This window comes from Sarcophilus harrisii, chromosome 2 (assembly GCF_902635505.1).
Source record: "Sarcophilus harrisii chromosome 2, mSarHar1.11, whole genome shotgun sequence".
In the NCBI taxonomy this organism is placed as follows: domain Eukaryota; kingdom Metazoa; phylum Chordata; class Mammalia; order Dasyuromorphia; family Dasyuridae; genus Sarcophilus; species Sarcophilus harrisii.
Window position 1 is genome coordinate 436494102 of NC_045427.1, and position 72089 is coordinate 436566190.

At 35.7% G+C, this 72089-nt stretch overlaps 1 protein-coding gene across 1 annotated transcript; it reads right to left on the reverse strand.

Moving 5' to 3' along the window:
- Positions 1 to 21128: 21128 nt before the first annotated feature.
- TNFSF15 (TNF superfamily member 15) lies at positions 21129 to 53089 on the reverse strand. The gene is made up of 4 exons (XM_023507373.2): positions 52775 to 53089; positions 31798 to 31831; positions 29811 to 29858; positions 21129 to 25303 (listed from the first exon to the last, which is right to left on the reverse strand). The coding sequence occupies exons 1-4, from the start codon at positions 52997 to 52999 to the stop codon at positions 24849 to 24851; spliced, it is 762 nt and encodes a 253-aa protein (XP_023363141.1). The 5' UTR covers positions 53000 to 53089; the 3' UTR covers positions 21129 to 24848.
- Positions 53090 to 72089: the final 19000 nt, after the last annotated feature.

Below are 72089 nucleotides of genomic sequence, written 5' to 3' on the forward strand. Positions count from 1 at the left end.
CGGCAAAAAAACTTGAAACTATGGCCCCCAAAATATGAAATTGTATTTCTGCTTTGATCTAGGCACACTACTAATAGGTATATACCCCAAAGAGTTTTAAAAAAAAGACTCAAAAAGAATATAACCATATTTTAGCAGCTCTTTTGGTAAAAGAAAAGAATAAAAAACTAAGGGGAGGAACAGGCTATGGTATATTAATATGAGAATATTATTGCATTGTAAAAATGATAATGTGGGCAATTAAAAACACCTAGAAATACTTGTATGAGAACTTTATTGTAAAGTGTTTGTGGGATTCTGGGTTTCTCTAGCTCTCAACTCACTGCATCTCCTTATGGATTCTCCTTTCATGCATTTTAAATTTTTATGAATAAAAGTGAATTATCTGTGAGCAAAATGGTTCTGACTCTTTTTGGATTTATGTTATATACCTCATGATTAATAACTTCTTATATGTTGTCCAGTCATCCATACTGCACAGCTTAGTGCTTTTAAAATTCCACTTCTTCATTTTTGCTTTCCTGTGTATATGTAGTTAGCTAGGTGGCACAATGGATAGAGTGCTGAGCTTAGAAAAACCTGAGTTCAAAATCCTAAGCTATTTATTAGCTGTGTGGCTCTGGGAAAAGTCAATTGTTTTCAGCTGTAAAGTGGAGATAAGAACTATATCTGCTTCCAGAGTTGTGAGGACCAAATGAGACAATAATTTTATTTTATTTTTTTTTCCTTTTTAAAAAATGTTGGTATCCTTTATTTTTACATCACCTGAATATTTCCCTCTCCCTGATGAGCAAGATATCCTTTAAAACAAAGAAAAAGAAAAAAAGGCAATTCAGCAAAACCAACTGATGAATCAAACAATTCTGACAGTATAACCTAGATTTTTGAAGACATGGACTAAGTTAGAATAAAGGGCAGGTAACAGAGGATAAATGCAAAAAAAAAAAAAATAGAGCATGGGCTTATAAGAATAGTATCACAATGAGCTAAAATGAAGGAGAAAGAAAAAAATTCTTTGTTTAAAAACCTATATCTGGAAAGCATTGCAAGCTAGCATCAAAGCCAAAAAGTCTTTGATTCAAATCTCACTTCTTTCTTTTTTTTTTTTTTTTAAATTTAATAGCCTTTTATTTACAGGATATATACATGGTAACTTTACAGCATTAACAATTGCCAAACCTCTTGTTCCAATTTTTCACCTCTTACCCCCACCCCTCCCTAGATGGCAGGATGACCAGTAGATGTTAAATATATTAAAATATAACTTAGATACACAATAAGTATACATGACCAAAACATTATTTTGCTGTACAAAAGAATCAGACTCTGAGTTATTGTACAATTAGCTTGTGAAGGAAATCAAAATGCATGTGTGCATAAATATAGGGATTAGGAATTCAATGTAATGGTTTTTAGTCATCTCCCAGAGTTCTTTTTCTGGGCATAGCTAGTTCAGTTCATTACTGCTCCATTAGAAATGATTTGGTTGATCTCGTTGCTGAGGATGGCCTGATCCATCAGAACTGGTCATCATATAGTATTGTTGTTGAAGTATATAATGATCTCCTGGTCCTGCTCATTTCACTCAGCATCAGTTCGTGTAAGTCTCTCCAGGCCTTTCTGAAATCATCCTGTTGGTCATTTCTTACAGAACAGAAATATTCCATAATTTTCATATACCACAATTTATTCAGCCATTCTCCAACTGATGGACATCCATTCAGTTTCCAGTTTCTAGCCACTACAAAAGGGCTGCCACAAACATTCGTGCACATACAGGTCCCTTTCCTTCTTTATAATCTCTTTGGGATATAATCCCAGTAGTAACACTGCTGGATCAAAGGGTATGCACAGTTTGATAACTTTTTGAGCATAGTTCCAAACTACTCTCCAAAATGGTTGGATTCGTTCACAACTCCACCAACAATGCATCAATGTCCCAGTTTTCCCGCATCCCTCCAACAATCATCATTATTTTTTCCTGTCATTTTAGCCAATCTGACAGGTGTGTAGTGGTATCTTAGAGTTGTCTTAATTTGCATTTCTCTGATTAATAATGACTTGGAGCATCTTTTCATATGACTAGAAATAGTTTCAATTTCTTCATCTGAGAATTGTCTGTTCATATCCTTTGACCATTTTTCAATTGGAGAATGGCTTGATTTTTTATAAATTAGAGTTAATTCTCTATATATTTTGGAAATGAGGCCTTTATCAGAACCTTTGACTGTAAAAATATTTTCCCAGTTTATTGCTTCCTTCTAATCTTGTCTGCATTAGTTTTGTTTGTGCAAAACTTTTCAGTTTGGTATAATCGAAATTTTCTATTTTGTGATCAGTAATGATCTCTAGTTCTGCTTTGGTCATAAAGACCTTCCCTTCCACAGGTCTGAGAGGTAAACTATCCTATGTTCCTCTAATTTATTAATAATTTCATTCTTTATGCCTAGGTCATGAACCCATTTTGACCTTATCTTGGTGTCTGCGTTAAGTATGGATCAATGCCTAGTTTCTGCCATATTAGTTTCCAATTTTCCCAGCAATTTTATCAAACAGTAAGTTCTTATCCCAAAAGCTGGGATCTTTGGGTTTGTCAAAGACTAGGTTGCTATATTTGTTGACTGTTTTGTCCCTTGAACCTAATCTATTCCACTGATCAACTAATCTATTCCTTAGCCAATACCAAATAGTTTTGGTAACTGCTGCTCTATAATATAATTTTAGATCTGGTACAGCTAAGCCACCATCATTTGATTTTTTTTTCATTAATTCCCTTGAAATTCTTGACCTTTTGTTTTTCCATATGAACTTTGTTGTTATTTTTTCTAGGTCATTAAAATAGTTTTTTGAGAGTCTGATTGGTATAGAGCTAAAAAAATAGATTAGTTTAGGTAATATTGTCATCTTTATTATATTTGCTCGCCCTATCCAAGAGCATTTAATATTTTTCCAATTGGTTAGATCAGACTTAATTTGTGTGAAAAGTGGTCTGTAATTTTGCTCATAAAGTTTCTGATTTTCCCTTGGCAGATAGATTCCTAAATATTTCATATTATCAGTAGTTACTTTAAATGGAATTTCTCTTTGTAACTCTGACTGTTGGATTTTGTTAGTGATATATAAGAATGCTGATGACTTATGTGGGTTTATTTTATAACCAGCAACTTTGCTAAAGTTGTGGATTATTTCTAATAACTTTTAGCAGAATCTCTGGGGTTCTCTAAGTATACCATCATGTCATCGGCAAAGAGTGATAATTTGGCTTCCTCATTGCCTATTCTTATTCCTTTAATCTTTTCTCAGCTCTTATTGCTATAGCTAGTGTTTCTAATACAATATTAATAGTAATGCGTGATAGTGGGCAACCTTGTTTCACTCCAGATCTTATTGGGAATGGTTGCAGTTTGTCTCCATTACATATGATGCTTACTGATGGTTTTAAATAGATGCTGCTGATTATTTTAAGGAAAAGTCCATTTATTCCTATACTCTCAAGTGTTTTTAATAGGAATGGATGTTGGATTTTATCAAATGCTTTTCTGCATCTATTGAGATGATCATATGGTTTTTGTTAATTTGGTTATTAACATGGCCAATTATATTGATAGTTTTCCTAATATTGAACCAGCCCTGCATTCCTGGTATAAATCCTACTTGATCATAGTGTATTATCTTGGAGATGATTTTCTGTAGTCTTTTGCTAATATCTTATTTAAGATTTTAGCATCAATATTCATTAGGGAGATTGGTCTATAATTTTCTTTCTCTGTTTTCAGCCTACCTGGTTTAGGTATCAGTACCATGTCTGTGTCATAGAAGGAATTTGGTAGGACTCCTTCATTCCCTATTTTATCAAATAATTTATATAGCATTAGGGCCAATTGTTCTTTAAATGTTTGGTAAAATTCACATGTAAATCCATCTGGTCCTGGGGATTTTTCTTAGGGAGTTGTTTAATTGCCTGTTCTATTTCTTTTTCTGAAATGGGACTATTCAACAATTTACTTCCTCCTCTGTTAGTCTGGGAAGTCTGTATTTTTGAGGTAGTCATCCATTTCACTTAGGTTATCAAATTTATTGGCATAAAGTTGAGCAAAATAACTCCTTATTATTTCTCTAATTTCCTCTTCATTGGTGGAAAGTTCTCCCTTTTCATTTTTAAGACTACTAATTTCATTTTCCTCCCTCCTTTTCTAATCAGATTTACCAAAGGCTTATCTATTTTATTGGCTTTTCATAGAACCAACTCTTAGTTTTATTAATTAGTTCAATAGTTTTTTACTTTCAATATTTTTAATTTCTCCTTTTAATTTTAGAATTTCCAATTTAGTATTTGATTGGGGGTTTTAATTTGGTCTTTTTAGTTTTTTAGTTGCAAGCCAATTCATTAATCTTTTCTTTCTCTGTTTTATTCAAGTAAGCCTCTAAGGATATAAAATTCCCTCTTATTACCGCTTTGGCTGCATCCCACAAATTTTGGTATGATGTCTCATCATTGTCATTATCTTGAGTGAAATTATTAATTGTATCTATAATTTGCTGCTTCACCCAATCATTCTTTAAGATGAGATTGTTTAGTTTCAATTACTTTTGGTCTATTTCCCCTAATTTTTGTTGAATGTAGTTTTTATTGCATCATGATCTGAAAAGAAAGCATTTACTATTTCTGCTTTCTTGCATTTAATTTGAGGTCTTTATGTCCTAATATATGGTCAATTTTGAATAGGTTCCATGAACTGCTGAGAAGAAAGTATATTCCTTTCTATCTCTATTCAATTTTCTCCAAAGATCCAACATACATGTATAATTTGATTGTACTGATATAACATAAAAAAGGGAAGTAGATATGGAAAAGGGATGATGGCAGAATAAGGTGGGAAGGAGGGATAAAAAGAGGGAAACCACATCCAACAAAGAGGCAAAGGAAACATCATATCTGAGGGAATTTAGAGAGGGGGGAGGAACATTGTGTGAATCTTACTCTCATCAGAGTTGGCTCAAAGAAAAAATAATTGACATTTGTTTTAGAGAAAATTCTCTCTCGCCTCATTAAAAACGGGGGAGAGGAAAAGGGAAAAGAAAAGAGTAATAAGGGAAGGAAGGGGAAAGACTCAAAGGGGGGAGAGGGATTATAAAGAGGGTAAGCATCGTGATACAAGAGGGGTACTAAGTTTAAAAGGGGAAAGAGGGTTGGGGGAGGCAAGAATAAGTAAAGCATAATCTGGGGTTATTAGGATGGCAGGAAATACAGATTTAGTAATTCTAACCAAAATGTGAATGGGATGAACTCCCCCATAAAGAGGAGGCAGATAGCAGACTGGATCAAAAGTCAGAACCCTACAATATGTTGTTTACAAGAAACACATTTAAAGCAGGGGATACATATAGAGTAAAGGTAAAAGGCTGGAGCAAAATCTATTATGCTTCAGGTGAAGTCAAAAAAGCAGGGGTAGCCATCCTTATCTCAGATCAAGCAAAAGTAAAAATTGATCTAATTAAAAGAGATAAGGAAGGAAACTACATCCTGCTAAAGGGTAGCATAAACAACGAGACAATAATTTTAAAACACTTAGCACAGTTTCTGGCACATGGTAGATATTTAATAAATGCTTATTCCCTTCTCTTAACTTTTATGTATCTTTTTTCTTTAGTTAAAATGAAACTTAGAGTTATAGCACATTGTGGACAGAGACCTGGCTCCATGCTTTTGTATGGTAGTTAAGAGTTTTCAACATAAGGATCTTTCATTAAATCAGCATGGTTGCATTTTCTTTTCTGTTGCATGCTTCATGTCCTTTGATTTCTTAACCAGACTGCTTCTTGAGAGATAGACGATACTCATTGCTGGCTTGCACTTAAAGAATCTTGAAATGAAAAAGAACCTCAGAGGTCATCTAGTTTAGCATATACTCATGGAAATTGTCTACAAGGAAACATTTTGTCTCTATTTGAAGATGTTGTAAAGTTGAACTCTCTACCTTACAAGAATTTTTTTTTTATATTTGGACATTTCTAATTGTTAGGACTTATTTCTTTTATGTGAAACTGAAAGATACCTTAATGCAAATGTCACCCATCACTTCTATTTTTGTCCTCTTGGGCCAAGAAGAACATATCTAATCACTCTTTCCACATTACAACTCTTCAAGAAGTTAAAGAATATTATGGTATTTTTACCATTTTTTCCTAATCTAAACATCCATTATTCCTTCAATTGATCTATCTAGGCTAGCTAGACATTAGACCCGAAATCAGGAAGACCTTGAGTTCAAATCTGTCTTTACATATTTACTAGCTGTATGACACTGGTCAAGTCAATTAACCTCTGCCTCAGTTTATTCAGCTACAGAATGTAGTTGTAACAACACCTACCTGGTATAGATTTTGCAAGAATCAAGTGAGACACTATCTGTAAAAATTACTTAGTATAGTGCCTAGCATAACTCTTTTTTTCTCCTGATCTTTATGTGGTATGATCTATAAATACTCTGATCACATTTGAATTTGTCAAAATTTTTACATAATATTTCACATACAGTCTAGGGGTAGAGTATAATGAAATCATTGCCTTCCTTATTCTGGACACTTTTGATTAATGCAACCTCAGGTTTTTGGGGGAGATTATGTTTCCATTGGCTTGCATTGAATTTTCAGCGTTCTTCATCCCAATTTTTTTGCATACAGCTTGACAAAGGCATGGTTACAGCTATATCTTTCGTATCTTGCATTTGTGCAGCTGATTTTGTGAATCTGTGTATAAGACTTGACATCAGTTATAACTGAATTCCATATTACTAGAATTAGCTTGTATTTTGGTTTGTTGAAATTTTTTTAGCTCTTGATGTTTGCTACTTGTTTTAAGTTCTTGTTACCTGACAATTGGATATGTAAGCTAACAATGCTTTCATGCAAGCCTATCCAGCTAGGAAAAGCCTGCCAGAGCTGATAATCTTCTGATTTAGTCTTTTAATATTTGAAAATCCTGGCTGAAAGCAACATCAGCATAGGGAAACCAGAGTTCAATTTTGGTATAATAAATATACCTAATTGTTTTCATAGTTAGACTTAGTCATAGAACAGCGGAACTGTAATGGATCCTAGAGATTAGCTAGTTTAATCTTCCTATTTTACATATGTTGAAATGGATGGCCAGAAAGGGCCTTGCTCAAGGTCATAAGGTAGAAAGTGACAGATCAAATGTTATCTACTCTTACCCTCTCCAATTACAAGAATTCCTTCTTAAATTCATTCTTTTGCTATTTAAAACAAATAAAAAAATGGAAAAAAGAAAAAACTAAAAATAAAAAGGAAAAAGAAAAAAATAGAAAAAAGAAAATAAAATATTATCATGTACACAGAATTCAAAATATGAAGCAAATTTCCATTTCAAGAAAGTGCATATAAGAAGTACTACACAATGTATTCAGAACTATCTTTTTTTTGCTTCCTTATAGGTTTTCTTTTGTTCTCTGATGTGTACTTTTTACTTTTCTTATTTTATCCCTTTCCTCTCCCCTTCTTCAGCAGCTTACAGTTAAGCATATATGATATATACAGATAATATACACAAATATACAACATATGTACATGTATATGCTTATGCATATACACAGACATACATATATGCATAAATTCTATAATCATATACAGACACACACACGTGTACACACACACACACACACACACACACACATATGAAAGTTGTTCTATATTCTCTAAAGGCAGATAAAATCAATTTTTCTTAGGTTCAAGTTTTTCCATATTTTTCTAAATCTTACCAACTCATCATTTCCTATACCATAGCAATATTCCAACCTTATACTATCTTGTTGTTTTAAATAGTCTAAAATAATATTAATTAATATGACTGACATATAGACATGTTTTTCTCCCTTGATTGAATCTATTTTAACATTAACTTTGTCTGAGATCAATGATTAGTATCCCTACTTTTTTTCTAATAAATTCTATTTCTGATAACTATTATTATATTTCTGTGTATCAAGTTTGCTATTCCTGCTGACTCCTCTACTTTACTTCTACCCACTACTTTGTTATTACTTAACTACTTCCCTTCTAAGGATCCTGCCCTTTTCATTTCTCCTAACCTTTTTCTCTTACCTTTTCCCTCAGTCTTTATCCCATTCCCATTAATCTATAAACCCTTCTATATCTCTTTCCTTTATTCCCCCTCTTATTTCTTAATAAACTTAGAAGATTTTTATATCCTTCTAGAAATATACATATCATTCTCTCTTTAACCCATTTCCAATGTGAGTAGGATTCTGAAACTACCAGCCCTCCTCCTCCATCTAATTCCACTGTGTCAGTGTGGAATGTTCTTGATCTTGCATCTCATTCATACAACGAGAAAACTAGGCTTTTTAAAAAACATGTTTGTCATTCTCCAAAAGAGACTTCTTTAGGTAAAATAATAAAAACCCCATGCTGCATACATAGATAATGCAGAGTTCTAGTTATCTGGCCAATGTCAAAAAGCAAGCACTTAGGTCTTCTGTTCCAAATCTTTTGTTCATTTCTTATTATTGCTGGAATTTCATACTCTTTCTTCTTGTATGATGACTAAACTGGATGATGGTAAAGATGCTAAGCTGGCACTTACTTAGCCTCAGGCACAGAAAAGTCTCAGACACAGACACAGAGAAGGTTCAGGACTCCAATTGTGACCAGCCTTGTGGTGGCTCTCCTGTCTTCATCACTTCTCCACTTAAAAAACAAGGCCCATCCAGAGATCCTCCAGAGAGCTAGTCCAGACATTACATTTTGGCGCCCAATATGGGGCATGAATTAAGTGTCTCATGCTCTACCGACTGAGCTAACCAGGCTTTGTATCAGCAGTGTTGAGGGTGGGGATGGTAAGGGGGAGGTGGGGGAGGTGGCTGCTGTATCTCCACCTCACTGCTCATTGTTGCAGTCATGATGACTGGGCCTGCTGCGGCAGCAATGGCTCCTCCTGGGGTGTTATGGTGACTAGACTGGCGGCAGTGGTGGGGCTACTCTTAGGGCTCTCTCCACTCTCACTACTGTGGGAGTTAGCATATAACTTCTGAACCCGATCTTTGTTTGGTTCACAGCCTAGGATCCCCAATCATTTCTCATCCTTGAATGTTTACCTTAGGCATTGTCTGCCTCCTCAGTCTGTCCTGGATCTGTGACTTATAGCTGAGTAGAAAACAAAAGAACTGCCAGTGGGCACCACTTTCTATATCCAGGACAATATCAGCATATCCTGTTTGGGCCTAGAATCTCTTTTTTCTGTTGTACAGTCTCAGTCCTCTTTCATTTCCTTCATATTTGAATGTTTTACATTGCACACTTTCTAGCTGGATCTCATCTCCAATGTCCAGAGACCTCTCCATCTATCTGCCTATTACTGCCTGGGCTGAATATATGACTCACTATGATTTTTTTTTTTAGATTTCCCAAGACTTGGTATAGTCAGTTTTCCAGATCTTAGGTAGTTCAGCTGTACTAATTCCTACTACTCTATTACCTCATACAACAGGGCAACTTGACTATGCTAGAGAACATTGTAGAAGCTAGCTCTCTACCATGTTTTAGTGGAAAGAGCGCTTTCTGAAGTGAAAAAACCTGTATTCAATATCGCAGCTCTTTTCCTTATATATGTGATCTTGGTTAAGTCACTTAAGTTGTCTAAGGTTTCAGTTTCCTCATCTGGAAAATTAGTGTTACATCAAATGATTATTAAGGTTTTTTATGCCCTAAAATCTTATAATTTCTATGCACTCTTCATTTCATAAATGAGTTCCCTCCTCATTGCCACAAGCATCAATTCTTTACAAATGCTAAAGAGGTTCTGACCAGCTCAAGTAACAGACTCACATGATATGTCAAATTAAAAAAAAAATAGTTACATAGACTAGTGAAATAAATTTCCATGTTAGACATGGCTGAAAATGTCTTTCTGAATTTTAGGGCAACTTTTTAAACCACCTATTGTGTACCAGTCACTATGCTAAGTGCTATACAGATGTTATTCTTGTTATAACCCTGTGAGTTAAATATTTTTATGAGATCCATTATACATTTGAGGAAACTGAGGAAGACAAAGGTTAAGTGATCTGCTCAGACTTGCCCCACTAATAAATGTCTGAGGCTGGATTTCAGCTCATTTTAGGTTCATCATTTGTGGTTCAGGAGGTGAATGAACTGTTTCATCTTTATACCTTTGGACTCATGGTTCTTCATTGTGTTATTTCAAGTTCTAAAGTCCTAAAATTGTTTTGCTTTTTAATGCTATTCTCACTGTATAAATCATTCTTCTAGTTCTACTTACTTTGCTATGCATCAATTTATAACATTTTTCCTAGTTTCCTCTGAATTTTTCCTTTTCATCTTTTCTTCTGACATAACAGCATTCCTTTACTCTCATATGCCACAATTTGTTTAAATATTTCCCAATAATAGGATAGCTTCATAAATCCCAATTTTTGAGTACCCTAAAAAGAGTACACCTAAGTCTCTTTGAAAGAACTTCCATCTAAGAGTCCACCAGGTTTCAGTTAGAACTCCTCCTGTCATATTTGTCCTTAGTCTCTGCAAGTAGCTTTTCTCATTCTTTCTGTACTTTCTTTCTCTGTACTTGACTTCCCCCAGGCAAGCCAACTTAACTAAATCAGTAAGTTATTCTGAGGGAATGATAAGAGACCACATATGCCAACCATATAAAATCATCTGAAGCACCATTTCTCTTATTTAGATGATACAGTGGATAGAATCCTAGAAATCAGGAAGACCTGAGTCCCAATTCAGCTTCAAGTATTTTCTAACTTTGTGCTCTAAAATTGGAATAATAATAGTACCCACCTCACAGGGCTGTTGCAAAGCTCAAATAAGATAATACATGTAAAGTATTTTGCATAAAAATTGGCATATGGTAGGCACTATACATACACATGTATGTGTGTGTGTATATATATATATATATGTATGTATGTATATATGTATGTATGTGTGTGTATAGTTGTTACCTTAGCAAAGACAACTCAAAATCCTAAATGCAAAAGTGGTAATAGAAGTATCCTTCAGACTACCACAGCTGCTTCTAGCTTAACCCTTGCAGCCATTATCTAGGGGAGCAACTCTTATGGAGGAAGAGTACAATATCCCCACCACCAACTTCAATCACTAGCTAACTGTCACTGCTGGGCAAATAAGCCCTAGAGTACTAGCTAGGTTATGCCTCCCAGAAGAGCAGCAGCCCTAGATCATTTGCTTCCAGTCTGGTCCTACTATTAAAAAAAAAAGCTCCTCTATCTACTATATCACCTAGGTGAAGGGAGATGATACCTGAGGCAGTTTGATCTGTCTAGTGGCTTACTATTTCTCCCTCAGAGTACCTTAACTAATTTAGCTAGTCTGGCTTGCCTGTCCTGTTGGGGCAGTCTGTGTTTATGGTAGAAATAGAACTTCTATTTCCTGGTTCAGGGGGGAAAACCCTTATGGAAATGAAACCTTGTTCTTCTATGTATGGTACAGCCTCCATTTCCTTGGAAGCCATAACTACAGAAGACCGAAAAATTGAGAGTTATGTTCACTGAAATTCCTGGCACCATTAGCTAGTACAATATTATAAAAAAATCATTATTACTAGGTTTGATAAGGGGATCAGTATGAAGGAAATGACATCTGATCTGGGCCCTAAAGGTCAGAGAAAATTTGAAAACTATGAGGGAGAAAATTCTAGATAGAGACTACTGAAATAGAACATTATAGGATATGCACAGAGGATGGCCACTAGTGCAATTTGGCTAAAACAAAGAACATATGAAAAAGAATACTAAATGGTAAGGTAGAAATGTAAGTCAACTATGGGGGACCTTGAATGCTAAGATTAGTGTTTACTTGGTGACAATAGAAAGCCTCTGAAAGATTTTGAGCTGGGAGCTAACATGATAAAATCTATGCATGACAAAGTCATAACTATGAATCCTGACCTCTGGGACAAATTTAATGAGGATAGGAAAGAGGGGGATATGAGAGAGGAAAAAAAGGTGATAGTAAATAGCAGCAGGGGCTACACATGAGGGAAATCAAACTGGGAGTGGGAAAATCTGTTTCTATTTCCCAGAGATTCTAGCCTTCACCATTGAAGGAATTGTCAAGAAGGACAAGATGGGTTGGAGGAGGGCAGAGAGTCTCTGGAGAAAGTCCCCAACATGAGAGGATCCTGAAGGAACATGAAGAATAGTGCAGAAATGTCAGTAACTCCTGGGAAGAATCAGAGGAAACCTATGCAGGTATTTGGCTCATTGCCAATAAAGCCCTACTTATTCTTCACCAAGTATGGACACAGTCTACATTAATATGTGAGACTTTTATAATGCTTAAAAGTTTGCAAACTTCTTCACTTATCTGATACAGGTCTTACAATAACTGCATGAAGTACTTATTAAAACAATTATTATCCAACTTTACAGATGATGAAAATGAAACTTTTAATAAGCTATGATCAATGTACTTACAGTCCCAAAACTGGTGAATGTGAAGAGAAAGTTGAGTCTTGGTCTTTCTGACTCCAAGTGCATTGCTCTATCCCCAAGGTCACATTGCTTGTCATTTTGTTAAAGAGAGTATGGTATAGATAACATAGAACCATAAGAGCATAGATTTTGAGCTAAAAGGCATTTTAGAATTCTAAATTCAGCTAGTTTAATACCTTCATTTCATTGATAAGGAAATTATAAAGTGCAAACTTCTACTAGTTCCACTGAACAGCTAGCAAGCCCTGGGGCTAGCCGGATTGAGATGGAGCCTTGACCCCAGTCAGGAACTTTCACCTTCTGAACAACGTGGGGAGTTGATAGTCTGAATCAGGGAAGATTGAGGGAACCTCTGCTGATAAGGAATACCAGGACCAGATAAAATGTGGATTCAGGACAAAAGAAACAGGCACTTACCCAGTGAATATAGGAGGAGAGGAAAGAAATGCAGGAGTTCTCAGTTTAGGGTTCCAGGCCAAAGGGGAGAAGTAAAAGTAGATCTGAGACCAAAGCCACTACCATCCCCATTCCAGAACTGGAAGTGATTACATCAACAATCTGAAGCAAATATATATATATTTAATGAGCAGGTAAAGGAGAAAGCCATATATAAGTATCAAAGACAATGTTGAAAGAAAGATTGTGGTAGAACTGAGTATGATGTGATTCTAAAAAACAAAACCATGTAATAAAAGGTAAAAATAGAGTTGTATGCAGCTGGAACTACTGAGATATCTCCTGGAGAGGTGAAATCTGTCCCTGTCAGGCCTATGGATCCTTTGCCTCTAGGCACAGTAGGCTTGACCATTTCACTTCCTGAGAGTGCTTACAGTCCTAGGTCCAATCTTCTCTCAGTATGAAGCCTGTAATGGAATAACCATAGTAGGAATCTGAGAAGAATCCACACCTCTATTATTCTGGATTTTTTTCTCAATGGTATTTTATTTTTCTAATTACATGTAATGGTTTTCAACATTAATTTTTGTAAGATTTTGAGTTTCATTTTTTTTTCTCCTTCCCTCCTTCATCTCCCTCCTCCCCAAGATAGCAAGCAATCTGATATAAATTAAGCATGTACAATCATTTTTAAGCATATTTCCAAATTAGTCATATTGTGAAAGGAAAATCAGAACAAAAGGAGAAAAAAAAAGTTGCAAGAAAGAAAAAGTAAACAAAACAAAAGGTAAAAATAGTATGCTTTGATCCACATTCAGTCACCATAGTTCTCCCTTTGGATGCAGATGTCATTTTCCATACAAGTTTATTGGAATTGTCTTGGATCACTTCATTGCTGAGAAGAGCTAAGTCTATCATAGTTTATCATCACATCTTAGTTACTGTGCACACAGTGTTCTCCTGGTTCTGCTCACGTCATTCAGCATCAATTCATGTAAGTCTTTTCCGCTCTCCTATTCTGAACCTACAACTTTCTGCCTGCCTGATCAGTGACTAAGTTGAGCATAGTCTACTGGCATGTCTATGAGGGGCAAGCTAACAGGTGTATTTCCCAGATCCGAACCAAGATCAGGAACTTACAGAACTCAGATCAGGAGGGTGATAAGATTTCCCCCCTCAGATCAAACCACTTTGGGAGAACAGAAAGTTTTTAGGTTCCTAGCCTGAACTGTCCCTGAAACCTTGAAATAATACAATACTCAGTATTTCAAGAAGTCAGCAGAAGGGTCCAAGTGGATGTAAATTCAACCTAGACATTCCATCCAGAAGTATACAGACTCTGGCCTTAATATAAATTCCTGAACACGAGTAAACAAACAAACAAAAAGAAACAAAGAGACTCTTATCATAAAAAGCTAGTGTGGTGATAGGGATGCTCAAGATGCAAACTTAGAAGATAATGACTACAAAATATATAAAAGTAAATCTTTAAAGAAAATACAGTTTGTATATAAGTTCAACTTGAATTTTTGGAAGAACTGAAGGAAGAATTTTTTTAAAAATTAGAATGATTTAAAAATAAAATGAGAGTTCCAATGGAGCAGTAATGAACTGAACCAGCTACACCCAGCGAAAGAACTCTGGGAGATGACTAAGAACCATTACATAGAATTCCCAATCCCTATATTTTTGCCCGCCTGCATTTTTGATTTCCTTCACAGGCTAATTGTACAATATTTCAGAGTCCGATTCTTTTTGTACAGCAAAATATTAGTTTGGACATGTATACTTATTTTGTATTTAATTTATACTTTAACATATTTAACATGTATTGGCCATCCTGCCATCTAGAGGAGGGGGGGGGAAGGAAGGGAAAAATTGGAACAAAAGGTTTAGCAATTGTCAATGCTGTAAAATTACCCATGCATATAACTTGTAAATAAAAAGCTATTAAAAATTAAAAAAAAAATAAAATGAGAGCACTAGAGGAAAAATAGAAAACAAATGAGAGTTATGGAAGAAAGAATTGAAAAGACAATTAATGGCTTAAAATAAGAGGTACTAAATTTTACCCCAGAAACAAAATCCATAACTTAGAGTGGAATAAATAAAAATCAATGCTTATATGAGACAAGAAACATTAAAAACATTAAATTAAGCAATACTAAAACCTTATAAAATAGAACAAATATAACTTTAAAAATAACTAACATGGAAAATGGATTGAGGAGAAAAAAAATTAATAAACATTAAGTCATGCCCCTCCCAAAAAACTTTTGAGACATATTTCAAGAAATTATTAAAGAAAACTGTCCAGATATTTAAAAAAACAGAATGAGAAGTGAAAAATGTAATTTACTGGTCATTATCTGAAAGAAATCCCCCAAAGAACATTTCTGGCAATATTATGGCCAAACCCAGAGCTTCCAAGTCAACGAAAAAAACCTCTAAAATAAAGAAGTGAGATTTCTGAGTCAAAAAAAGTAAACAAACTAAAAATTCTTTTCACATAATTTCAAACAGATTTCTAGAATTACTGGGTAAATTCTCAGCTCTTCCAACATTATATTAGTGTCAGCACTCTTTCTACTGTATTACATTGCCTTTCAAGTCAAGCCAAGTCAATAAGCATTTTCTAAATGGTAGTATATGCAAGGCACTGTGGTAAATACTGAGAATACAAAGAAAGTATCAAAGAATTCGAAGCAGCTGGTAGTGTAGAAATCTTTAAATTCCTCTGTATGTGCATTAATATATATATAATAGAATATTAGAGGTGGAGGAGACCTAAGAACATAAAAGGTTGGAGCTAGAAATAACCATGGGATAGAGAATGTTAGAGCTGAAATGACTTGATAATATTGCTGGTTAAAACTATGTTACTAAAGGACATAAAATATTAACTACAGAACATAAAATGATAGGAATACTAATAGTAGTACTAATAGAGATTTTTCAGTAAAATACAGTCATTTGCCAAATGAAGGAGTTGAGATTTAGAAAAGGAAATGACTTGCCAAGGAGTAGGTGGGACTAATAGAATACATTTCTTTTCATTGTTAGGCCAATCATTCTGATTTTCTGACAGTGAATTAATTAGTATTAATCACTCTTCAGCAGGCTTATTAGCTATGGAGATAAAAATCTGGAAAGCCTAATTCTCTGTATTAAGTATAATATAAATGTACATTCTAGGATCTTACTGTATAAAATTATACTGCACAATTTCTCTCATCCTTTCTCTCCACATGAATATATGATGTATGAGGGAAAAAGTGAATTAAAGAATGGATGAGAGGAAAAACATTAAGTATGTACTATATGCCAAAGTGCTAGGAGTAGAGGATGGGGTTGAGGAAAGGGGAGAAGGATACAAATACAAAAAGGCAAGACAGTCTCTGCCCTTAAGAAGCTTCCATTCTAAGAGGGGGATGCATTACAAATGGGGGAGTGGTGGCCAGGGAAAGGTGTTTTCATTTGGGAGGTCAAAAGGATAGTGAGCAAAGTTACAGGAAAACTGATTGACTTGTCTTTTTCAGGAATGATACTGATTATTATTAAATAATTACTATCAGAAAAAAAGATTAGAAACCCAGGGGTTAGATGTGGAGTCAGCATGGCAAGGAGATAGCTAGATAACATTTTGGCAACCATGTAATAATGATTTCTCATCAATCAGGAGTAAATGGCCTCAGAGTGGGAGATGAAGTGAAGAAGTGCCAAAATGGTCTCACCATACACCAGAATGAATAGACCAGAGAAACCTTAGCTCTCTTGTACAATGGGAGTAGTCCAATAAGATTGTCATATATTGGGAAATACCAGAGAAAATGGCACAGGGAAAGTTGGGAAACTCCTGATTTGTTAATTCCAGGATGCAGTAGGAGAATTCTTCTGAGAGGTAGAAAGCTAAGGCAATGTGTGAACATGGGAATGTGCCAATGTGAAGATGTGCCAAATAAAACACTGAAGAGAGAGTTCAGGTCACAGCATCAAGTAGATACTAGGAAACTGACTGACTGATGAACTGATAGATGACTGATATTAAACACTGAAATCATTTCCTTTAATCTCAGGAGTTCATACAAAGAAGCAGGAATTTTTAGATGAGAAAATAAATCATTAGGATTTCCTTTGTATTCTTGGCTCATAATATGTATGCTCTGAGATATTACATGTCCTAAGATTAGCTAACTTAAAAAAATCCTAAACCACATGGAATAATTGTATTGGAATCTTCTGGCCATTTTAAACAAATTTCATGATTTTCCAAACTTGGCTTTCTGTCCTTAAATTTGGAGGGAAGGATTGGTGGAGAGAAGATGGGAGGAAATAAATGAGTGGTTCAGTGAGGCTGGTGATAGTGGTAAAGGAAGGTAGAAATGGGAAATCTACATAGGATTTTTTGATAGCTTTCTGCATTAAGAAGAAAAAACTGTTCATTTATGTAGGAAAAACAGCATGGTACAGTGAAAAGGGTTCTGAATTTGGAGTTTAAAATTCTAGATTCAAGTGTTTTTTTGAACACTAGCTATATGACTCGTTATAACAAATGATTTAGGGTTTGAAGCATCCTAAGCTTGAAGCTTAGAAAACAAGCATCTTGGTCTTGTATAATCTCAAAATTGGAAAGGATCTTGGAGTCCATAGTCCAAATTCTTGTTAAGTACAATAGATAGTATAGTATTTTTTTTTTTAGTTTTGATATCTCCAGTGCCTAGTATAATACCCTTCAGTTTATTGGAATTGAATTAATGTTTATTAAATAGATCTGATAGGTTTTTACTTTTGGATTTTGCTTGAAGACTTTTAGCAATGGGAAAACCATTATCTAGCAAGGCAGCTTGTTCTACTTTTGGATAATTATAATTATTTTAAGTAAGTTTTTCCTTACTTTAAACCAAATTCTGTCTCTTGGTGATTTTCACCAAGTTCTATACTATCCTCAGGGGCCAAGAAAAAAAACCATTGTTTAAACCCTTTTCCACAGCTGTTCACATATTTGAATATGGTCATCATTTTCTCCTAAGTCTTCTCTTCATCAAACTTAAACATCCCCAGGGCCTTTAAGTGATCCTAGAATAACATGTTCTTTAGTCCTCTCATCATTCTGGTCATCATCACTCCCCCACATTCACACTAAAACTTCATAGGATCATCCATTTTCAAGGGTTGGAAGAAATGTCAAAACTCAGTGATCTTGAACCACCCAATAAATTACCATGACAACCTAACTTTGATTCCTTCTCAGTTTTTCTTTAAACTTATTTTCTAGTATAAATATCAACAAACATGAATATTACAATATACAAATGAGAAAAGAGATGAAATTCTGTTATACATAGTTTTTTAAAATGTATATTACATTTAAAATGATAGTAAAAAAAATCCTAAAGTACTTCCCTGCTTGTTTTTGACCCCTTCTAAACTTCTTTCTGCTATCATCTGTGTATTTCTAAAAATATTATTTATTATAAATATTTAACATTAATTATGATAACAAAATATTACTATATAATATATTAATAAATATTTAATATTAATATTTAATAATGGGTGATGTCATTTCCGTGTGTGTGTGTGTTTGTGTGTGTGTGTGTCAACTATTAAGATCTAAAGAAGGTATTTCAAAGTTCATCCCTGAATGCTGTTGGTCAGTCAATTGTTTAGTAAACCAGAACTGACATAGTGCCTGTTCTCTGCAAAAGCCTAGAGTCCCTTTGCAATTTGTTGTTGTGGTTGTTGTTGTTGTTGGTGTTGTTGTCAGTCATTCAGTTGTATCTCATTCCACTTAATGCCATAGACTTTGTCCATGGATTTCTTGGCATTTTCTTTCCTGGGAAAAGCTATACTTTTTAATTATTAAGTTTAGTTGAATAAAGCAATTCTACATGTTGGCTATATCTAAATTAGCTATAATCTGTAAATATCTGTATGTTTCTCTAGTCCATTATTTCTCTGCCAAGAGGTGGTAAGCATGCTTAATTATTAGTCTTCTGAAATTATGGTTGGTCACTTCATTGATCAGTTTTTTCAAAGTATTCTAAAGCTATTCTTTATCTTACCTCAGTCATCATGCACATTACTCTCGATTACTTTACTTCTTCTCATTTCACTCTATAATAGTTCATACAAGTATTCTCAAGTTTTTCTAATGCTGATCCTATCTTATAATGCAATAGTATTCCAGTGTATCTAATTATTTGTTCAGTCATTCCTCCACCCCTTTGAAGAACACCCAATTTGTTTCTTCAGTACCAACAAAGAATGCAGTTATAAATATTTTTTAACATATGGGTCCCTTTCTCCTCTGTCCATAACCTCATTGGGGGTATAGTAGTATGATTGGATCAAAAAGTGACTTCATGGGGATAGTTCCAAACTGCTTTCCAGATTGGTTAAATTACTTCAAAAGCATATGAGTATGCCTCTCATCCTACAGTCCCTTGAAAAATTGCTTTTCCCCCTTCTTTATCATTTGAGTCAATCTGATAAGTGTGAGGTGATGTTTTGGAGTTGTTTTAACTTACATTTCTCAAATTATTAATGACTTGGAGTATTTTTTACATGGTTGCTGAGAACTTGTCTATTTTTCTAAAAACTGACTATATTCTTTGAAATACTATCACTGGGTAAAAGTGGAAAGTAGAAATGGTTAGCTACTAATTCCTAATTATTTTTTCTTATCATGGTCATTAGTTTAATTCTCTCCTTTGCTTTGTCTGGGTTGATATAGCTTTTGGTGTCATAATTAATCTATCTTGAGATTCAATATTGCAATTGCTAACAGGTTCTCGTTTCATTAAAACTCCACAAAACTACAGACAAAAAAATTATTATTAAACAGGAAATAGTTCATGGGTTTCAATGCCATTAAAAAAATTCATACTATCAATTAAACATAATGTTACTTTTATTTTAATTAATATTAGTACAGTAGTGCACAAAGATATGGAAACAATACCAATCAGGTACAGATCCATCAGATGTTAAATGCATTTTACATTGGGCATGTGACGTTTTAACATAAAACAATAAAACCAATAAAAACACATAGTTTTTCATGAAAACTATCTGATCTCATGTATTACCTTAATCTTTATACATTTTATAACAAAAATGAGAATAGCTATGTTTTCAATGACTTCAATCAATTGGAAAAGAAGAGTGAGAAAACCACTAGGTTAGGAGTCAAGAGATATACTTTTTAGTTTCAACTCTGAGGTCCATCAGCTATCAAATGTTGGCCAAATCACTTTTGTTCTTATCCTCTGTTTCTTTATCTGCAGGTAGGCTTATATGAGACTCTACAACTCTTTCATTTTATGTTCTAAGACCTCTCTTTAGCTCTAATATTCTGGATCTTAAAATTCTGTGATTTTTACATCTCAAGGTTTCTCCTAGCTGTGACCTAGGAATCTGAGTTAGGAAGAGATGTAGATAGATGGATTACACTGTATTTTGAATCTTTGGGAATTCAAAATGGGTAGAATAATGCCTGGGCATCCATAGATGGGAATAAGTTTTTGTTTTGTTTTTGCATCCCCGGAACCAGCAAAAGTGAACTACTTCTACACCCAAGTAGTAAAAGCAATTTGAATTAAAGTCAGAACAGGCAGCCTGGAGTAGTGGCTCCAGGATAGAGGCAGCCTTATTGTTAGGAAGACCATGGCTCGAATCCTGCTTAGCATCAGTAAGTTATTTAATCTCTCCATTTTCATTGACAATTTCCCAAGATTAGAAGGTACATGAGATGCTGGGGCAACTGTTTTGAGGCATCAAACATTTTTTAAAAATGAGTTTTTGAGGCAATCTGTGCCTTGTTTTGCCCAGAGTCACATAGCAAATAAGTGTTTCAGGATGGATTTGAACTCAGGTTCTCCTGACTCCAAGGCTGGTATTTTATTCTCTATACTACCTAGTTACCCCTGAGTAGTTGATTTCTTTTGATAGAAGGAATTTCCTTTACCTTTTATTAACAACACATACAATATCACAGGTATGAGCCGAAACACCTGAAGTTTTAAGTTTCTAAATATAATTTAATGTGTGTTTATGTGTGTATATACATACATATATATTTATCTATATATCTGTATATTTATGTTTGTGTATATATACAGATTTATAAGTAAATATATTTATTTACATATATTAAATATATTAATATAATGTATATATATACATATATATAAAAAGGAATAGGTGTGCCCATACTTTTATATATTTGCATGAATATATCTATATAGTTATCTATATATATATCTGTATGAATGTATATTTTGTTCATTAGAGGCAGAATCAAATTCATTTCTTAAATCCATCCCTCAGTATCCCTTTGATTGAATCTCCTATCCTAAGATTTATTCTTATAAATTCATTGCTTTTTCTTTGGGTAGGCTAGTTGCTGACAGATGTTACATGTCCCTATGATTGGAACTTTCTCCTTCTTCATCTTTGTCTCCTGGCTTCCTTCAAATGTAAGATAAAGTCTCACCTTATATAAATAGCCAGTCCCAGTCCTCCTTAATCTTAGTGCCTTCTATCTCAAATTTTCTTGTATATTCTGTATATATCTTGTTTTTGAATGATTATTTTCATGTGAGCACCTGGAGAACAGACTATTTTTTGCCTTTCTTTTTATTTCTAGCACTTAGCATAGTGCTTGGCACACAGTGGATGCTTAATAAATGCTTGTTGACTTGAGTAGAAAAGAAACCAACTTCTGTTCACCTACAAAATGTCCTGTACCACATTAAAACAGTAGAGTACTCATCATTATTTGTACATACAAGACAGATACATTTATGTACTGATAAATGGGTCTTATGTAAATATGAAATGACTGTTATATACCTGAGTTTAGCTAGATGCCAAAAAAGCCACATGGGGTTCTATCTTTCTATGAAAGATGGGTGGGGAAAGCTGACAGATAACTTACAACCAACACAAAATAAATTAAAAGTATGGGTTTTCTGGAGCCTCATTTCCTAATGTGTGATAGGAAAGTCCTATTATTGTAAACACCCATGTCTAGACAAGATTTTTTTTTCTTTGCCTGATCCATTCAGTAAAACTTGACATAAAAGAGAAAATGAATATAAGGGCCCCTGATTTGTAGTTCTCTTTTGTGAATATTTCCCCATAAGATTTTGGGAAGATTTTTTCTTCTTAAGGAAGTCTTCCATATCATTTCAATCAAGAGAGATCAGGACACATGGTAAGAGAATCAGAGGTTCAAAGGATTTAAGGAAGAAACCATTGAAATCACTTAGTCTAGGGGTTCTTAACTTTATTTGGTGTCAAAGACCCCTTTGGCAATCTGATGAAGACTGTGGACTTCTCAGAATTATGTTTTTAAAGAATTGAAGGAAATGCTAAATTCCAGTTAGAGGTTAGTGAAAATCAAAATGTATTGTTTTTCCCCAAGTTCCTGAATCCCTTGAAATTTTAAGTCTCTGGTGGCTCCAAGTGGTGAAATCCTTGAGTTAGTCTGTCTGCATTATATTATGAAGGCAAGTCCATATAGGGGATGATGTTTATAATATAGAAAGGACATTTAACTTAATACCTTCACAAATCAGAGTCTAAGTTTGCATTTTCCTCTTCAATAAAATTTCTGTGGTTGGTAATTTGCACTGCCAACCTCTCCCCCAGTTCAGTTCAACAACTTCCTTGTACTGGGACTCATCCATGAGAGATGATCAAGGAGGCTTGGCATATTAAAGGTAATATAATGTTATGGTGAGGATGGGGAGTAAGAAACAACACATGTAAAGAAGTCTTTCTCCATTTCCAGCTCTATAGTATAGATGAAAGTGCTTTGGCTCTGCACTTGGAAGATCTGGGTGTTTGGTCCTACCACATACTACCTTGGCTGACTCTAATAAGGCACTATAATAACTTTTCATTTTGATTTTCCTAATATAAGATGAAGGGGTTTGACAATGACTCCTAAAAGTCTCCAACTTTGAATTCTGCTCTTTAATCTTTCCTTCAAGGGAAATTCTTTCATTATCAAGGGGTTCCTAATCATAATTCTTGAAGATTATAAACTCTTCCTCTTACTCTACAACTTTGTCCTTTCTTACAATGATTATAAAATAAATACAAACAAATTTAAACAAAGAAACCAACCCAAATCCATCCCCAAAGTAGATCTAGCTTCCATTTTGAATTTTTTCAGGTTTGAAGATTGGCCACACATTTTCTGATTATAAGATTACAAATCTTCTTCTATGAACTTCCAGGTAATGAAGGCTAATTATGTCTAGCTGGAATGAGAACAATGTGAACATTGGTGTTTATGTATTGAGCTTTCCCACCATCTTTGAGTGATGTAAGAAGTTACCATCTTGAGTAACAAGTCTAGATATCATTTCTTTACTTCTTTGAACTGCTGGAAGGTATGGATTTAGTCAGCTGATGTTTTTTGGCATTGAAGCCTAAGTTAATTTTCCATCAAAGCAAGCACCCTTTTTTGTACTCTGAAGAGATTTTTTTATATGGCACTTAATTTTGATTGAAGTTGTCCACTGTCTGATTCAATCATTATACGTGTGTGCATGTCATGTTGAGAAAATGCCACTTTGCATAAATTCCACCTTGGGCATGAGAAAAATTCCTGTTGGTAGAGTCCTGATGCATGTTATCTTAGTTTTTCACTTTTGGAACCAAGGTGGTAAATGGAGATTAAAGAATTCTCAAAGTTCAGTTGAGAAAACTTTGTGATTGCCACAGGTCATCCAATCCAAATTTTGAGAAAATTCATGGTGATTTACATAATGGAGTTGAAAGAAATAACTTGAATTATTAATGATAAATCTATAGTAGAGCATCAAGGAAAAGTATTTTCTTAAAGATCAGGAGGGTCATAGAATTTAGAACCGAAGGGATCCTAGGTTCTTCAACCATAAAGTTAGATCTAAAAGGGACATTATAGGCCAACATCTTCATTTTACATTTGACTTTAAATCAAGTGTTTTATCCTTTATATCAAACACCTTTGTTCACCCCTATTTATTTTAGAGATTTAGATAGGAGATAGAGCATACAAGAAACCATCCTTCTTAATAAACTCTCTTCTTGTTCTTCTGTTTAGAAGATAATTAGGTGATATGGTAAACAAAGTATTATGTTAAAGAGGCAAGAAAAACTGAGTTCAAATCTGTCCTCCAACACTTACTAGCTATGTGATGGTGGAAGTAATTTAGCCTCTGTTTGCCTTCTTCCTCAACTGAAAAATGGGAATAATAATAGCACATCTGTTCCAGGGTTGCTGTAAGGATCAAATGAGATCATGTTACATGGTAACCAGAACACAGTACTGCTGTATAAGTTCTTATTTCCTTCTCTAGTAACTACTTCTGTGCTCAGGGACTATTCAAGTAGTAATACTGTTTCTCTATTAACTGTGTAACTTTAAATGAGTCATTTCCCTTTTTTCCCCACTAAAAAAAAAGGGATTAGATTAGATAATTTATAAAATAGTCCTTTCTGTCTCTGGTTTTCTATGTTTTAACATTTTATTGTCTAAGGCTCCTTTCAGCTCTGACATTCTGCATTTTAAGTTTCCTTGTATCTCTAAAATTCTGTGTTCTAAGGTTTCGTCAAATTCTGACATTCAGTGTCTTAAGGTTACTTCAAGTTCAGACATTCTATGTCTTATGATCTCTTCTATGTTTAAAGTTCCATAATACTTTCTCTTTCTATCTTGTTTAGAATTCTTATATTCTAAGAATATTATAAAGTGCTTTTTCAACTCAGAACTTCCACCTAAACTAATGACTTAATGGAATTTTCCTCCCCTTTTTCCTCCTACCCTCTTGTGGAATTTTCTGGGTTTAAGTACATACAAATGATTAAAATTAGGGATTGGAAATATTTAGTGAAAATAGCATCCTTTTACAGTGACAGCTTGCTTAGTCCTTATAACAGGAAAGCTCCAAAGAATGTTTTATCTTCTTTGGTATAATCCACAAGGGAGATGTCACTGACATTCACCATCAACTTATCCCCCTCCTGCATAGGAAAAACAGCTCCCAAGTAAATAGGAGTAAACCAGTTGCTGCCTATCTCACAGATTGACTTGGTTCCTGTTAGAAGCTGTGTTGGCTCTGGATATCTGTCAGTGACTCTGGTGATGACCTGGGTAATGTAATCTGGTTTGTTAGATCGATTCTTCTGGTTGATTTTACCACACTCTGGCATGCTGCCTCGGAAAGTGACTTGTGAATAAACAAAGTAGTCTCCTGACTCTGGAATAACCAGGAACTTGTTGGTGTAGTTCATTTGATTTTTGATGAAAGCAGAGCCAAGTTTATGTTCCCACTGAAGAGCAGGCCATGAATCCTTCATGGGAGTCACAGACTTCTGTCGAACAGCTAGAGAGAAACAAAAAAGTTACTTTACTCATGTGGAATCTTCTACAGACCCCTGTAAAAGAGATGGAAGATCATTAAGGACAAAGCCTTTCTTTCCATGAAACTTTACTTCCCCTCCATTTTTTAATGATATATTTTGATTTTATACTATATTTTAAAATATTTCTCTCTCTCTCTCTCTCTCTCTCTCTCTCTCTCTCTCTCTCTCTCTTTCTCACACATCTCGGGCATTCATCCCTTGAAACAAAAAATGAAAAAGAAAGAAGATGAAAAGAGCAATTAAACAAATCCAACTAACACTGCTACCATGACTGAAAGTGAATGCAGTATTCCACACCCAGAATCTCCCAAAACTACAAAGAAGGAAGGGAGATATAACTTTTCACTTTTTCTCTAGCCCCAACTTTGGTTATTATAATTACCTATCATTACATTTTTTGAAAACTACACTCATTATAATAGCCATCACTGTCATCAGACATTGGGTCCAAAGGCAGGAAAATGTGACTTGAAATCCAGACTCAAATATTTACCAGCTACATGATTCTGTCTTGGACAAGTCATTTAATTTTTGTTTCTCTCAATTTTCTCAACTATAAACTTGGGTCAATAATAGTAACTCCCTCCCAGGGTTGTTGTGAGGATCAACAGAGATGATATTTGTAAAGCACTTCCTTATACCTGGTATATACTGTTATCCCTTCTACATTGTAACTTTTCCCATTATAGTTTTGGCATATCACAGGTAAGCTTAAGAAATTAAACAGGAATTTTTTGGAGTTTTACAAAAGCTTCAGAAAACATATGAATGCTAGCGTATGGCCAGAAAAAGTTTAGAAACTCAGAAATGCATAGAATATATGCATAGTATTATATATTATCAACTCAAATCTTAAAAGGAACAGTAAATATCCTCTGAAAGAAAAACATTCATAGTTCTTCTCTGGTATGAAGGAAGGACAAAAAATTTTTTACATGGATTTTCCATAATGCTAAAGTACCTTACTTCTAACTACTGTGATGTGGAAGGGTTAAGTTTAGCAGGCACTTAATACATTTTTATTTCCTTTTATTAGGTTCTGGGGTCATAGCCACCTTACTTTACTGCCATTAGGAACTGGGAGAACTGAGTCAGGAAAAACTTTGGAGCTCCAATCATCTTTACATTCTATTGTATCATAAAATCCAGGTGCATTATCTTGATCTTTGCTAGGATAATTCCTCCTCTGTTTGAATATTACCCCTCATCTGGCTGTCTCTTACTCTCAATCTTCTTATCTTGACCCCTATCCTGTCAGGATTAAGTTATGATCCTTTCTTGAATTATGGCTTGTCCGCCCACCCAGTGTCTTCGCCCTCCTTATCTGCCTTTGTTTCCTCTATGAGATTGTATACTATGTATGTATTCTGTTTGCAAACCCTAGTTAGCTAAAACCTTATATAAGTTCTCTGCCTCATTTCTTTGGGACTGAAATGCTTTGGACAAGAGGCTCATTTCAGTTGGCTAGTGTAAACTCTCCACATTAAAAGATTAAAAAGCAATCTCTGTCTTGCCACAGTTTCTCTGGTACTATACTTCCTTCATTATCAATTGAAGATTATATTGAAAACAATGAACACTTAGATTTAGAAGATAATGCATATCTTCTGAACTATAAAATGAATATTGGAAAAGTTCATACAATATAAATAAAACAGAGCTCATTATTGTAAGGCAGCTCAGCTATGAAATAATGATTAATTCATACACAAAAGGCAGAAGAGGGATTCTTAGAGCCCATGATTAACAGGTCCAAAACCTATGGAAATACTTTTAGAATGGATAGACAAATATTTCATCAAGCAATAACAAATGCTGATAACTGGTATATAACAATGGATTATTGAATGTAACCAGAAGTAGTTACCTATGAAGATGATGAAAAAGCTAAACTTTTAAGTGTCATCAAAAATCCTTTCCTAGATGGCATGTCCTCATTGAACCCAATCAAATATATATTGACAAAGAAGAGTGAAATAATTGACAGAGATGCAGATATGTTTCTGAAAAGAGAATTGTTTATGATGGTAATTTAGAAGCAGATTTTCACTACCAGATATTATAGAAGAGTTATCCTTAAGGAGCTTGGATCAATGTAGATTATACAAGGGAATAGAAGTAACTGTGTAACACATCCTTGCAGGCTACAAAAAATTTAACAGATACCAAATAGGTGTTAAATGTAAGTGCAAATAATAAAAGAATGGCAACAAGATGTGACCTAGTATTTTGAAGTATATATCAGAAATTTTCCATCTTTCATGAATCATCATGATGACATCTTCATGTTACAAAAATAGATGTCAAAATATCCTTTAAGGATTCAACCAACAAACTTACTAGAATCAGGGCATCATTATAGATGGAGCTGTTGCCACTATCATTTGGATATAACATTAATTCAATAAAAAGAAATGATTTTTATTACATATCATCAAATAATACTCACAATCTCAAATCCACATGGAATAAAAATGTTAAATGTGCTTTTGCTTATTTTGCTTAGACTTAAAACTTTTGGTGTGTTTCTGAGGCACATTATTACTGGGTTTTTTTTTTGTTTGTTTTTTTTTTAATGCTGTGCATCTTGGGTCTATGGAATGACAGCTTATTGATGTGAAAGTAAAGGATTTCTCACTGGTCAGTAATGCCTCATTGTGGTCTTGAAATTTATATTCATGTTGTGATGTATATGCTATAGTAAATTCTTTCTTCCAGGTACTAAAGATTTGTATGTATGGGAGTATATATGAGTATGGGAATGGATCTTTGATTTGTTGTCTGAGGAACAGTTTAGTTTGGAAAGACTTTTCACCAAGATGCAGGGTGATGACTTTTTAAACTATAGCAATTCTTAAAGATTTTTGCCTAAATTATAGTGATTTGCAATGTGTGTGTATGGAAGCATTACTCAAGCTTCTGAAATTATAGTTTATTAACATATTGGAACATCTAGGACTGAGCTTGGAGTTAGGAAGACTAGTTCAAATCCAGCCTCAGGCACTTATCTGTGTGACCCTAAGCAAGTCTCTATCTCAATTTCCTCAACTGTAAAATGGGGATAATAACAGAACTCACCTCTTAAGGTTTTCATGAGGATTAGATGAAATAATAATTGTAAAGCATTTAGCTTGGCATATTGTAAGCATGATACAAACTCTAGCTATATTCTATATTAGCACTATATAAAGGTTCACTATTATTGTTATTATTATATTGAAATGAGTGATTTTTCACTAAGAAGAATATACTCTCATATCTTAGCAAGAATGAAGGGCCTTGAAGAAATACCCTTCTAAGCTTGGTATAAAATTTGGGATCTTGAATTAGAGAACACAATGAGGGCAGGCACTATGCTTCAATAATCTTGATTTTTTTTATGTCTGAGAAAAAGCTTGTTTCATGTGTGTGTGTGTGTGTGTGTGTGTATGTAATATATGGAACAAGGTTATTTTGATTTTCTCTTCCAATTCACTAGATATGTATTTCTCTACTGTGCATAGAACCTTGTGCTAGATACTAAGGAAGAGAAGCTGTGGTTCTGGTCATTGTGGAGTGGTACTTAGTGGAACCAAGGCTACTATTTAGCCTTTTTCCTTTCACTTCTTGAAATTGGACAGGAAAATCATAACCTTCAATTCCTCATGAAATCCCTCTGCCCTTCTTCATTTGGTAGTAATAATAATAATATTTAATAATAATCTTCTGAAATTAAGTCCTGAGAATTTAAATGCTAAGGGTTTTTCATGTAACACTTTTGTCTTGTTCACTCATAGAAAAAAGAACTGGAAATCCCAGTCTTGAAAGAATTTTTTTTTTCCTGAATAAATGTGATTTCCAGTTTGAAGCCAATCACTTTGTACCCTAGAACTTTGGAAAATCCTTAAAATGAAATATTAGGGTCATTTCAGGTCATGTCTATTTTTTATGCCCTAATTTATTCCATATGGAAGGCAGCTTGCTTGAGAGGGTGAGAGAGGAAACTAGAAGGCAGGAAACATGCTTTCTTGTTCTGCCCTGATACACTAAGAAGGATCCTCAGATTCTTTTGCAAAATTGAAATATTTGTGGTCAATTACCATATGTTGCAGAGAGGATTCCTTCCTATCCCCTGTGGAGGGGATGGTTAGATGAGATATGTCCCTTCCAATCCTTCGATACTGGCTATATGGCTCTGGGAAATCATTTACCCTCAATGTCCCAAGCAACAGCCTTAAATGTATAAGTTGCAGAATAGCTTCAGATTTCCATTTAGAAAGGTGATATCCTCATAGAAGGGACTCTTTCACTGTTGACATATCATAGTTCTGAAACCTGGCTTCTTCTATTTTCAAACCCTCAAAGAAAACCATATCGTTCCAATCACAGGAACCATTCAAGGCATAATACCAAAACTTCATCTCTATGACCATTAGCTCACTTGATTGTTTCTTAGGGAATGAATTATTGCCAGCGAAAAAAAATTACCTGTCAGATGAGCTCTTGGCTTATCTGCATTAGACCTGGGTGGTGCATCTGCAACAGAAGACAAAACATAATTCATACATATCTTGGTTTGCTTTAGGCTAACAGTAATGCATTGTAGCTGTGCCATGGAATTGTGATGATAGGAGGACATTCTATTTTGTATTTTGGAAGGAGTATTGGGTAGTATTTGATTAAATTCTATTCCATTGTGGTTGGGTAGGGCAGCTAAATAGTATTATGGATAGAGCACTGGGTTTGGAATCAGGAAATATCATCTTGAATTCAAATCTGGTCTCAGATACTTCCTAGCCATGTGACCCTTAGGCAAGTCTCTTAACCCTATTTGTTTCCTTTTCCTTATCTATTCAAAATGAACTAGAGAAGGAAATGGAAACCATTCTAGTATCTTTGCCCAGAAAACTCCAAATGGGGTCACCAAGAGTCAGACACTATTGAAAAATGATTGGATAACTTGCTGGGTAATCTTGGAGCAGTATATTTGAGGCAATAATAATGAATTCCAATGGTCTGTATCTGTTGATTCTCAGAGGAGTTAATAGTTTCTTTTTGTTGTTATCCCTGTAATCCCTTTAATTCTAGGCATTGTGGCATGGGTGACCTAGTCCAGTTCTTGATAATTTAATAGAAATTTCATTGGTAGCTTTTGTAACTGAGAAGGGGTTCCTAGGTTTTACCTGAATGCTAAGGGTCTACATCAGTAGCAAGAGAAAGTATTCTTGGTTCATTAGAAGCAAGGCCATCATACTCCCCTTTTACTTTTGGTGACCTGTTTTCTATTATCTAACTTGCAAACCTCTACCCAAAAGAACCCTCAGGCAAAATTTAACCAATCTAGGACTTGGAGCTATAAGAGACTTTAGAGATTACTTAGCATTTTGTTTCTCAATTTTTTTGGTCTCAGGATTTTTTTACACTAATAAAGATTATTGGGGTCTCCCCCCAAGAGCTTCTGTTTATGTGTTTTATATCTATATATCTATATATTTACTATGTTTGAAATTAAAATATCTTAGCATTCTTATGAAAATTCTTTTGATGTGGTAGATACCCTGAAAGGGCTTCAGGAATTCTTAGGGATCCCCTGACCATACTTTAAGGACCACTTCTCTCAGCAGTCATAGATTTAAAGTTAGAAGGAACCTTAGAGACTATCTAGCTAACCCTCTTCATATTATAAATAAAGTCTAAAGTACAGAGAGAGTTTAAGTGATTTGTCTAAATTCAAATAGGTATTAAGTGAATCCAAGACCTGTGATTCCTGAAGCCTGTGGTTTAGGTAAGGAGGAAAAGATTCAGAAAGCTTTATAATTTACTTATGGTGATTATGAATTGTAGATCTGGGAGTCCAAACTAGATCTTCTGATGCCTATTTCAATGCTCTTTCCTCTATATTAGGCTGCCCTTTTGGCAAAGACCCATTCTCACTGCCTTACTTCAGTCCTCTATATCTGGCAATGCCTTGGTTGTGCCCCCTGGGAACAGGGAATAGGGCAGGGTCTTTCTTTAATGCAGATCGCAGGTGAATTTGAAGCAAAGGCACAAAACCCATCAGAATCCACTCAATTTTTTTTTTCTGGTACACAACTTTATTTCTTTATAATGTTATGCAAATTTACATTACTAAAATGTAGGAAAAATGACATTTTTGCCCCCTAAAACCTCTCTAAAGACAAGATTGGGTTTTATATTTGCAATAGACTCAATAGCCATCTAGTTGAATCCATTTTTGAATGAAAGTTTTCTTTTTTCTTAATGCTTCAATTTATATTCAGACACAGTCACTTCTTTTTCTGAATATGGATAGCATTTTTCATTATTAGTCCTTCAGAAAGGTCATGGATCATTCAACAAACATTTTCATCAATCCTAATACCTCTGGAATAGTTAGCTAAGGAGCTACTACCATATTTTTTTTTTTTTTTTTTTTAAGCATAAGAAAGTAAAAGGAGATTATAAATAGACTTACATGCTCGTTGATGCAACCGGTCAGATTCTCTTGCCTGTTGGAAAAGACAGATGTGGTTAAAAGTAATTTCAGGTACAAAGAAATGCTGTTTCTCCTCAACATGGTTACAATGGGGTGAGGGCAATTATAACTAAAAGGTTGTTTCTGATTAGCATTGAGTACCCAGATCTGCTTCTACAAAAGTTGAAATGATTCTAAACTTCCTCTTATTTGTTAGCACTTTAACTTTCTGACTTTGAAGTCACATTTGTAGGTATCCTTGGTTGAAAGTTTATTTTTTTTATTTAGATTGATAATTCCTCCAACTTTAAAACATTAATCTACTATTACCCATTCTGTAATGAATGTAGGTTTACTTATTTCTTTTTTATATTTTTAAGTGTATGTTTTTAGACAATTAGGTGGTACAATAGCATGAGATCTAGAGTCACAAAAAACTCAGTTCAAACCTGTCCTTATACACTTATTAGCTTGGTGACCCTGAGTAAGTCACTTAATTCCTGTCTGCCTCAGTTTCTCACCTGTCAAATTGGGATAATAGCTTTAACTTTTTTTTTTTTATTATAGCTTTTAATTTACAAGATATATGTATGGGTAATTTTTCAGCACTGACAACTGTAAAACCTTTTGTTCCAATTTTTCCCCTCTTTCCCCCTACCCTTCCCCTAGATGGCAGGTAGACCATTAACCTAACTTTTTGAATGCAGGCAAGGTTCTCCATTTAATGTCCAACCTAGCTACCTTATCCCACTAACTTAAATTCAGTGCCATAGTTAGTGTTGTTTCTCTATGGCAATAGGGAACAAAATCATTTAGTGTGGAGGTAATTTAAACTCAGTAGTAGGCAACTTGATTAATGTATTTGTAATCTTTATTCATTGTTGAGAAGGCAGATGCATTTTTAAAAATTTCTTCCAGCCCTACTTTATTTTTTTCCCTCAATAGTATTTTATTTTTCCAAATACATGTACAGATAGTGTTCAACATTCAGTTTTTAAGACTTTGTATTCCAAATTTTTCTCCTCCTCTTCTTTACCTCCTCAAGATGGCAAACAATCTGACATAAATTAAACATGTGCAATCCTTTTAAACATATTTCCATATTTGTTATACTATGCAAGAAAAATCAGTTCAAAGTGGAAATAAAAAACACGAGAAAGAAAAATCAAATAAACAAAAAGGTGAAAATACTATGTTTTAATCCACATCCACTCTCCATAGTTCTCTCTTTGGATGCAATTGACATTTTCTATCCTAAGTCTATTGGAATTGTCCTGGATCACAGCTTTGTTGAGTACTATGTACAATGTTCTCCTGGTTCTGCTTACTTCACTTAGCATCAGTTTATATAAATCTTTCCAGGCTTTTCTGAAATCAGCCTGCTTATTATTTCTTTCTTTCCTTTTTCTTTCTCTCTTTTTTTCTTTCTTTCTTTTCTTCCTTCCCTCCCTCCCTCCCTCCCTCCCTCCTCTCTTTCTTCCTCCCTCCCTCCCTCCCTCCCTCCCTCTCTCCCTTCCTTCCTTCCCTTCCTTCCTTCCTTCCTTCCTTCCTTCCTTCCTTCCTTCCTTCCTTCCTTCCTTCCTTCCTTCCTTCCTTCTTCTCTCATTCTTTCTTAGAATATACTTTTTTAATTGACCTAGGCAAGATGGGAAGGTGGACAGACTCTCTGAGAGAGGGAGAGTGTGAATAGTTGCATCACTACAGAGAGAATAAACACCCAGGGCTTGGTCAGGGGAGGTGACAGATCTCAGGCTGGGCCAGGGGGAAGTGCATCAACTCTGCTTGCAGATGACCTCCAGCACACTGGGCTCCATGGGCACTGGGCCCAGTTAGTACAGGGCAGCAGAGGCCACCACCTCATCCAGGAGCAGTTTGAGAAGTTCCTCCTCAGCCACAAAGCACCACTCCTAAAGCTGAAGAAAATGGCAGTCTAACTGGAGCTGCTAGAACTCCAGCAAGGTCTTCAGACTTATCTTGAGAATGCTCCTGAGGACAGACTGCATGTTGAATTCCATGGGGCTGAAGGTATCAATGTGCTCTGAGAATACCTTCTTCTTTTGCTCAGAAGATTGAGGTCCATGGGGCACTGGGAGTAAAGCTGTGGGTATAGTGGTCCTACTGCTGGGAGCTACTGTACATGGAGAAAATCCTCTTACTGGAGTTGCTGCTCTAGGCTTTGTGGCCACGCTTCTTGTACAGAAGCCCCACCAGCACATCAGTGGTAGCTGTGCTCTTCACCACATGCTTCATGAAGGCTCCTACTTTGCGGGGTTCCAGAGTAGTGAGCCAGTCATGGGCCTCCACACTGTTGTGGAGCATCTGGGACACTATCAGACCGTGGACTGATGTCAGTAGCCTGTGCATAGTCTCCTGCTTCTGCACAGAAGGTGCTCATTGGAATCATGGGGGAAATGGTCCTGTCCAAGAAACTGCCATCAGTGAGGGTGAGGATGTAGGAGATGGAGGAGGTCTCATAGCCCAGGCAGAGGCTGGAGAGTGGCAGGAGCTGGGTGGGGGTGTGACCCCACCCTTCTCACCTGAGCTGTGGCAAAAGGACCTCCTCTCTGGCATGGGAGCGAATGATGCCTAAAAAGAGACCCTCTGGTATCCTTGACTGCAGAATTCCCCTGAAATAGGCCTTTTTGGAGAACACGTCCTTGGCAGTGAAGAGGTGCACAGCAGTGAGGTAGGCCTTGAAGTGGCCCAGGATGGCTCCAGACCCAGAGCCTGCATCCATCAGGGTCATCTGTCCCATGAGCTTCGTGACTCTGTCAGCTCTGCTGTGGGCAGCAGGGTGCCTGCTCCAGGGCCCGGCCCCACTCCCCTGCTCTTATGCCAGCTTCTCCAGCAGAGCAAAATAGGGGCTGCCTAGTTTCCAGGCAAAGACTACTAGCTTCTCCATGCCTGCCAGGCCCTGGGCAGAGAAGAGCTCCTGGTAGGATGCCACCAGTTGGCAAAGCCCACTCAAAAAGTCACTGTCACCACGGTCAGTGAACTCCAGAACTGGTAGTGAGGGCTCCAGGCTTCCCTGCTCTTCTTTCAGGTTTCTCCAGGCATGGGCCAGAAACTCAACATACAGCTCCTCAGCCCTTCCCCAGGGCTAGTGGCAGCTCTACACTCTCAGCCAGCTCTGGGGCCCCTGCCCCGCCATCTCTGAACTTGTGGTGCAACTGCTGGGCCAGGAGGTCAGTTATGAGTTGGCCATTGTCCTGGATGACCTGGAGGGAGGGCAGTGCTGGTACTGCTGCAGCACAACCTGTGCACTGGTACCGTACAATCTGCCTATAGATTCCCTAGCTCCACACTTGGTGAGGTGCTAAGGCAATTCCAACAGGAATGGAAGCTTCCTCAGCAAGGTGTGGAACCTGCCACTTTGATGATGTCCTCAGGCCTGGAGCCTGGCACTAATGCCAGGGCTGAAGTTGATGATGATGGACACAGTGGCAGCCAGGCGATCCATCTTGTCCCCCATCTTTCAGAAATGATTCTTCATTTTACAGATGGTGTCTGTGGCACAGATGAACTTGTAGTTCTCATAGACCAGAATCTGCATGTTACTGTCCAGAGTGTGGATCTGCCGTACCATGTCTGTCTCACTGTCCATCCGTTGGGCCAGGGGGCACTCCTTTCTCAGCTTGTCCAGAAACACCTTCTACCAGTTGAAATGTACAGTTGAAGTCTGTGGGGTCCCACAGGTAGGGGAGGCACCTCTGGGGCCGCAGCCAACACCTTGGGGAGATTGTAGTACAACTTCGACATCCCATGTGCTTTCTGAGTTGTTGGGAGGCCTTGGTCTACTCCAGGATGTCCCAGCCCCTGGCTCGGCCTGGAGAGGCTTCCATTCCTCCTAGCCCATCAGGCAGCCCTCTAATCATTTCTTATAGAACAATAATTTTCCATTACCTTCATATACCATAACTTTTTCAGTCATTCTCCTGATAATGGGGATCCACTCAGTTTCCAGTTCTTTGCCACTACAAAAAGGGCTGCTGCTACAGTTTTCCACATGTGGATCTTTCCCTTTTTTGTGATCTCTTTGTGGCACTGTTGGATCAAAGGATGTGCACAATTTTACAGCCTTTTGGGCATAGTTCCAAATTACTCTCCATAATGACTGGATCATCTGATGCATTTTCAAGCACAACTATCTCAGCTCCTCACAGACTAGATACCTGATGGAACTATGTATTTATTGGGTGAGTCAGAGGCAATTGTATTTTTGAGACACCTCCAGATTTCACTTCTGCTTCCATTTGGCTATTGCTGAAGAAATGAATATGCCTGAAGGTTTCCAAGGTGTTGTTTTTAATTTTGTTCTCACATCACAATTGTTTTCAAATAAATCTCATTTTCCTCCTAATCTAATCCAGAAGCATGAACTAAACTCTTTCCTTTTCCTATTTAGGTTTTGCTTTGGATGTGGAACATTTTAGATAATAGGTTATACTGTCTTCCTTCAAATAATACTATACATTCCTCAGCTTCATTAGCAAATATCATCAATAGTCTATCCTGTTTCTGAATAACCATTCCCTCCATACTATACCCATTAAGTGGTCAATCAACATTTGCTTGAGAATTTCCAGAAATGGGAAACTACTTTTGGAGTCAGACCATTCAACTTCCCCAGAGCACTACTTGCTAGGGAGTTTTTTCTTACATCAAACCAAAATTTGCTTCTTTGCAACTTTTATCTATTGCTTCTATTTCTGACTGCTGAAGTTAAGCAGAGCAAGGTCAATCTCTCTTTTCATGATGACCTTTCAAATATTATATGGCAGACAGCACTCATCTCTGCACTTATCAACTCTAGGATAGACCTCTCTAGTCTTTAATTCCAATGAGATACAATCTTGTCATATCCATACCTTGCCTCTACTTTCTCCTCTACTAATCTTTTAGGAAGAGATATTCATAATGATGATGATGATAACAAACCAATATTTATTAAATCCTTTGAATCTTGCAAAATGGTTTGCATATATGATCATGGAGTTATAAGCCCCCCTTGGAGGACATTTTATTTAATGTTTAATCTACCTTTCATGTATTTTCTCTATAATATTTCTGCTATGTAGTAATCTAATATTTGTTAAAATATCTCTGGTTAGGAAATGCATTATACCAGGAGTGTGCCTATCTCATATTAGGACAACTGTATTTGTTCAGTGCCTAGTTGTGCTTAGACCTATACTGTAGCTATATGCTTGGGAGTTAAAAATCTCTGGAGTTACGTTATACTTGGATTTATCGTTGAGATTTTATTTTTGTTCCAATTATTTCATCCAGTCTCATCTTTGTTAATTGGGTGGCTTACCATAATGGAATTTGTGCTCTTCTCAGAAGATGGACTTGTCAGCACCTGCCACCCACATGGCTATCTTTTCTCTTTCTGGACAGAGATAAGCACTAACAACACAGTAGAAAGTGCTGCTATAGTAATTTAGCTTTATCTATAGTAGCCAATATTCTAGATTGTTTCTAAGGACAGAACAAATGTAGATTCAAAGGTATCCATCCATTCAACATTCATTTATTTTACATTATACACCTACTACATGTGCGAGATATATCCAATTAGGATCTATCTACATGGTCTAGAAAAAGGACAATCAATTTTTTTTTTATTCCACAAAACAACATTGTGAAACCCAGTTACTTGTAGACTCCCTTTATTCTGTTTTGATAATGAAAACAATCACTCCAAATGGCTGTCCTTCCTTACTTCCCTACATTGTATATTCTCCTAATTTTTTTTTTATTTCCTTTAAGGCTTAACTCAGGCACCACTTAATCTAGGATTACTTTTCTGATTCCTGCCTTTCCCAACCCTAATGAAAATATTCTCTTTACTTACAAATTTTCTTGCTTTGCATCTCTCTGTGATCCTTATTACAATCTACCATGTATTATAGCTTTTTGCTCATTGGCACTATTTCTATGACTGTGTAAGCTGTTTGAGAGATGGTACCATACTATTCTTTGTATTTCTAACCTAGAACACAGTTAGAGTACTTAGCAAAATGTGAAAAAAAATTGTATTTCCCAGAATAAAAAAAACTGCCTTGGATAAAACATTCAAGATGATGTTCAATTCTTAATAGAAATTATAAATAAATACTTCCCAAAAGTATCTAAAACAAATTCTAGAATTAATTTTACCAAGTCTCAAAGAATCAGCTTGAATGCTAATCATCTAGACCAGAGTTTCTTAAATGTTTTTCCAGTTGTGACTCCTTTTTGTCTGAAAAAATTTTATTCAGTTCTGGATATATAAATATGTAAAATAGACATACAAATCAAACATTTGCTGATAATCATAACTTCATGACCCCCACATTCAGTTAGACAATCCCATATGGGGTTGCAACCCATAATTTAAGAAGCTTTGATGTAGACAAGTTCTACCCAACTCTTTTGTAGAGCTTTGTTAAGGGTATTTCACAAGTGGACTTCAGTTCATTCAATCAGTCATTAATCAATAAGGATTTATTAAGTATCTGCTATGAACCAGGCACTGTTTTAAATGCTGGGGCTATAAAGACAAAAAGTACTTGCTTTTAAGGTTACATTTTTGGTGGGGAGATGATACAAGTACATATAAACAGGGAAAAAATCAAAATAAATACAAGGTGGCATGGAAAGGAGGAAGCTAATATTTAGAGGACTCACTCTATTCCTGTAGAGTACTGAAGGTGATTAATACTTGAGGTGAATCATGAAAAAAAATGAGGATTCTATGAGCAGGGATAAGGAGGGAGAGACTTTAAGAATAGGCAACATCCAGTGGAAACATGAGGAAGTGGTAGACAGGGCTCTGTGAAGAACAGGATGAAGGCCAATCTGCCCAAGAATATAGAGTGGAGGAATAAGAATAAAAGAGAATGAGTGTGGAAAGGGAAATCATGGTCAGGTTGTAAAAGGCTTTAAAATCCAAACAGAGACCTCATGTTTTATTCTAAAGGTATTAGACATACATTAGAATGTACAAATATGGGAGGCACACAGCCAGACCTACACTTAGGCAATGTGGACTATAAGCCTCTTGAGGGCAGGGTCTGTTTTTCATTTTGTTTTATATTTCTGAATTCAATCCTCTAATCTTATCTCCAAAACATACTCTCTTCTTCTTTTCTTCTTCTTCTTCTTCTTCTCCTTCTTCTTCTTCTCCTTCTCCTCCTCTTCTTCCTCCTCCTCCTCCTTCTCCTTCTCTTCCTCCTCCTCCTCCTCTTCTTCTTCCTCCTCCTCCTCCTCCCCTCCTCCTCCTCCTCTTCCTCCTCCTCCTCTTCCTCCTTACTTAGAGCAGAGTTTCTTAAACTTTTGCAACCCCCTTTTGACTGAAAATTGTTTTTTACAGGACCCTGGGTATGTAGGTATATAAAATAGGTATACAAATCAAACATTTACTGATAATAAATTATAATTTTGTGAGTACCACATTCATTTACTAGACCTCATATGGGGTTGTGAACTACAGAAACTGAGATTTAGAAGATAATCAGTACAGTTTTAGTACAAATAAAGGTTCCACAATTTGGAAAATTTTAAAAATGTTTCTTGATTTTTGAAAGTTGGAAAAAAACTGTGTCTAAACGCTGGGGAACAAATAGCATTCTAATTCTGAGAACTCAATTTTGTCATTTGGTCGTTTGATGCTGCTTTCTCTTTCCTTTATCCCCCAGTACATTATAAACTCTTTGAGAAAGAATTATTTTTATTTTAAAATTTTAATAGTATTTTATTTTCCCCAATACATTCAGTGATAGTTTTTAATTTTCACTTTTGCAAAACTCTAATGTCTTTCCTAATGTTTCCAAATGTCTTTCCCTCTCCTCTTCTCTCCTTCCTCTCCAAGCAATCTGATATAGATTAAGCATGTGCAATTCTTCTAAGCATAGTTCCATATTTGTCATACTATAATCAGATCAAAAGGAAAAAAACATAAGAAAGGAAAAACAAGCAACTACAACAACAATAACAAAGGTGAAAATACTATGCTTTTATCCACATTCAGTCTTTATACTTCTATCTCTGGGTGTAGATGGCTTTTTCCATCACAAGTCTATTGGAATTGCTTTGAATCACCTCATTGTTGAAAAGAGCCAATCTTGTTACTTTGTACAATGTTTTTTTTTTTTTTTTTTTTTTTTTTTGGTTCTGCTCACTTCACTTAGCATTAGGTCATGCAAATCTTTCCAGGCTTTTCTGAAATTAGCCTGTCTATCATAATTTCTGCATAGAGCAATAATATCCAATTACATTAATATACCATAACTTATTATGTTCATTCCCCAACTGAGGGCTACTCAGTTTCTAGCTCTTTGCCACTACAAAAGGGCTGCTACAAACATTTTTTGCACATGTGGGTTCTTTTCCCTTTTTTATGATCTCTTTGGGATACAGATTCAGTAGAGATATTGCTGAATCAAAAAGTATGTTCAGTTTTATCCCCTTTTGGGCATAGTTCCAAGTCACTTTCCAGAATGCTTGGATCATTTCACAACTCCATCAACAATGCATTAGTGTCCCAGTTTTCCACATTCCCTCCAACATTCATCATTACTTTTTCCTCTCATTTTAGTCAGTCTGAGAGGTGTGACATGGTTCCTCAAAAGTTATCTTAATTTGCATTTCTCTAATCAATAGTGATTTAGAGCATTTTTTCAAATGACTAGAAATGACTTCAATTTCTTTGAAAATTGTTTGTTCATATGCTTTGACTATTTATCAATTGGGAAATGGTTTATCTTATAAATTTGAGTCAGTTCTCTCTATAGTTTAGAAATGAAGCATTTATCAGAAATACTGGTTGTAAAATTTTCTCCCTCTCAGCTTTCTGCTTTAAAGGAATTTTTTTTCACTCATCCCAATAGCTAATACAATTCTTTTCACATAGTGGGTATGGTCATTTAATAAATGCTTGATGATTTTGGATTCTTTCCCTTTTCCTAGTTCTCTTCATTCTCATTTCGACTCTCCACCCATTTCCAGTTCCCCTTTCTTTTTCCATCCCTGTAGCCTCAAAGTCTTATTTTGTTGGCAGGAAGATAAAACCAAAACTGAACAATAATTTAGAAAAAGACAAACTTCCGTAACTATGTCTTCTTCTCTCTTCCCCTTGTTCCCTTTTATTTGAAGATTTGAAGTGGTGTGTGTGTGTGTGTATGTGTGTGTGTGTGTGTGTGTGTATGTGTGTGTATGAGGCAGGGTGACTAGAAGTGAGGGGGGGTGGGTGGACATTTACTTCCCAGTATGTCTATCCCATATCTCTCTGTGTTTGACTCATATTGTCCCAATGAAAAAGGACAAAAAATTCATTCAGTCTTCTGAAAGTTTTTGTCTATGGGGGCCTATGGGGTTAAAAAGTTCAACATAGTATATTTCCACATTCTGGTATAAATCCCTTGAGGGTCAGGGCTTTAACTTCTCTATGACTCAACTGAATCACTTATGGGATGCTGGACCTGGAGTCAGGAAAATCTGAGTTCAAATTCAGCCTCACACATTTACTTGCTGTTTGATTTTGGGCAAGTCACTCAAAAATCACTTTTCTCATTTGTAAAATGCAGATGATTCTAGCATTTTACCTTGCAAAGTTGCTGTGAGGATCAAATAATATAGTAATTTTAAAGCTTTTAGCACAGTGCCTGACATAGTAAGCATTATGTAAATGTTAAGTATTATTATTTAATGCTATTGAAGAGTTTTATGTAAATCAGGACATTATAAAGATGAAAACAAACACTGTGCTGCTGATGCTGATACACATATAACAAGCATTTCATTGATTCTGAATGATCTGAAATAATAGCTAACAATAATGGCTAAAATTTATATAGTGCTTGCTATTTATAATTATTATCTCATTTGTTCCTCACAACAACCTTTGACAAGTAGATAGAAATCTCTATTATATGCAAATCTCTGAGGCAAATATGAAGACATAAAAGAAAGAAAACTGTCTTTTCATTCAAAGAGTTTATATTCTATTCAGGATCAATGAACAGACAAATATGAATGGTACAGATTGAAGCAGAGGAAAATGGAAGTCTAGAGCTTATAAGTAGAATTAAAAGGGTTCAACACCATCATAGAATTAATGAGGGAGCTAAATTAAACAACTGGCTCTTGATCAAGATAAATTGTTTGGTGTCATTACTGTCATGTGTTTCAAGGTACCAGGAAGTGATGGGATGTGACCAGATAGAATTATCCTCTTCTAATAATTTCTTTAGCATCTCTATGATTTGCCACACTTTTATTATACTCTGAAGCCCTAATGGTGCATTTTACTGCTTTGTCATGATTTAATGCCACAGATATGGCTTTGACTTATTTTCCCTTTTTGTTAGATAAACAATGTTTTTGAATTGTAAAGGATTATGCAAGTTTTGTGGTTTGAGATGATTGCCTCAAAGTTTCTGAAAGCCCTTTGAGAAGGGATATAATTCCTAGACTTGTCTTTGTTAAACTAGAATTTTTTACTCTTAAGGGGAGTCAGTGCCAGATAGCTGGATTTCTTGCTTTCTTGATAAATATACTAATTATGTGTAACTGATAGATCTGAATCCTAAACATTATGCTGAGGGACTCACACCTTATGTAAAGAGAAGGAAAACACTGACAGATAGGGGGATATAAGGAAAGGCCTCAACTTCCTTATTTTATACATAGAAAAATCGAGGTCCATAGGAAAAAAAAGTGACTTACTCAAGATCACATTTATAATAATATAACTAAGCCAAAATTAGAATCCAAATCCTTGCACTCTAATTTCTGTTACCTCCAATATGCGCTCTCTCTCTCTCTCTCTCTCTCTCTCTTGTGTGTGTGTGTGTTTCTCCCTCTCTGTGTCTCTATTTCCTCTTTCTCTTCTCTTCCTCTCTTCCTTTTTCCTTCTGTTTCTCTATCAGTCCCCCCTTCTCTGTCTCCCTCCCTTTGAGTCTCTGTCTATGTTTCAGTGTCTCTCCCTTTCTCACTCAAACTCTCTTCCTTTCTGTATTTTCTCTCTCCCTTTCAGTCTCTCTCAGTCAACCTCTCTCTCTCTCATTTTCTCTCTCCTCCTCCTCTTCCTCCTCTTCCCTTTTGTACTGCCATGCTCAAAAATAGAGTTCTTGAAGAATAGTATTTTGTTAATGTTCAGTCTAAATAACATCTATCATTAGTAACAGTCCATGTATCTGCCATTGGTCAGACTCTGCTAAGTCAAGACTCAGTGATAGTGCAGCAGTCTATATGTATGCTAGCTGCCTTATTCCCACTCACTTCACTTCTCCAAGATCAAGGGCGGGTTGAAATTATCATGAAGTAGATCTACAAGATCTGCTTTATTGTCAAGACTGATTAGCTCATAACTTGGGATCCCTGACTCACTAATTCCAACCATTCAGGCACTTATTGCTCTATTTCTAATCTCCTTTTTCTTTCTCATTTGGCTCATGATGACTGATGCTTAATAATTCAGAATAACCTGGCAATAACCTTGATTAGCATTAGCATTAGCATTTTCACTATTCCCCTTTATCAAACACCCCAGTGCTTAATACAATGCCTGGCACATGGCAGATGCTTAATAAATGTTTACTAATTTATTGATCAATTGATCTCAGCTCTTTTGGGTTGATTATTATCATTAGATTAGCACTGAGATGTTGGCCTGAATTTTCTCAAGGAACTCTTTCTCATTTAATTTTAAAGTACCAGTGCACTCTATCTTTAATCCTGTCCTCTATGTTTACTTATCACTTATTAAAAAGAAAATGGGTTAATGAATTATTAGACTTGGAAATTAAGAATTTTGTCATATCTTTAGTGCTAGTCACAAAAACCTTGCATATACTTGCATAAACTTGATATTTGGTGAGTTGAATTGGCAGCATAATCATGGGACATCAGAGCTGGGAAGGACCTTAGACCTAGTCCAATACCCACCATCTTGCAGAGATGGGAAATAACTTGCCCAAGATCATTCAGTCAATAAATAGCAGTCAGAATTCAAATCCTAGGCCTTTAACTTCATGTAGTAGAGTGAACTGAACAGTGGCTCAGGGAGTAGAGATCTGGGTTCAAATCTCACTTCTGATTTTACTACCTGTGTAGATAAATTACTGAAGCTCTGTGAGAATACTGAACCTTAGAATCCTCATCTATAAAAATTAAGAGGTTGGACTAGAAGGTTCTGAGCTCTCTTTTCTACTACCTCACAAAATAAATTGACAAGGACATGAATCTTATTACTGATTAATATTCTTCCCCATGTTCATAAATTCTGGGTTAAAATGTTATTGTTGCTTTGTTTTGTTTTTATATTTGGCTTTAGGAGAAAGACAAGGTAGAAAAATATGGTACTTTGACTTCACCTTTGCATTTTAGCTTTCTAAATTCCTGTTCATTTTTTCTTGTTTACATTCAAGAAATATTTAACTTTCTTTTACCATCAGGCATTCAATTGAGCAATTATTCACAGACATTGTGCTTTCTCAGACAAGACTAGTCTACTACTACTGTAGTAGCTTAGATGTGATTTTATTGGATTGTTTGGTCTTATTATCTGCCATGCCTTTATATAGAGTCATATGCTATGGAGATAAAAACTCCATGTTGTGTGAATATTGTTGTGATTCTGCCTTCATATTCAATCTCTATTGTTAGGGGTCAATGAACTGAATGACGTATGTCAGTTTTAATAGATCATCCATTCATTGCTTTTAAGTTATGAATGGATTGTTCTGAGAGGAAATGTTCAATGAACCTTGGTTAATCCTTTGATTTAAACTGCCCTTTCTCATTCTGTTCTCCTCCTCCTCCTTCCTCTTTTTCTCCTCTTCCTACTCTTTCTCTTCTCCTTTCTCCTCATCCTTCTCCTCTTTCTCTCCCTCTTCTCCTCTTTTCCTTCTCCTCCTCCCCCCTCCTCTTTCCCTTCTCCTTCCTGTCAACTCTCTTTCCCCCTCTCATCCTCTCCCCATTTCCTTCTTCTCAAAGAGTCCATTTCAATGTCTTGATTATTCTTGATTGGTGATGATTGAACTAATTTAATACAGAGATCTTCCTTTCACCAAGCTAAGTCTGGAGATTTACTTAATCCAGAGCTTTTAAGTATCATCCTCAAAACCATTTATTCAACCTTTTTGAATATTCTGGGCAGTAAAAAATTTCATTAAAGAGATGTAGTCAATTATAATCTTAATATAAGATGGAAATAAGGTAATAATCACAGTCCTAGACAAACTTAAAACTATTCTAAAAACATACTTTAAAATTTTTATTCTTCCCTTTGCCTTCTTACACCCCCATCTATGTCATTTTTATCTTTGTTAATCACTACTTAGAAATCAGGCTTTTGATAAAAAGTATTCTTGATTTGTGTTTTAATTTCCATCTAGTAAGATTTTGCTAGAATATAAGAGAAGTATAGATAGGGAAGAACAGACTTACAAATAAGGAAATCTGCACTAATGTGCTATATCACTTTGGTCAAGTTAACTTCTCTCATCTTTAAAGTTAAGAAGTTCTAAATCATCTCTGACTTACTTCCAAATCTATCATTCTATATTGTAAAATGTCAACCTAGTCTAAAACCTTATATCTTAAGGTGCCTTCCACTTCTAGTGTTATACTATTCTACAGTACTAGATTCTTTTACAATGTGTGTGTGTGTGTGTGTGTGTGTGTGTGTGTGTGTCCACAGGCCCATGTATATGCCCCTATCTCTCCCAGGTTGGAAATACATAGACCCAATCCCACTGCAACAGCCATGGGAGCTTTGACTTGCTGTTTACAACATGGGGCTATTCATTCCTCAGGCAATTTTATGGACCTTCTTCCCAAGGGCTCACCATACTAAAGTTAAAATTCATTTAGAAATCTTATTGGCTTAGCCCAGTGAAACTCTGACTTCTTGACCTCAAGAGATCCACCAGCCTCAGATTTATTAGGGGCAGGGATTACAGGTATGTGCCACTGAAAATATGTGCTATGTAGTCTATGTCTAACATTGTTAGTTCTTACCCTTCCCCCACCCTTCTCCATCTCACCTTTTGGACTGTATCTTTGATTTCACTTGATTTAGAGATCTCCCTCTGGGACATGGTCACATAGCCAATAGGTGTCAGAGGGGATAGTGGTCTTCCTGACCCCGAGGCCAGGTCTTTACACACTCTTCTCCACTTTCCCTTAGGGCCCTCATGGTTTTAATAACCAATGTATTAGCATTGAAAGCCATAATCAAGTAGACAGATATCAACAGTTAGAAAGTGAATTCAATTCTTGTTTTCTTTTATCAAGTTAGTAACAAAGGAATTTGGCATCTGGCTAACAAAAACTGTGAGTTAAAATAGGAAGCCTCCAGATATGTTCTTCCTGTGCTTTGTTCCTCAAGATGTTACATCCCAGGAGAGTTCCTTACTGATCAGTCTCCACCCTTCTTCCTCCCTTAATAAAGGCTCTTCTTCCATTCCCCCTCCACCACCCCTACGTGGATGCATTCTCTCCATCCAGGGGTCTCTTCCCCTAAGATCTTGTGCTCCAGTGTTTTCTTCCACCCTCAAATGAATCTGTATTTAAAAAGTTGATTAAAAAGATCTGATTTAAAAAGTTAAAAAGTCATTATTTGACACCATGCTTGTTTCAGCTCATCACTTTGTGGTGTTTCCTTCTATTTGCCAGAACTGCTAGCTATAGCTCTGACTACATTTTTTTGTTCTAAGGTTCCTTCTAGTTATAGTATTCTATGTTTTAAATCCTTTTTAGTTCTAATCTTCTAGGTTTTAGGGCCTTTTAGTTCTATTATTCTATCTTAGATATTCTATATTCTAAGTCCCCTTGAATTTTAACATTCTATGTTCTATGTCCCTTTTTATTCCAACCTTCTCTGTTCTAAGTCCCTTATAGTTCTATTATTCTGTATTCTAAGGTTCCTTCTCATTTTTCTTCCATTTTTCATTTTGTATTCTAATATTCTCTGATCTGTGTTCTAGCGTAGTATGTTTTAAAGTTACTTCCTTACCTGTGGTTTTAGATGTTTATTTGTTGTTTCATTTTGATTCAATAAAATGAAACTTGATATAATAATTTATAACATTCTTAGTTAAAACTTCTTAGCCAAAATGTATTAACAGATCCAATAGGATGAATTCTGTCATTTTACTTCTGAGTCAAATAAGAGGTTAAAACTTCCCTTCCTTCCCTATTGTAGTTTCTCCCTGGAATATAGTTGTCTGCATGACTACATCATGTGCAGGGAACAGATTTTGCCCATCAGGTTCCTGGGATGTTAAGCAGCTGGACATTGTTTCTCATGTGGGTGGGTGGCTAAGATGAAATGTTTTATTCTATTGAACTTACAGGAATGGCACTATTAGTTTAACTTTTAAATTATGGGGCAGGGAACAGAGTTAGACCTTTAGCAATAAACTTCTGCTAGAAATACAGTCTGCTATTTCTTCTTTGATAAAGTTTTGAGTTTTGTCAGATCACCAGTTAATTAGCAGCATTTATTAAGTTTCTGCATTGTGCCAAACACTGTGCTAGATGTTGATGTTACAAATGTGAAAATGAAACAGTGACTATATTTATTTGATTAGAGGAGACAATTTATATGTGAGAAGCAGCTAGGTGGTGTAGTGGCTAGAAAACTTGGCCTGAAGTCAGGAAAGCTGAGTTCAAATCCAGTTTTAGACACTTTACCAGCTGTCACCCTGGACTCACTTGATCACCATTTGCTTCAGTTTCCTCAACTGTAAAATGGGGATAAGCACCTATTTATTTTCCAGGGTTGTTGTGAGGATCCAATGAGATAAGATTTATAAAGTGCTTAGCACAGTGCCTGATACAGAACAGGTACTTACTAAGCTTTTCCAGAAGATCTCCTAACACATAATCCCTAACATATGGTTGTGTTGTCTCATGAAATTACTTATACTATGCATTACCTCTTAGTGTCCTAGGCAATTTTCCCAAGATTATGAAATCACAATATATATATATATATATATATATATATATATATACACACACATACATACATACATATATTTATAAATATAAATCTATCTTACAAATTAATATGACTGTACTCTTAAATTCCCTCTTTTGCATAGTGAGGAGGAGAAGTGAAGAAGGAAAAGACAGGAAGATTTCTTTCCCGTTCATTCAACTGGACTGAAAATAAACTTGCTAATACTGGAAGTACCCTGAATGATCAAGAGATATGATTCTAATTGCTAGCTGGCTCTCAAAATCTTAGTCTTGCTTCAGAAGTATTGGCTCCGTTGTTGAATTCCACAAATGCTTGAGTTGCCTTGCTTTGGAGCTTGGGGTGAAAAAGTAATTTGGAAAAACAAACCAGTCACTAACTTGGTAGACATGTAGAGTTCTTGTCCAGTTGCTATATCTGGCAGCATCTGTCTGATCAAGATATGGAAAATGGGGCCATGAAATATAGCATAAACAATATAGAAGTGGGAGTTGTTATTGTTTCAGACCTTGAATAGAATGTAGAGAATTACAAAGTCATTTGGTGCAGAATGATAGGTTCACATATTCACATTTTATGGCCCCAAAGGCTATAAAACTGTGTATACACTTAGATCCAGCAGTATCACTACTGGGTCTGTATCCTAAAGAGATCATGAAAGAGGATAGAGGACCCACATGTGCAAAAATGTTTATAGCAGCTCTTTTTGTGGTGGCAAAGAACTGGAAATTGAATGGATACCCATCAATTGGGAAATAGTTGTGTAAGTTATGGTATATGAATATAATAGAATATTATTATTTTATATAGAAATACTGAGCTGGCTGATTTCAGAAAAGCCTGGAAAGGCTCATGAATTGATGCTGAGTAAAGTGAGCAGAACCAGGAGTGAAGTGAGCAAAACCAGAACATTGTACACAATAACAGCAAGATTATATAATGATCAACTATGATAGACTTAGGTCTTCTCAGCAATGTGGTCATCCAAGATAATTCTAATAGACTTGTTATGAAAAATGTCAATCACATCCAGAGAGAGTTAGTTCTGAATGAAGCATAGTATTTTTTTTAACCTTTTGTTTATTTGTTTGCTTTTTCTTTCTCATTTTTTTTTCTCTTTTGGTCCAATTTTTCTTACATATGAAAAATGTGAAAATATATTTAGAAGGATTGTACATGTTTCACCTATATCAGATTGCTATATTAGATTGGGGAGAGGGGTGGTGGAAGAGAGAGGGAAAAAAAATTGGAACATAAAATCTTACAGAAATGAATGTTGAAAACTATCTTTGCATGCATTTAAACAAACAAACAAATAAATAAGTACATGCATTTTAAAAAATACAATTGAGGAAAAAAAATCATAGGTACATAGATTTAAAGCCACAGGGAACTTTGGACATGATAGAGTCCAATACCTTCCTTTTATAGATAAGAAAATTGAGACCCAGAAAAATTAAGTGACTTACTTAGGGTCACTAAATATTTGGAGCTAGATTAAAAATAAGGCCTTTTAGAGTCCAAGTCTGCAGCTTTTTTTTTTTTTTTTAAGGCATTCAAGGTTAAATGACTTATCCAAGATCATATAGGTGGCAAGACTGAATCTGAACTTAGGTCCTTCTGGTTCTAGGGGTGTTGCCCTATCTACTATGCTACTAGCTGATGCATATAGATTACTTTCTAAATTTAAACAATAACAACAACATATTTTTTATAGTTCACGAACTTGACAAAATTATTTTTCTTCCAGTAACCTTGCAAGGTAGGAATTGTAAAGTATTATCCTCATTTTTTAGTTGAGAAAATTGAAACTGAGAGAGGAAGTAAATGTTAAGCAGTAAATGTTGCACTATATATATATGTTGGTATATATCCATATATATGCACATATATATGGATAAAATGAAAATAAAAGTGAGCTTAGAATCAAATCTTAGCTCTGCCACTTTCTAGCTGCATAATTTGGGGCAGGCCTCTCAGTCTCTGTGAGCCTTTGGTAATAATATTTCTTTGGTAATGTTGGAAACTCCTCTTTGTATTACTTATCTCCAAGGTTTGTCAGAAGAGAGCTTTGTATAAATCTTTCAGCCTAATGGAAATGGAGCTGTGATGATTATGTGATTATTTATCAGGTTCTCAGGGAAACTTAATTTATACATATTTTACCCATATATAAGTGTCAACATGTGGACAGTTGATTTCCTGGCTCACTCTTTGAGGAGATACTCATGATAGTTTGTGTTTACATAGCAAATTGCATTTGACCTTTGCAACAATCCAGGGCAATGCAGGAATTATTGTTTACATTTTTATGGATGAGGAACCTGAGACAATGAGAAATGAAGTGAGTAACTCAGCTTTACATAACTTTACAATTAAGGCAAAGAGGTCAGACAGAGAATGTTGGACTTGGAATCAGGAGTTACTGATTTCAAATCTGACCTAGCTGTGTGAACTTGGATAAGTCATTTAACTCCTCTCAACTATAGTTTCCTCATCCATAAAGCAAGGATAATAATATTATCTGTCTCACAGGTAGTTAGGGGGCACAATGGAGAGAGTGCTAAGCTTGAAGTCTGGAAGCTTTTTCATTTTCTTGTATTCAAACTCAGATGCTTCCTAGCTATGTGGTCCTGGGCAAGTCACTTAACCCAGTTTGCCTCAGTTTCCTCATCTGTAAAATGAACTGGAGAAGAAAAGGGCAAACTACTCCAATATCTTTGCCCAAAAAATCCCAAATGGGGTCATGAAGAGTTGTATACAACTAAAAATTACTGAACAATTGCAATAATCTCACATGGGAATTGTTGGGAAGATCAAATAATTTAATATATATGAGGTGTCTGAGAACAAAATAAACAGAACATGGACAAATAGACTTTGGTTCAAATTTTCTCTGAATGATTTGGATTTGTTAGAGTGGTATTGTTTGCTTATTTTCATTTTCCTGAACACTCTTCCTGCTTTTGGACCTGGGCAATTCCCTTTCCCTTTGAAGAATGCTATTTCAACACCTGTAAAATGAGAAGGTTGGACTGGGTGATCCCTAAGATTTCTTTCATTTCTATAAGGCAGTTCTCTAAATCTTTTTCACTTTTCCTTTTCCAGGGAGAGTCAGTTGTATTTTCTTGCTTAACCAAAGTCTGAAAATTTTCCTACATCTCACCTTTTCTAGGTACCAGTCCTGAGTATCTTTCCTCATAGATCCACCTGTCTCTTGTCCTTGCCAACATACAATGGGTACTGATGTCACGTGCCTTTTCCTTCGGCTGAAAGCTCACAATACAACCACTGACAGAGGGATTGTGTACCGCATTCTAGACCAACAACTTGTGAATGGATATGGGAATATATGGCTGTAGGTGAAGGACTGGCCAGGATCAAAGCATGTCAGTAGAATTAGAATTTGTATATATCTCACCAAGTCACTTTTTGTGCATAGTCTTAAGTAAAACAAACATTAAAGGTGTAACAGCAGAAATTTAGACTGGGAACCAACAGACTTGGGTTTTACTCTCAATTTAGCCCTTGATGTTACCTTGTCCTCTCTGGACCTCAGTTTCTTCTTCTCTAAAAATGAACAAAATAGTTGTCAAGGTCCCTTTTAACTCAACCTTCTCTTGGTGTCTGCTTCAGACTGTATATGGCAGGGTCTCTTTTCAGTTTCATTGGATAAAGCTGAGGAGAGAGAAAACTCTCTCACCAAAAATGTTATAATAACCGGTCTCATTAAGCTGCTAAATCTTAAAACTCCATAAAAACATTTGGGAAACCCCATATATCTAGAGGTTTATAAATGCATTTCATTAATTAGGACTGAAGTGGATATTGTAAATATTGTAAATATTATAATCTGTTTCTACAGTATTTTCATCAATTTTTGTTTTGAGGGGAGAAGTTAATGTTTAACTATAAAATTGCTTTTAATTACAAGTATAGTTCTAAAAATGAAAGTTTTTTTAGTTTTTGGCCTTTTCAGAAACTGATCTGCCATGTATAGGGCCTACTAGCACAGACTAGGTGTATCTTATGTTTGACTCTAATGCTAACAGTGTTATGATGAATATAGCATCATATTCTGGAATATTGAGTTCACACAAGAAGAACACACAGGTGTTCTGTCCAGATGCCTCTTATCTGTTTCTATTGCCCAAGCTGGTGCAGCCACAAACAAATGATGCTTTTGCCTTCCATTTTTTGGCTTTGAAGTTTTACAGGCTTAGCTAGAACTACCCCATTTTTCATCCGTGGAAACTGGGGAAAATAGAGTTTCAATTGTTTGCCCAGGGTTGTATAGCCACTAAACGGTAAAAGAAGATTTTGGAGAATTGAACTCTAAATGATAACTTATATATTTCTAAACTCTTTGTACTTTGTTTTTCACCAAGATTTACTACTTTTGACAGATAGAAGATTAGTTATCTCCAGAATGTACAAATTTCATTTTTTTTTCTGACAAAAGATTTTTTTTTCTTTTCAAGATCAGAAATTTCTAATAATTTTTTTTTTCTGGAGTTGAGGTTTTGCTATTTATAAGTCCTACTTTAGATTTCTCTCTTCCCTTCCTTTAGGCTGGGTTTTAGGAAAACCAGAAAGAATGACAGAATGAGGGAAATGATTTAATTTTTGGACACAGAGAGATCATTGAGTATCAGCTATGGAAGGAATTTGGATTCTCTCTCTGCTCCATGGTTACAAGATAAAGTAGCCAAAAATCATAAATTTCTTAGACTTTGGTTCCTCTCATAAACTATAAAGTAGCAAAAAATCATAACTTCCTTGCACCCTGGCTCCTTTCATGAACTAACAGAAAAAGCCAGAAGTGGGAGGCATGCTCAGTGCCATGTGGTGGCATTAGTGCTTGCCTCTCTACAATATTATCTCTTGAATTCTTGGCCAGGGCCATAGCTGGCAAACTGGACCTCTCCCTGACTTTGAATGTGCCCAACTAGAGCACTAATTTCCCATTTCACACATTACTGTCAAAAGCATTTGTTGCCTTACCTGACCCCTTGCACACATTTCCTGTTGGGATCTGAAGTTTTCCACAAGCAGATAGACCAAGAGAGCAATAAAAATGAAGACCAAGAGCATGCAGAAAGTGACAGCTGGGTTCATTTTCCTTGAGTTTCTTCTGGTGCTATGATTGATCCTGTGATCATTGTCTCCTTCCTCCAGTATTCCCATTCTTCTTTCTGGGTCCAGCTCCAGACTTTTCCCTTTTGGCATGACTTTGCCCTATTGCAGCCTTCACTCTGAAATTTCTGGCTTCTCCCTATACCGGAAACCCCCATTATATACCAACAACTTGTGAAAGTGGATGAATGAATCTCCCTACTCCTCCTCCTTTTCTTCCCTCCCCTTTTCCCTTCTCTCCTCCCCGTTGACAGAACATGCGCGCGCGCGGGCACACACACACACACACACACACACACACACACACACACCCTGCTAGGGAATGTACCGCCTACAACAGAAACCAAGGTTTGAGAAAAAAGCTTTTCCAAGCATATTTGTAAGTTACGGACTTGCATGTGTATGCTGCTTCCTTAGTTTACAGAAGGAAGTTAGGAAAGTCCCTAAGGGAGGAGAAAAAGGATCAGTCCAGCCCAGGAGGCTGGTCAAATGAAAAGGCACCAGCTTGTGTCAAGGCTTGAGTTGATTACCCGATTGCTCTGTGTGAGTAAGAGAAGAGAAGCTGTCGTTTGTGGAAGTAAAAAAACAGGAAATTATTCCTCTCGCTAGGAAGGTGGAGTTGCCCAGAACAAATGAGAGAGGTCAGGGAAGAAGAGGAATAATCTATCTGCAGATTATACAATTTAGACCTAAAAAAGATCATAGAGATTGCCTGATTCACTAGATCCAGAGGAGTTAAGAGTCTAGACCAGAGGGACAAAACTGGAAAAGAAAAGACTTGGGATTTGAATCCATATCTTCTTCACTGTTGCTAAATTCCCCAAAACAGTTGAGAGACACTTTCCTGCCTCCATTATCTGCCATCTCTACAGAGTGACAGCTTCCATGACAAAATATAAATTTCTTAAAGGCAGTGATTCCTTAGTGCCTATTACAGTGCCTGGCACATAGCACAGTCCTTGCTAAATTCTTCATGGTTAATTGGGTAAAGCAAAATTCTGAATGAAGGAAGTCATTTAATCTCAAATCACATCCTCTAATAATGCTACCTGTAGCATTCCTCCAATCACATCCTCTAATAATACCTGTAGCAGGTACAGGTGCTCTCCTGATTGGTGGAGATCAATGCTCTTGACTCTGTGGGGGGTGAGGCAGAGTTGGTGAGAGTCAGCAAGAGAATGCTTCAGTTTTCTTTGAATACTTGAAATCTCTTAGGATTCTTTGAGGTTCAGCAGTTGTACTAGGGGCTTCTGGCTCACAGTTCATCGAGAGAAGATGGAAGATTCCAACCCCATTTCAGGTTTCAAGGAAAAGACTCTGGGAAGAAGCAAACAAGAGAGGAGCAGGCAGTCTCCATCAGGTCTTTATAGTCCACTCATTACTTTAGAGACTTCAGGGAATTTCCCTTGGGTGAGATCTGGGATTTTTACTCTCTCTTGACAACTCCTCCCTGCCCTTCATGTAGGTGCAGGATAATGATACCAGTAAGGAGAAGTTTCAATACCAATGAGTTTTGAGACTGAGGATGCAATACCTGTATAAGTATGTCACTTTTACATAATTCTTTATAATCACATAGCACTTAGTGAAGTGTCTTTAGTCTGTTAAGAAAGTTTGAATAACATGATGAGAAAAGCACTGAATTTGGAGTCAGATCTCATTGAACCTCATTATTGGCCTGTGAAGTAGACAAGGCAAGTATTATCACAGATCAAGCACTTAAGGTCTAGATAGATAAGACAATTTGCCACAAACATTAGGACCCAAACTGAACCTTAAGTCTTCTTTTCACAAGTCTATAATTTTTTTTTCTATTGCACTCTTTTCGCTTACAGACAAAAGAACATGGGTAGGTATTACTATATTCTAATGCCTTAGAAATAACCAAATTCAATAATTCTGCTTAGATAGAATCATCACACAAATGGAAGGATGGGAAGAAGAGGAACAATCACTTATTAAGTGACAATAATGTGCCCACACTTTATGGATATTTCATTTGATCATCCCAGCAACCCAGGAAAATAGATGCTATTAAAATTTCTATTTTATAGTGAAGAAAACTAAGACAAATTTGTCACTTGCCCCAGGTTTATATAAATAGTAAGTGTTTGGAATTGGATTTGAATTCAGTTCTTCCTAACTCCAGACTCAGCACTCTATTCATTGTGATTTAAAGTTGGGAAGACAGCAAGGTACAATGAATGAATACTGGTTCTGGAATTAGAAAATGGGTTCAAATTGTGGCTCTTTTGCCGATTTTCTGTGTGATTTTGTGCAAGTCAGTTTATGTCTCTGGGTCTTTCACTTTCCACATATCTAAAATGAGAAGGTTTTAGAGGAGGACAAAATAGTCTCTGAAGTCCCTTCTATCTTTGATTTATCTGAGAAAGTTGGGTCACGTGATTAAGCATCTGCTATGTGTAAGGAAGGCATTCTATTAGAAGATAGGAAGGTAAAAATAAAGACAGACCCAGGCCTTGCACACAATTTATGAAACCCAAGTGTGTAAATCAAGTACTTAAAATTTTTGGTATTTCTTCTTTTATAATCCTGACTGTCATTAAATTCTTGCTGTCTCTCTTCTTCCCCCTTCAATGTTTGTCATGGTAGGGAAGTGAGCTTGGATTCTTAATGATTATGCCAGAAGTCAAGTAATAAATATTGATGCAGTGTCTACTATATGCCAGATGCTGTGCTAAACAACAGAGATATAAGTATGTAAAAGCAAAGACGGTTCCTTCCCTCAAGGAACTTGCAATCTAATGAGGAAAGACCACACATAATAGAAATCAGTTTTTTTCCCTCCCTTCCTCCTCTCTTTCTCTCTCTCTTTAAAATCTGGCTTTCCACCCCATCATTCCATTAAGACTGCTCTTTCCAAAGTTACCAATTATCTCTTAGTTGCCAAATTCCATGGCCTTTTCCCAGTTTTCATTCTCCTTGACCTCCCAACCACCTTTGACACTGTTAATTATTCTCTCCTCCCTGATATCCTCTTCTTTCAAGGTTTTGGAATACCACTTTCTCCTGGTTCTTCTCATACCTATCTGGATCCTTCTCTTCCTTCTTAGCTGGATTTTCACTTAGATCATACTCTCTACCATTGATGTCTCACAGGATTTCACTCTGGTACCTCTTCTCCCTCCATACTACTTTACTTAGACATACCATCTCTAGGCTCACACTTCTCAAATATAATTATTCTGGCCTAATTTCTCTGACCTCCAATATTACATCTCCAACTTCCTTTGAGACACCTCAAACTGGATGTACACTAAACATATTTTAAGTGCATTTTATTATCCAAGACAGAACTCATTATCTTTTTCCTTGAATTCGGGGCAATATCATTCTTACACTTCCTCAGGTTTGCAACTTGAATGATATCCTAGACTCCCTACTAACTGCAGTGTACTGCAAATGACATATCTGAAAAATGCTGGCATATTATTGTCATTTAACATTTAAGCTTGTTCCTCTTTTTCACTTCCTTCCCCTTGTATGGTGATTATATCTAAGCAGAATTATTGTTTAGGAACCAATGATGGCATGATAATATGGCAGTACCTACACACTATCTTTTCTGTAGGGAGGAAATGTGGTATAGTAGTGAAAAACAAAAAATTACAAATTTATCATGTATATAGTTTGTTTATATACAATTTGTTGGCAGGACCTGTTGATTTCCTCTCTATAACATCCTTCTCTCCTTTGACACTACCTTCACTCTGGTGTAGGATTTCATTCTCTCATATTTGGACTACTACAGCAGCCTGTTAGGGAGACCTGCTTGCCTCAAGCTTCTCCTCGTTCCACCCATTCTCTACTCAGTCACCAAAGCGATTCATTTTCCTGAGTTCAAATCTGGCCTCAGATACTTCCTATATGTGTTATCATGGGCAAGTAAATTAGCTATATCAGTTTCAGTTTCCTCATTTGTAAAATGATCTGGAGAAGGAAATGGCAACTATTCTAGTAACTTTGCTAAGAGAGTTCCAAGGGGTCATACAGAAGTGGATATAACTAAAATAACTGAGCAAAATTGAAATTGTATGACTTTGTAGACAGTAGGTATCTAATAAATGTTTGTTAGAGAATCATTTGTTAGAGAATAAGATAATGAAATGATTGGGGACAAGGACTGTGCTTCTTCTCATATTGTGTCTCATTGAAAAATTCAGGTCTAGGCAAATAGTTGGGTCTTAGTAAATGTTCTGCTAGGAAAATCAGTGTCATCCATTGGGAAAATCACTAGATTTGAAGTCAGAAGACCTGGCTTTAAATCTTAGCCCTTTATTCTATTCTATTCTAGTTATATCACCTTAAGCAAGTCATCATACCTTTTGGGACATTTTTTTTCCTTGATCTGTAAAATTAAACTTAAATCCAGCCTTGTACAGTTACAAGTGGTGTGACTTTGGGCAAGTCACTTAATCCTGATTGCCTCAGTTTCCTCATCTGTCAAAAGAGATGGAGAAGGAAATGGCAAACTAGTCCATTATCTTTACTAAGAAAACCAGAAATGGAGTCAAGAAGAGTTGGATATGACTGAAAAACAACTCAGCAACAACAACTGAAATAATTCAGGTAAAGCCATATCTGAAATCTTGATGAGGCCTGGTGGTCAGTGGTTGGCATACAAATTCTTTATAACCTCTTGTCTAAGTTCTTTCTTTCCTAGCTGGATTGTGGGACCTTGTAGGAGTAGAGCCCTAGCCAAGAAAATATCAACTGTGAAAGCTTTTTTTTTCTTTTTGAGGCAGTCTTTAAGTGACTTGCCAGGAAGAACACAACTAGTAAGTGTCTGAGGGTGGATTTAAAGTCAGGTCCTCCACTAATACATCATTGGTGGAATTGTGAACTGATCCAACCATTTGGGAGAGCAACATTGAAATATGCTCAAAGGACTATAAAACTGCATACCCTTTGATTCAGCAGTGTTTCTACTGGGCTAATATCCCAAAGAGATCATAAAAGAGGTAAAGGAATCCATGGGTGCAAAAATGTAGCAGCCCTTTTCATAGTGGCAAGGAATTGGAAACTGAGTGGATGCCCATCAGTTGGAGAATGACTGAACAAGTTATGATATATGAATGTTATGGAATATTATTGTTCTATAAGAAATGACGAGCAGGATGATTTCAGAGAGGCCTGGAGAGACTTACATGAACTGATGCTGAGTGAAATGAGCAGAACCAGGAGATCATTGTACATTGTAGTGTTCTGGTTGGTTTTTTGGAGGTCTTGGAGCAGCCTTCTTTCAGCAAGTCCAAATTTTTTATTGTCTCCTTACCTGGGGCCCTGGCTAGCTTGGTCTCAGTGGAGGAAATGCAGGAGGACAGGCCAGCCACCACAGTAGTGTGAGATGGAGTGAATCTCTCTTCTTGACTGTGAGAGTTTGAGCTCCCACCTCTAGTCTTCTGTCTTCTTTGAGTCTGTCTCTGACCCTTGAGTCTCTTGGTCCCCTAGGAGAGCCACAAAGAGCCTGTCCAAAGATGGAATGAATCTGGCTGAGTTTGTCTCAGATTTATATGCTTTTTTAAAATTACATCATCATAGGTGTGAATCTTGTAATATAGGTGTCAATCTTGTAGAATTATATTAAGTACTAAGTACATGTATTGAACTTAGAGAACTATTAAACACAATGCTAAACTAGATAACCATTGTATTATCAATTCCACTGACTTAACACCTTGTAAGAATCCTTGTTTCAGGTTCAGAGTTCTGGCCCATAACAGTATATGGCAACAATAAGATTATACGATGATCAATTCTGACAGACATAGCTCTTTTCAACAGCGAGATGATTCAGGCTAGTTCTAATGACCTTGTGATGGGAGAGATTCATTTGCATTCAGAGAGAGGACTGCGGGAACTGAGTGTGAATCACAGCATAGCATTTCCACTTTTTATTATTGTTCGTTTGCATTTTGTTTTCTTTCTCATTTTTTTTCTTTTTGATCTGATTTTTCTTGGGCAGCATGATAATTGTGTAAATATGTATGGAACAATCACACAGGTTTAGCATATATTAGATTGTTTGCCATCTAGGGGAGTGAGTGGGGGAAAGGGAAGGAGGAAAAAACATTGGAACACAAAGTTTTGCAGGGATGAATGTTGAAAACTATCTATGCATATGTTTTATAAATTAAAAAGCTTTATTAAAAAAACACTAAAAAAAATAAACTCAGGTCCTCCTGACTCCAGGGCTGGTACTGTATCTGCTGAGTCACCAAGTTGCCTCTGGACAATGGGTTCTTAAACTTTTTTGTTTCATGGGCTTCTTTGGTAATTTTAAAAAACTTATAGACTCTTTCTAAGAATAAGGTCTTTAACATAACATAAAATACATAATTACAAAGGAAAGCAATTCTATTGAGGTATAGTTATAAAAATGTAAAAATAAACAAAAAACTTCCAAGTTAAAACCACTTCAGACTGAAAACCCCTCATCTAGATGTGGGTAGCTAAGCCGTATAGTAGACAAGAGTCCTGAGTCTGGAGTCAGAAAAATATGAATTCAAATATAGCCTTGGAAATTTACACTTAACCTCTCATTGCCTCAGTTCCTCATTTGTTAAATGGGGTTAATAATAGCATGTATGTCCTAAAGTTGTGAGAATCAATTAGGATGATAATTGTAAAGTGCTTAGCATAGTGCCTGGCACATAGTTGATGCTAAATAAATGTTAGCTGTTATTATGAAATAAAACGATGGAAAAAGTAGAAAAGGATGAATATTATGCACTTAGACAATAGCAAGAGGCCAAGGAAAGTAACTGCATTTTCTTCAGAACTTTCAACCATGGCATATTTCATTTCTAAGGCTGGTGCTTTCCATGATCTGGTTTTGAATATGGATGGGGGATTACTTGGTGGTCAGGAGAAGATTGATGGGAAAAAGTACTACATTCTGTGTTGTTTATGTGTTCTGTCCTTCCAGTAGAAGTGTTGGTTCAAATACCACTTTTTCCCCTAAGACAATAAACATTAATTATGTAACTACTATTTGTCAGGAATTGGTCAAAGCACTAAGGATATAGAGGAAAGGCAAAAGAAAGTTCTTGACCTCAACGAGCTCATAATTGGAGAAGATAACATTCAAAAAAGAAGCTGAAATGCAGAGGCAGAGGGGAGAGGAAGAAAAAAGTAAGAGGAAAGGGAAGGAGCATACCCAGTGTGTATATGAAGAAGTCCTGCAACCAGTTGGGAAACTGTGAGATATATTCCCTGGGTCTTCTCCTTAAAGAGAATGTATGGGAGGAACTCTCCAATATTCATCCTCTGATTTTTCTTCTTATCAGGGGGAGGGAGTCGTCCAAGAGGCATAGGGTACTGAAGGACTACAGGTTACAGATTTGCAGGAAAATTAATTTCTTAAAATAATGGTGAATTCCAGGTGAGAATGTGAAGATTGAGTTAGCACCTTGGATACTTTAGAATCAGGCAGAGTCAGGATAAGCAAAAATCCTTGGTCTTTATTCTTGGTCTTTAGGGGTAGAAGTGAATTGGATGGATGCAGGATCTCCACAATCTCCCTTCTCTTTTTCTACCACCAAAGTGACTCTGGCTTCACTTATTCCACCCCCTAGTCCCTCCTACAATTCTCTGTATACACCAAACGATTGAGCCAGCACAGAATAGTGGGAAGGGCCATTTTCCAAGCATATTTTAATAGATTATTGTCCAATAAGTAATTAGCCTTAAGTGCTCAGTTGTCCAAGTGCACCTACTCAGAATTTCAGCCCTTTACATGAGGAAATAAAGAGAAATGAAGTTAGATGGAGTGACATTCCAGGGTGCAATGCATCAGGTAAGCATTGATGTTTTAGAGTGATGTGACTCCAGAAAATGAAGAAAGAACCTTAGTGACAGTGCATCTTACCCATGGTAAGATATTTTGAAAGTCAGAAACACAGGTGAAAGGGAAATGAAGGTTGGCCTGGCTCAGATTCTAGGTTATGAATGAATTTGCAGAATAAGATTGCAGCTGGATTAGTTTGAAATCTGATATTCAGAAGCATTGCTTGGTGGTGAATGAAGTTTGGCTGCCTTATATCCCTGGCCAAAATCCAGGTCCTGGTTTAGCTTAGCAATGTAAAAATGGGCTAGCATGGCAAAGCAATGTTTCAGGTTGAGGAGAATGGTGGGGAGCAGGGCTATAACTGGTACTGCAGGAGGTTTTAATGTGAGACTACCTTTAATGCATGCAATGGGTAAAAGGGCTGACTTGGGAAAGGGGTGGTCCAGGTTGAAAAGTCCTCATGGACAAATGGATGTTCCAGGGTGAGGTGGCCCCAGGCACATAGGACATTCCCAGGATATAACTATTATTGTGGGACAGTGTTCACTTTCCAGTGAAGTCTATAAAGTCAGAAGATATATCTAGATAGATATATCTGAACAATAGCCAGACTGAACATATCATCAAAATGGAGCCTTCTGGAGAAAGGTACCAGTGGGACAAGGCAGCTGAGAGAATGTATGCATGTGATAGGTGAAGAATACTGTGGGTTTACATGGATATTCAAAAATGAGGATGCCCTAAGCATTGGGAGAAGGTCTAGAAGAAGATCCCAGATGAAGGAAGATATTTAAAGTAAGAAAGACAGAGTAATTACTAATTCTTACAAAAAAGTTGTAATCCTTATGTTCTAATAGAAACTAAAGTAGCTCAATGCTAGAATCTTAAAGATAGGTAGTGATGCAGAAATGTGGTTTTGTCACTTATTAACTGTGTGACCCTGGGTAATTTTAACACATTTTCTGAGGTTTAGTATTCTTAAGGGTACAGCAAACATCTCCTAAGCACCTACTCCAAGTCACTGTGTTAGGCCCTGGAGATAAAAAAGATTTAAAAAATATTGTTTTCTAAACACTAAGAAGTTCCACGGTTATAAGGTTTATTTATTTTTTAATAAAGTTTTTTATTTTTAAAACATATGTGCATATAATTTGACAACATTAATCCTTGCATACCCTTGTGTTTCAGATTATTTTCTCCTTTTCCCCACCCCCTTCCCTAGATGGAAAGCAATCCAATATATGTTAAACATGTTAAAATATATGTTAAATCCAATGTAAACATACAGTTCTCTTGCTGCACAAGAAAAATCAGATCAAAAAAGAAAATGAAAGAATAAGAAAACAAAATGTAAGCGAACCGCAACAAAAAGAGTAAGAATGTTATACTGTGATCCACATTCAGTTGCCACAGTCCTCTCTCTAGGTGTACATGGCTCTCTTCATCACAAGATCATTGGAACTGGCATCAATCATCTCATTGTTGGAGTCATGTTTATCAGAATTGATCTTTGTATAATATTGATGTTGTCTTGTACAATGTTCTCCTGGTTCTACTCACTTTACTTAGCATCAGTTCATGTAAGTCTCTCCAGGCCTTTCTGAAATCATCCTCCTAATCATTTCTTATAGAACAATAATGTTCCATTAAATAAATTAAATAATAATTAAATAAATAATTAAACAAATTTCCAAATTTATTGCTTCCCTTCTGATCTTGTCTGCATTTGTTTTGTTTGTACAAAAACTTTTTAAACTAATATAATCAAATAAGATTGTCACTATCTTTTCTAAATCTGTAAAATAATTTCTTGGCAGTTTGATTGGTATGGCACTAAATAAGTAGATTAATTTAGGTAGTATTGTCATTTTTATTATATTCACTTGGCCTACCCATGAGCACTTAATATTTTTCCAACTGATTTTATCTGACTCTATTTCTGTGGAAAATGTTTTGTAGTTGTGTTCATAGTTCCTGACTTTCCCTTGGCAGGCAGATTCCCAAATATTTTATACTATTGACAGTTATTTTGCATGAACTTTCTTTTTGTATCTCTTACTGCTGGACTTTGTTAGTAACATGTAAAATTTTTGATGATTTATGTGGATTTATTTTGTATCCTGCAACTTTGCTAAAGTTGTGAATTGTTTCTAATAGTTTTTAGTTGATTCTCTAGAGTTCTCCAAGTATATCATCGTATCATCTGCAAAGAGTGATATTTTGGTTTCTTCATGACCTCCTACTCTAATTCCTTTAACTTCTTTTTCTTCTCTTATTGCCAAAGCTAACATTTTAATACAAGAGTAAATAGTAATGGTGATAGTAGTTAGCCTTGTTTCACTCCTGATCTTATTGGGAATGGTTCTAGTTTATCTCCATTACATACGATGCTTATTGATGATTTTAAATAGATGCTATTGATCATGTTAAAATCCATTTTAAGGGGGGCGGAGCCAAGATGGCGGAGAAGACACACGCGACTTTCTAAGCTCTTCTCTTACCCTCTTTATCAATATTTATATCGAGCCTCAAAAATAGTCTTGACTGCTACAATTCGTAAAGATAAGAAGTAGAACAACTCACTGGCCGAAGAAAATCTGCAGTCTCGCCAAAAAAGGTTGGTTCCAGGGCCAGGGGAGATCGGTGCAGACGGGGAGAGAAATTAGGTTCCGAGGAAAACCGAGGGTGAAAGCACAGATCTCAGCACAAGTGCGCAGCCCCAACCCGCAGTACGGGGCTTCTCCTTGGGGCAGTTGTGATCCTGCACGGCAGGAGGACGCAGCCTGGGTTAGCCTCCAATCTGCACAGTGAGGAGCTCGGCTTGGGGCCATAGAGCTTTTCCAGGGCCGATTTGCATTGGGCAGAGACACTGGGGCAGAGTTCCGGGCGGTCTGCGGTCTGCGCTCAGCTGCTAATACTCACAGTCCCACAAGAGGCTCCGGCCTGGGGCAGTGACACTTTCATCCCTTAGTCTCTAGCCGAGGGCAATCGCTAATCCACTCAGCCCTACAAAGCCATTTGATAGCTCGGCCAGTGCTGAATCCACTTCCTGTTGGGGGAAGGGAAAACTCTCACTCAGAGCACTCCAATACCTTGGAGCCAGAAATCGGTTTAAATCTTTCCCTGCTCTGCAGAGGAAGCTGGTAACCCCTTGCCTAGAGGAGACCTACCCTAAAGGCTTTAAAACATGAATAAAAAAGATGAAAAGAACGATCGACAGCTTCTATGCAGAAAAAGAGCAGGTCAGCAAACCTGAAGAGACCTCAAACAGCAAAAATGCATCAGACTGTCCTCCTTTACATAATGCTCTCATAGAAGAGACCATTAAAAGTCTCAAAAGAGAGTTAGAAGATAAATGGGGAAAGGAAAGAGAAGCCTTACAAGAGAGCAACAACTTCCTGAAATACCAATTGGAAAAAGTAAAAAAAATCTCAGGAAAGTAAGAATTGTGAATTGGAAAAATAAAGAATTCACTAGAAAGTAGGATTGAAAAGACAAAGAACACGCAAGAAAGTAGGATCTTGAATTGAAAAGAAAAATAATTCACTAAAGAAAAAATTAGTGAAATGGAAAAAAATTCCACAGACCAAAACAAACATTCAAAAACTCAATTGGACATATACAGAAAGAAGTAAAAAAAGCTAATGAAGAAAATAAATTCTTTAAAAATTAGAACTGAAACAAATTGAAACTAATGATGCATTGAGACAGCAAGAATCAGTCAAGCAAAACAAAAAAATGACAAACTGAAAAACCATGAATTATCTACTTGCAAAACAACAGACTTGGAAAATAGATCTAGGAGAGATAATCTGAGGAGTTATTGGACTTTCGAAAACTATGATGAAAAAAGAGCCTAGATACTATTTTACAAGAAATCATCAAAGAAACTCCCAGATGTAATAGAATCAGAAGGTAAAATAGGCATTGAAGGAATTCATCGAACACCTTCTGAAAGAAACCCTAAAATAAAACCCCAAGGAATATTGTGGCAAAATTTCAGAACTATCAGATTAAGGAAAAATTTTACAAGCAGCCAAAAAACCATTTAAATACCGAGGTGCCACAATAAGGATCACCCAAGATCTGGCTGCCTCTACATTAAAGGAAAGAAAGGGCCTGGAATATGATATCTCGAAAGGCACAAGAACTTGGGATGCAGCAAGAATAAACTACCCAGCTAAGTTGAGCATTTTCTTCCAGGGAAGAAGATGGACATTTAATGAAACAAATGAATTCCATTTGTTTCTGAAGAAAAACCAGAACTAAAACAAAAATTTGATCTCCAAGCATAAAACTCAAAGAGATGCAGAAAAGGTAAAATAATCTCTTGAGAATTGTATTTCTGTTGTGGATATACAAAAGAATACATGTAAAATTTGATGTACTGATATAACATAAAAAGGGAAGTAGATATGGAAAAGGGATGATGGCAGAATAAGGTGGGAAGGAGGGATAAAAGAGGGAAACCACATCCCACAAAGAGGCTAAGGAAACTTATCATATCTGAGGGAATTTAGAGAGGGGGAGGAACATTGTGTGAATCTTACCCTCATCAGAGTTGGCTCAAAAGAAAAAAATAATTGACATTTGTTTTAGAGAAAATTCTCTCCTCCCATTAAAAACAGGGGAGAGGAAAAGGAAAAGAAAAAGAGTAAAAGGAAGGAAGGGGAAAGACTCAAAGGGGGAGGGAGGGATTATAAAGAGGATAAGTATCGTGATACAAGAGGGGTACATAAGTTTAAAAGGGGGAAAGAGGGTTGGGGAGGCAAGAATAAGTAAAGCACAATCTGGGGTTATTAGGATGGCAGGAAATACAGATTTAGTAATTCTAACCGTAAATGTGAATGGATGAACTCCCCATAAAGAGGAGGCAGATAGCAGACTGGATCAAAAGTCAGAATCCTACAATATAGTTGTTTACAAGAAACACATTTTAAAGCAGGGGATACATATAGAGTAAAGGTAAAAGGCTGGAGCAAAATCTATTATGCTTCAGGTAGAAGTCAAAAGAGGGTAGCCATCCTTATCTCAGATCAAGCAAAAGTAAAATTGATCTAATTAAAAGAGATAAGGAAGGAAACACATCCTGCTAAAGGGTACATAAACAACGAAGCAATATCAATATTAAACATATATGCACCAAGTGGTATGGCACTCCAGCTTCCTAAAGGAGAAGTTAAGAGAGTTGCAAGAAGAAGACAACAAAAACTGTAATAGTAGGAGATCTCAACCTTGCACTCTCAGAATTAGACAAATCAAACCACAAAACAAATAAGAAAGAAATTAAAAAGTAAATAGAATATTAGAAAAATTAGGTATATTGGATCTTTGGAGAAAATTGAATGGAGATAGAAGGGAATATACTTTCTCTCAGCAGTTCATGGAACCTATTCAAAATTGACCATATATTAGGACATAAAGACCTCAAAATTAAATGCAAGAAAGCAGAAATAGTAAATGCTTTCTTTTCAGATCATGATGCAATAAAACTACATTCAACAAAAAGTTAGGGGAAATAGACCAAAAAGTAATTGGAAACTAAACAATCTCATCTTAAAAGAATGATTGGGTGAAGCAGCAAATTATAGATACAATTAATAATTTCACTCAAGATAATGACAATGATGAGACATCGTATCAAAATTTGTGGATGCAGCCAAAGCGGTAATAAGAGGGAATTTTATATCCTTAGAGACTTACTTGAATAAAACAGAGAAAAAAAGATTAATGAATTGGGCTTTTGCAACTAAAAAACTAAAAAAAGACCAAATTAAAAACCCCCAATCAAATACTAAATTGGAAATTCTAAAATTAAAAGGAGAAATTAAAAATATTGAAAGTAAAAAAACTATTGAACTAATTAATAAAACTAAGAGTTGGTTCTATGAAAAGCCAATAAAATAGATAGCCTTTGGTAAATCTGATTAGAAAAAGGAGGGAGGAAAATGAAATTAGTAGTCTTACAAATGAAAAGGGAGAACTTTCCACCAAGGAAGAGGAAATTAGAGAAATAATAAGGAGTTATTTTGCTCACCTTTATGCCAATAAATTTGATAACCTAAGTGAAATGGATGACTACCTCCAAAAGTATAGACTTCCCAGACTAACAGAGGAGGAAGTAAATTGCTTGAATAGTCCCATTTCAGAAAAAGAAATAGAACAGGCAATTAAACAACTCCCTAAGAAAAATCCCCAGGACCAGATGGATTTACATGTGAATTTTACCAAACATTTAAAGAACAATTGGCCCCAATGCTATATAAATTATTTGATAAAATAGGGAATGAAGGAGTCCTACCAAATTCCTTCTATGACACAGACATGGTACTGATACCTAAACCAGGTAGGCTGAAAACAGAGAAAGAAAATTATAGACCAATCTCCCTTTGAATATTGATGCTAAAATCTTAAATAAGATATTAGCAAAAGACTACAGAAAATCATCTCCCAAGATAATACACTATGATCAAGTAGGATTTATACCAGGAATGCAGGGCTGGTTCAATATTAGGAAAACTATCAATATAATTGGCCATGTTAATAACCAAATTAACAAAACCATATGATCATCTCAATAGATGCAGAAAAAGCATTTGATAAAATCCAACATCCATTCCTATTAAAAACACTTGAGAGTATAGGAATAAATGGACTTTTCCTTAAAATAATCAGCAGCATCTATTTAAAACCATCAGTAAGCATCATATGTAATGGAGACAAACTGCAACCATTCCCAATAAGATCTGGAGTGAAACAAGGTTGCCCACTATCACAGTTACTATTTAATATTGTATTAGAAACACTAGCTATAGCAATAAGAGCTGAGAAAAAGATTAAAGGAATAAGAATAGGCAATGAGGAAGCCAAATTATCACTCTTTGCTGATGACATGATGGTATACTTAGAGAACCCCAGAGATTCTGCTAAAAAGTTATTAGAAATAATCCACAACTTTAGCAAAGTTGCTGGTTATAAAATAAACCCACATAAGTCATCAGCATTCTTATATATCACTAACAAAATCCAACAGTCAGAGTTACAAAGAGAAATTCCATTTAAAGTAACTACTGATAATATAAAATATTTAGAATCTATCTGCCAAGGGAAAATCAGAAACTTTATGAGCAAAATTACAGACCACTTTTCACACAAATTAAGTCTGATCTAACCAATTGGAAAAATATTAAATGCTCTTGGATAGGGCGAGCAAATAGAATAAAGATGACAATATTACCTAAACTAATCTATTTATTTAGCGTTATACCAATCAGACTCCAAAAAACTATTTTAATGACCTAGAAAAAATAACAACAAAGTTCATATGGAAAACAAAAGGTCAAGAATTTCAAGGGAATTAATGAAAAAAAAATCAAATGATGGTGGCTTAGCTGTACCAGATCTAAAATTATATTATAGAGCAGCAGTTACCAAAACTATTTGGTATTGGCTAAGGAATAGATTAGTTGATCAGTGGAATAGATTAGGTTCAAGGGACAAAACAGTCAACAAATATAGCAACCTAGTCTTTGACAAACCCAAAGATCCCAGCTTTTGGGATAAGAACTTACTGTTTGATAAAAATTGCTGGGAAAATTGGAAACTAATATGGCAGAAACTAGGCATTGATCCATACTTAACACCGCACACCAAGATAAGGTCAAAATGGGTTCATGACCTAGGCATAAAAGAATGAAATTATTAATAAATTAGAGGAACATAGGATAGTTTACCTCTCAGACCTGTGGAAGGGGAAGGTCTTTATGACCAAAGCAGAACTAGAGATCATTACTGATCACAAAATAGAAAATTTCGATTATACCAAACTGAAAAGTTTTTATACAAACAAAACTAATGCAGACAAGATTAGAAGGGAAGCAATAAACTGGGAAAATATTTTTACAGTCAAAGGTTCTGATAAAGGCCTCATTTCCAAAATATATAGAGACTTAACTCTAATTTATAAAAATCAAGCCATTCTCCAATTGAAAAATGGTCAAAGGATATGAACAGACAATTCTCAGATGAAGAAATTGAAACTATTTCTAGTCATATGAAAAGATGCTCCAAGTCATTATTAATCAGAGAAATGCAAATTAAGACAACTCTAAGATACCACTCACACCTGTCGATTGGCTAAGATGACAGGAAAAATAATGATGATTGTTGAGGGATGCGGAAAACTGGGACATTGATGCATTGTTGGTGAGTTGTGAAGGTCCAACCATTTTGAGAGTAGTTTGGAACTGTGCATACCCTTTGATCCAGCAGTGTTACTACTGGGATTATATCCCAAAGAGATTATAAAGAAGGGAAAGGGACCTGTATGTGCACGAATGTTTGTGGCAGCCCTTTTTGTAGTGGCTAGAAACTGGAAACTGAGTGGATGTCCATCAGTTGGAGAATGGCTGAATAAATTGTGGTATATGAATATTATGGAATATTACTGTTCTGTAAGAAATGACCAACAGGATGATTTCAGAAAGGCTTGGAGAGACTTACAAGAACTGATGCTGAGTGAAATGAGCAGGACCAGGAGATCATTATATACTTCAACAAAATACTATATGATGACCAGTTCTGATGGACCAGGCCATCCTCAGCAACGAGATCAACCAAATCATTTCCAATGGAGCAGTCAATGAACTGAACCAGCTATGCCCAGAAAAAGAACTCTGGGAGATGACTAAAACCATTACACTGAATTCCAATCCCTATATTTATGCACACCTGCATTTTTTGATTTCCTTCACAAGCTAATTGTACAATATTTCAGAGTCTGATTCTTTTGTACAGCAAAATAACAGTTTGGTCATGTATACTTAATGTGTATCTAATTTATATTTTAATATATTTAACATCTACTGGTCATCCTGCCATCTAGGGAGGGGTGGGGGTAAGAGGTGAAAATTGGAACAAGAGGTTTGGCAATTGTTAATGCTGTAAAGTTACCCATGTAGAAATCCTGTAAATAAAAGGCTATTAAATAAAAAAAAAAAATCCATTTTAAGGAATTTAAGATTTTTAAAAAAAATTTCCATTTTAAGGAAAATTCCATTTATTCCTATACTTGTAGTGTTTTGTTTTTTTTTTTTGATAGGAATGAGTGTTGGATTTTATCAAATGCTTTTTCTATGTCTATTGAGATAATCATATGATTTTTGTTAGTTTGGTTATTGATATAGTTGATTATGCGAATAGTTTTCCTAATATTGAACCAGCCCTGAATTGCTGGTATAAATCCTACTAGGTCATAGTGTATCATCCTGGGGATGACTTTCTGCAATTTTGTTGCTAATATTTTAAGATTTTTGCATCACTATTCATTAGGGAAATTGGTCTATGATTTTCTTTCTCTGTTTTCACCCTACCTGGTTTAGCTGTCAGCACCATATCTGGATCATAAAAGGAATTTGGTAAGTCTCTTTCCCTATTTTTTCAAACAGTTTATATAGTATTGAAATTAATTGTTTTTTGAATGTTTGGTAGAATTCACATGTAAATCCATTTGACCCTGAAGATTTTTTCTTAGGGAGTTGATTAATAACTTACTTGTTCTGTTTCTTTTTCTAAAATGGGACTATTTAAATAATTTATTTCCTCTTCTGTTAATCTGGGCAATCTATATTTTTGTAGATATTCCTCCATTTCATTTAGATTATCAAATTTATTGGCATATAGTTGAGCAAAATAACTCCTAATTATTGCTCTAATTTCCTTTTCATTGGTGGAAAGTTCTCCCTTTTCATTTTTGAGACTAACAATTTGATTTTCTTCTTTCCCTTTTCCTAATCACATTAACAAAAGGCTTATCTATTTTGTTGTTTTTTTTTTCATAAAACCAACTCTTAGTTTTATTAATTCAATAGTTTTCCTTATTTTCAATTTTATTAGTCTTTCCTCTTATTTTCAGAATTTCAAATTTGGTGTTTAATTGAGGGTTTTTAATTTGTTCTTTTTCTATGTTTTTAAATTGTAAGTCCAATTCATTGATCTTCTCTTTCTCTATTTTATGCAAGTAAGCATCTAGATAAAATTTCCCCTTATAACCATTTTGGCTACATTCCACAAATTTTGGTATGTTGTTTCTTTATTGTCACTCTCTTGGATGAAATTATTAATTATATCTATGACTTGCTGTTTTACCCATTCATTTTTTAGGATTAGATTAGTTATTTTCCAATTATCTTTTGTTCTATTTTCTCCTGGCCTTATATTGTGTGTGATTTTTATTATATCATCATCTGAAAAAAATGCATTTACTATTTCTGCCTTTGATTTTGAGTTCTTTATATCCTAATATATGATCAATTTGAACTTCTGAGAAGAAAGTGTACTCCTTTCTGTCTCCATTCAATTTTCTTCAAAGATCTATCATATCTAACTTTTCTAGTATTTTATTTATCTCCTTAACTTCTGTCTTATTTATTTTGTGGTTTGATCTAGTTCTGATTTATCTAGTTCTGAGAAAGAAAGATTGAGATCCTCCACTAATATAGTTTTGCTGTTTATTTCTTCTTGCATCTCTCAACTTCTCTTCTAGAAATTTAGATGCTATACCACTTCATTCATATATATTTAGTATTGATATTGCTTCATTATCTATGTTACCCTTTAGTAAAATATAGTTTCCTTCCTTATCTCTTAATTAGATCTATCATTGCTTTTACTTGATCTGTGATTAGGATTGCTACTCCTGCTTTTTTTTTTTTAACTTCACCTGAAGCATAATAGATTCCATTCCAGCCCTCTACTTTCACTCTGTATGTATCACTCTGCTTTAAATGTGTTTTTTGTAAACAAAATATTGTATAATTCTGGCTTTTAATCTATTCTGCTATCCAATTCTCTTTTATGAGAGAGTTCATCCCATTCACATTCACAGTTATTTTAACTGTGTGTTTGGAGATCAAAGTTTTTGTTCACTTCTGTCTTTTCATTAGAAATAGGCAAAATCCGCCTATGTCATTGAATGTCCATCTTCTTCCCTGAAAGATTTTAGCTGGATAATTTATTTTTGGCTGTAATCCAAGTTCCTTTACCTTTAGGAATATCAGATTCCAGGCCCTTTGATTCTTTAAGGTGGAAGCTGCTAGGTTCCTGGGTAATCCTAACTGTGGTTCCTTGGTGTTTAAATTGTTTCTTTCTGGCTGCTTGCAATATCTTTTCCTTGGCATGATAGTTCTGAAATTTAGCCATGATATTCCTTGGGGATTTAATTTTGGGGTCTCTTTCAGGAGGTGATCTGTGTATTCTTTCAATGGCTATTTTACCTTCTGTTTCTAAGATATCAGGGTAGTTGTTCTTTATGATTTTCTGTAAGATGATGTCTAGGTTTTTTTTTTTTTTTTTTTTTTTTTATTATGGCTTTCA

Bases quoted from the DNA above. Each gene is read 5' to 3' on its own strand.
- TNFSF15 (XM_023507373.2), bottom strand. From the start codon at position 52,999: ATGCCAAAAGGGAAAAGTCTGGAGCTGGACCCAGAAAGAAGAATGGGA. The intron at 31,832-52,774 runs GTAAGGCAACAA...CTTTTCCAACAG, and splicing joins AAATGTGTGCAAGGGGTCAG to GCAAGAGAATCTGACCGGTT. The intron at 29,859-31,797 runs GTAAGTCTATTT...CTTCTGTTGCAG, and splicing joins CCGGTTGCATCAACGAGCAT to ATGCACCACCCAGGTCTAAT.